The sequence below is a fragment of the Eschrichtius robustus genome, chromosome 17 (genome assembly GCF_028021215.1).
Source record: "Eschrichtius robustus isolate mEscRob2 chromosome 17, mEscRob2.pri, whole genome shotgun sequence".
NCBI lineage: Eukaryota > Metazoa > Chordata > Mammalia > Artiodactyla > Eschrichtiidae > Eschrichtius > Eschrichtius robustus.
The window spans coordinates 62,954,907-63,026,995 of NC_090840.1; positions in this window are offsets into that span (position 1 = coordinate 62,954,907).

A 72,089-nucleotide genomic window follows, 5' to 3' on the forward strand; every position below is an offset into this window, starting at 1 on the left:
TTCCTGTAGTATCAGTTTTCCCTCAATTTGTTAAGGAGTTCATTCTTTGTATAAATCATTCCTGGATCCTCATTACATGATCCTGACATGTGAACAACGTCTATTCTCCTAGTGATAACAAATGTTTTATTCAATATTACCTGCATTTAAATGTCATTATAGTATAATTTTCTCTGATAGTCTATCAAAATGACTCAAAACAAAGGTTCCATTCATTTTGAAAAGAAATCACAATCTATATTAAAATTTTTAAAATCTCATGTTTACATGATTTATTATCATTCTTTCCATTAACATTTTGTATACAAAGCAATTTATTTTGGACCAATGACTTGGCATTCAAGACCATGAACTGCTTACAGTGTATTTGTGTAGTTTGGCTCCAACCAAATAGTCCTTGCACATCAATGGCTCTGAGACATGACTTCCCAAGCAGAGTGAGCGGTTAATCAAGGACCTACACGCATTTTGCTTATTCCCCATAAACACCATTTAGGATTTTCTTTTTATTTTCCCCTTCTTTCTACTAATACAGATACCACTGCTTGCAAAACAACATTAAAAAATGACCCAAAATTGTAATGTCGAGTGCAGAGTGGTGGTGCTTGAAGGAAAGGGATGATGGACTAGAAAACCCTCATGGTCACTCGTTGTCATTTCCCCAAATGCTGCTCCCTCCATGTAAATTTCTAAGTCGCATTGCCTGTGTTTACTATTCCAGTTCTATCTACTCACCCTACTTCAGAAAACATCCCTGGTCAAACATAATAAGGAAAGTGAAAGGGAGACAGGCTGGCCAATCCTTTGGGTTCTCAAGATAAAGGATTTAAAAAGAAAGATATTAAAAAGTGAACAATGGATAGAGATTTGTCCTGGATTATTTTCTGTATTCAGAGACTTTAGTAAGTAAAAACATTTTTTTCCCCACTTAAAATAAGTTTTCCTATTTTGTTGGGAAATTTGCCATGATTTAAAATACTCTGTTATCCTAAACTAACAATTTACAGAATAACTTTTAAAGCAGAGACTTTGCAACTGAAGAATTGACTGCATGTCTTTTATTTTTGCAATTCAAAACATTTTCATCTATACCTAACATTAAGGTAGAAATGTACATTTTTCCTAAGATCATTATCATGAAAAAAGCTATTCCATCGTTCACAGTTTGTTACCCTCCTCTCTCTCCTTTCCTATCCCTCCACATCCAGACTAATCTATTAGACATTATTCACCATTACCTGATTGAAGAAAATTTCCCTTCTCTGGCATACTTCAGCTCGTGAAATCCTCAAAGAGACAAGTAGAAAAGACAAAACTTCTGGCAAAGAACAAATTGTCAGTTCTTATAAATTCAAGGTTGAAGAATGAAACAGTTGTACTCACCTAACAATTCTGTATTAGGAAAGAAACTGTTTAGTAAAAATCACATACTATTCAACCCTCTTGAGATACTATTCTGCATCTTGAAATAGATTCAGGGAGATCAAAATGCAGTGTGACCTTTACCAGAATGCCCACATTTTAAGATGCTTCTTCCATTCCTGATTCATTTTCTGCAGGTCAGTTTTTTTCTAGCAGCTGCTAGATTGCTGCAATTCCTTGGTTTGACATCATTTTTTCCAAGCAGTAGTGTCTTATATCAGACTCTATACAGTACTTACATTTGACTAAATCTTAAATTTATCATATGCTAATGATTCCTGAGGGATAATTATGCATGCTACCTATACACCATTCTTTAAAGTACAGTGATTAAGCAGTTTCACCAAAGATTAGGCACATTGCCAAACCATGATCATTTTTAAAAAGTCAAGAGAGTTGAATTACGTTGCATTAAATACAGTGATTGTAAGCAGGAAATACACAAGAAATTCTAGATAATTTACCGTAATAATCGAGAACCATTTGGGATTCAACTCAATTCTTACTCAAAAGAAAGTTCCCAGAAAAACTTCTAAGAGAGTTTTATGTCCTGGCTTTACAGATAAGTAGATTGTATTACCATATTTATATTAAGTGTTGGCATCTCAAGGGTACGGAAATGTAGAAAAGCTGTTTTTCCACTTTTACCACACTTAGGTGGTGGCCCAGATCCACCTAGAATATTCCTTTTCTGCTTTTTATTCTGAGGGTGGAATAGCCATACCACGCCCTGCACAATCTCTGAAATAACATTGCAAAGCAGTTACTTACAAAATCACTGATTTCCAAAGACAATGAATCACATGCTATCCTTGACTTGGTAAAATGTGGAATGTTGTTTAAACCATGTATCCTTGGAAATGATGTCAGTAAAAATGTACCTGAGAATGTAAAGGAGATAAAATACTTTGTGAGCAAGGTTGCTTTGCTAATTCCATCTGGATTAAATCTCTTCCCTACCATAAAATATCAGAGGTTTTTAACATAAGATATCTATCCTCATTTTATATCTTCTCAAGTGAAATTATCAAACTTTCTGTGTAGTTTAAGAGTTAGAACAACCAGATTGTTTTGTGCTTAATTTTCATTTCCATATTTGCTTTCAGTCCTTCCTTTACCCCAGCATCATTCCCTCTACTCTGCATTAGAGAGAAAAATTTGCAGGAGTAAGATGAACCTGAAAGATTTTCTTCATATATTTTTCAGTCACCTCAGGCTAAAGTTTTTTTTTTTTTTTAAAGGAAAACTCATTTTTTCTCAAAAAGACTAAAAAAGTCAAGATCATAATTTATCCCTATGCCAAACTGTATCTGAGTTTCATAGTATCAGTGATAATATAAAAATGAAATCTATTCATCGTTCTAGTTGTTCTTATTTGCCTCATATTTGCTGTCCACTGCATCAACTGCTGGAACTTTTCAGTAAATGTGCAAGTTGTAAAGGTTTTACTATTTCCCATGTCTCTGGAACGTAAGAGTTAGATTTTAAATATTCATTGCTTGAAATGTCAAAATGTGTTGCTGGGAGAGGTTATATAATCCCTTCTGCTAGAGACCTTTAAGAACGGAATAGATACCTCTTCCCTGCTAGTTTAAATGTAGCTGTGCCCAAAGGCAAGGAAAGACAGTAACTGACCTCCAGTAACTGAGAAACTTTTAAGCTCTATGATTTATGAAATGGATATGCAGGATTTCAGAGTAGTAGGTAGATATACCATCTAGTGGATCTTTACACAGTTATAAAATTTATAAAATTTGCCTAACCTATACAGTACATTTAAGGAATATATTTTTAATGAACTATAAAAGCCTTAGTCTCAATTTGTTAAATTGATTTAATAGTCAGGTAATAATCATTGAATATCATAATTATGTGTGGTAAGATGAAAAATGTCCCCACAAAAGACATGCAAATCAAATCCCTGGAGCTTGTGATTGTTACTCTTATTTGGAGAAAGGGTCTTTGCAGATGTGATTAAATTAAGGATTTTGAAATGAGGACATAATCCTGGATTATTAAGGTGAGCTTTAAATCCAATCACAAATGTCCTTATAATAAAAAGACAGAGGGGACTGGAGATAGAAAGAAGAGGAGAAAGCACATAGACAGAGGAGAAAGCAATATGCAGACAAAGGCAGAGATTGGAATGATGCAGCCACATGCCAAGGAAAGCCCAGCTTCTGCAGCCACCAGAAACTGGAAGAAGCCAAGAATAGTTTCTCCCCTAGACCTCCAGTGAGAGTGAGGCCCTGCCAGATTTAGGATTTTCAGCTTGCACAATTGTGAGAATAAATTTCTGTTGTTTTAAGCCATTGAGGTTGTAGTAATGTGTTACAAAAGCCACAGGAAACTAATAGCATGCTTTAGTAAAATGTTAAATCTGAATCTACAGTAATATGATATAATTGAACCATTTGACATTACATAAATTTTATTATGCTTGTGCTATTACTTATATTTAAGGTATCTACTTAACAATATTTGATATATATAACAAACTTTTGCAGTACTGATGAACTAAATACTCAGTTTTGGAACTAGAACAGTAATGATAACTACATATTTTTATTTGCTCCTCCCCCATTTTATCCCCCTGACATCTCCCAATAGGTTATTATTATCAAGAGATTTGTGATTGTCATTTCTTATCCTTTATTCCATATTTATATTTCCGTAAACAAGATAAATGTTCACCCCTTTGTAAACATTTTTAAATGATATTATTCTGAATATAGTCTCCTGCAACATTATTATTATTTAATGTTATAGATTCAAAGCTTGTCTTTCCCACAGCTTTAGTTCATTTATTTTCTCTGCTGTACAACATTTTATTGTGTGACTTTTAAGTCCTTTGGGTTGTTTCCAGTTTTTGATACAGTAAATAATACCATCGTGAACATCCTCCTGTGTATTTCTCCTGGAGCACGTATAAAAGTGTTTCTCTATAAATTTAGAAATGCAATTACTGGGTCACGGGTAAATGAATTTCTTTCCATGATTGCTCTAGAATTTAGAATTTTACCAGCAGCAGTTGGTGTTCATTCACCTCCTCACCAACGTTTATAATTGTGAACCATTTTTTCTACTCTGGTGGCATGAAATAATATTTGTTTTGGTTTTAACTTTAATTTCTCTGATATAAGTAAGGTTGAGCAAATACGATATAAGCCAATATCTTCCAATGGCTTTTTTTTTAAATTTATTTGTTATTTATTTATTATTTATTTTTGGCTGTGTTGGGCCTTCGTTTCTGTGCGAGGGCTTTCTCTGGTTGCGGCAAGCGGGGGCCACTCTTCATCACGGTGCGCGGGCCTCTCACTGTCGCGGCCTCTCACTGTCGCGGCCTTTCTTGTTGCGGAGCACAGGCTCCAGACGCGCAGGCTCAGTAATTGTGGCTCACGGGCCTGGTTGCTTCGCGGCATGTGGGATCTTCCCAGACCAGGGCTCGAACCCGTGTCCCCTGCATCGGCAGGCAGATTCTCAACCACTGCGGCACCAGGGAAGCCCCCAATGGCTTCTAAGACCGTGCTTGGTCTGAGCCTCTTTACTTCTCCTCCTTCTTGTTCTATCTAGTCTTCTCTCCCAGTTCAGCCACGCTAAGCTCCTTGCTGATCTTTGAGTCTACCAAACACACTCCATACTCAAAGTCTTTGCTCTCAACTTTCCTTTTGCCTGGAAAGTGTTTTTTCCCAGAAATTTCATGATGTGCCTTTCAGAATTATTATATTTTTTGTATTATTATATTCTGTACACTTTTGTATAAAATACTTTTTCCCCCATGTCTTTGCCATGTGTGGCAATCTGATTGAAAATGGTAAGTCAGGGGCTAAAGTGATTGTGCTGTTAAGTCTCTAGATTTAGTTGTGATGATGACTTGCATTTCTAAAAATTTTAGTAAATAAGGAACAGTAAATAAAAAAGACTATAGTGCCCTTGAAGCAAGGAGAGTGACTAAACTATCATTGTTTAGTCACAATACAGACTAAACTGTTTACTGTGTTTCTCAAGTTCCATATCCTAAGTGATATTTTTAAATTACTTTTAGTATGTGCTGTATCTATCATAAAAATATGGCTATGTATATTTATCATGTTTATCAACTTTTATCTCTAAGTTAAATTTTATTTTTTCAAACTTTTTTCTCTACCACGATACAATTCCGTAGAATAACACTGTGAAAATTAACATGTTCATGCAGTCATTGATTGAAAGTAATTTGTAGAGCACCTATAACTGCTGTAGACTGCTCTGTTATCCTAGGCTGTCATTCAAACAGTATCTCTTGGCTATATGGAGTTAACTTTATTCTCATTGATGATTGGCAGTGCAATACTGCTCATTAAATATGGCATTTTGAATTTCACCTCAGCTTTTGAATAATTACTTTATTTAATAGTTGACTTATCAGAACGCAAAAGAGAATTGCTCAGAATGAACTGATATTAGCCTCTCTAGCTTGGTCTTCCAAAGTGCCTCTGTAAACGTAGCAAACTTGACATTCATTTGACACTTGCTCTTATTATCGGTAGCATTAGCCATGAGCCAGAAAACGTGAATTCCCTTAGTAGAAGAAATATAAGATACCTTTGCTATTAGAATTCCCTCAGAGGAATATGAGATGATTATTCAACATTCAATGGCAGTAAGCTATTTTTAATGCTAAAATATAACTATATGATTTCTTTGAAATATATTAATCATAGTAATGTTTATCTTAGACTTCTTTTTGTTGTAAGATAGCCAATATACTCAGTTTGTTAATTTTTTCCTCTATTCCCTTTGATAATAATTTAACCTTAACTTATTACTCTTTTTCCTTATTTTCATATTATATGAAAAAAGGAGTTCTACACATACTTATTTAGAAATTAATCAGTTGTCACTAAGCACGTTACTAGAGCCTCATAACTTGGAAATAGTGCTTGTAGAATATGTAAAGAAATTAATGTTTTAAAAATGCTTTGTCAAAATATTTGAAAAAATAGAACAATCTTTTCAGAAAAACATAAATAATTGCAAATAAATGTATCAAAGATACAATAATCTCTAGCCAACCAAAATTAGGTTACACTTTGTCTAGCCACTATTCTGGAAATAAGCATTACTCTTCATTTTCTCTACAAATTTTAGGCATTATATCCCTGATTAAAAGTGAAATTAGGAAATATGAATTTTCAAGAACACTCTAGCAGTATTTGACAATATCTAAATCTGAACATTTAAAATGCAACCAAACAGATTAATTTAGAAGAAATAAACCTAAATTTTAAAATGTACCGTGGAGCCACTAAACCCGTGTGCCACAGCTACAGAGCCTGTGCTCTAGAGCCTGTGAGCCACAACTGCTGAGGCCATGTGCCACAACTACTGAAGCCTGCGCTCCTAGAGCCCACGTTCAGCAACAAGAAAAGTTACCGCGATGAGAAGCCTGCGCACCGCAATGAAGAGTAGGCCCTGCTCGCAGCAACTAGGGAAAGCCCATGTGAAACAATGAAGACCTAACACAGCCAAAAATAAATAAATAAATAAATAAAATGTATAGGTTACTAAGTATTTAACATGGACATATATTTCTCTTTGTATATTCTTGTGTATGTGTATTTAGGTATATGTACGTATCTATGTATGGTCTGTTGTGGCAGTCAGCTTCTAAGAAAGCTCTCAGTGACCCTCACCTTCTAGTGTTCTAGGAGTATGCATAATCCATGCTTCTGAATGTGGGCTGGACCTAGGGACTTACTTCTAATGAGTAGACTATGACGAAAATCTCGCAGATTAGGCAATGAAAAGACTGGCTTCTTCCTTGCGCATCTTCTCTGCTCTCTCGCTTCCTTGACTGAAGCCAGCTTCCTTATTGTGAACTGCCCTGTAGAGAGGCCATGTGTCAAGGAACTGAGGGCGGCCTCTAGCAAACAGCCAATGAGAAACTGAGTCCCTCGATTCAACTACCCATGAGGAAATGAATCCTGCCAATGACAATGACTGAGCTGGAAAGCTGATCCTTCCCTGCTTCCAAGTCTTCCAACTCTGTTGAGCCTTTAATTGAGATCACGGCTTTGGCCATTACCTTGATTGCAGTCTTTTAAGGGACCCTGAACCAGAAAAACCAGCCAAGATGTGGCTGAATTCCTGAGCAACAGAAACTTGTGATATAACAGATAGTTGTTTTAAGCCACTCCATTTTGAAATACTTTATTATCCAGCAAAAGCTAACTAGTACATTTACATATTTATCCACAACTGCACATAAAATTATATACTGTTTACTGGAGTACTTACTACCAATCCTCCCACTTACAAAGGTAGTGGTAAAAAATCTAAGTATCATGAAAGGTACTCTGGTTAGTTATCTTCCTATTAATTGTTGCACAGATAAGTTTAAATTCTAGAAATTGGGAAATGTATGTTTTTCAAACGTTGACTGTGGAAAATATTGTCATTAAATCCTGCAGGCACTTCTTGGTGACTCCCCTGCTGGTTCATAATAGTAACATAAAAATTTTTTAAACTGCTCTGATGACGTTGCAAGCTGAGTGCTATTTCATCGTCTTCATTTTTTTCTTAATTTTTTTTAAGTTGTTTCCTCCTGCTTTCCATTAGGAAATGACATCCATACTTCTTTTTTTGTTCATACTCTGCTTCTGATGTAACAGCATGGTGCTTTCCTTTTTAATTATATCATGTGTTCTTATTTGTGTCTATGCTGACTTTGGAAAAGTAATTTCTGGAGTTCATAGCTATATGTTTCAAAGGTAGCCTTCTCTGAATGAAATTAAAAGGAAAATGCTGAAATTCATTTCCCAACTCGCATAGTGATTCAGTGTTTAAAGGAAACTCACTTTATGAATGCTTATAAATTGAAATATTTTGCTTTAATTTTGGTTGCTGGTAATAATATGCTAAAAATATTTATTAGCTTCTAATAAAGCTTTCATATATATTATATATTTTCTCCTAATACAAAATTGCATACTAGTTAGTAGTATTCACAGGAAGAAACCAATGCTCAGAGATGTTAATTAACTTATATAAGGTTACAAAGCTAGTAAATAACTGTGTTAGAAATTGAATTGATAAACTTTGAATTCAAAATTCTGCTTTTGGGAATTCCATGGCGGTCCAGTGGTTAGGATTCTGCGCTTTCACTGCTGAGGCATGGGTTCAGTCCCTGGTTGGAGAACTAAGATCCCACAAGCCATGCAGCATGACCAAAAAATAATAATAATAAATTTAAAAATTCTGCTTTTTATAGGAAGTAAGAATATGTAGCTTAAACAAATAATATTCACAGTAAGGTTACCAGCGGTTCAAAATTCCATAACTATTTTCCATTTCTATACCTTGATTTTCTTATCAGTAGAATAATAGATAATTTCTAACTTCTAATGACTCTAAAAACTCTGATGTACCATGATTCTATGCAGGTCACCATTCACATTTGATGACAAAACCTATAACATGTGTTGAAAAAACAACATAAAAAAGGGGCCGCCACCTTAAACAAAACAAAATAAAAAATAATTAAGCTATACAAGTGTTACGAGTTTTGTCTTCAAATCTTCTTGATAACTTTACAGATTCACAGGGGAGAATTTATTTTGCCCTTGTGCTGAGTGACAGTGAAGGGGAAATGTATGGGGATGGTGATAGATGTATGAGTATATTACTAGCTCATTTTATTTTTCAGAGCAATATTATTGAGTCTACCCTTATACAAGTTTACCCTTTAGCCTTCCTTCCATGGGTTGGTTCTTCCTTTACCTTTGTTTCCCCAAGCTCCACAGGGCCATGAAAAGTGATACTTAAATTCACCATGTTTGATAAATGCCCTCAAGGCAGCTGGGCTCATTGTTGATTCTAGTCATTTGTGTTTCCTTCTCCAGAAAAAACCCCAGCATTGAATCTCATGTGGTCAAATTATGTCACTTAAAACAACAACAACAACAAAAAACAACTCATTCAGTGACTTTCAAGCCATTTCCTCTTACTTCCAAACTAGGTTAGCACCTGCCTTTTTGTAATTTTCTCCAACCCTACTTTTGTCTTAATTATTGGTTATTTCAGTACAGGCGAGATGATTCTGCTACAATCCTAGCCTCTCAGTTCCTTAACTTCTTTCTTGTGATTCAATCTCAACCATTCACTGCCAGTGTCACACTGTCCTAAACCTTGTCATTACCAATAATGGCAACTCAGCAATTTTTTTAATCCAATTTTCATATGTTTGTTTGTTTGTTTATTATCTGGCTTACTTCCTCTAGTTGTCAGTCCAACTCTGATAATCTGTAAAATCCTTCAGGATCTTACCCCATTATACTTTCACTTTTCAATGTTGCATGCCCCCTTAGTGCCTTTCTTCCCTCTTTAGCCAGTTCAATAGTTAACTATGATAGTTTCCTTGAATGCATCCTTAACTCTCTTGCTCCTTCTGTGCTTCCTCATACTCACATGGAAAAACCAGAATCCCAGTTAACTGCCTACTCATTGCCTTCATCTATCTAGCAGGATAACCTGCACTTACAGCTTTAAAATATATTTAGAAGTCAATTACTTTTCAGCACCTCCCCTGCCATCACCCTGGTAAGAGCCACAGTCTTTTCTCACCTAAAGTACTGCGGTGGATTGCTAACTTGTCTCCTTGTTCTCACCTTTAATTTTCTTCCATCTGGGCTCAACACAGCAACAGTGATCATCCCTTTCAGAATTAAATCAGATAATGTCACTCATCTTCTTAAAGAAGGACTGTGACCCCAGTTCATTCAAAGTAACATGAAATTTATTAAAATTACATACAATTAAGGTGAACATATTTCCTGATTTCCCCTGGAACATTTCAGATTATGCCTATTTTCCTTGCACAGTTATTATTAGTGTACATACTATCTGTCCACTTGATCACTTCCCTTTAATTTCCCTCTTTTTTTAAAATTTCCCTCTTGAGTATTGCTTATATCACAGTTATCCCATTGAACAATGTAACATGGTCCCACATGGGGTCTTATGGTGACTGTTCCCTCTTCCTGGAAATCTTTTCACCCAGATAATCAAATAACTTTCTCACTCACCTCTTTCATATCTTTTTGTCAAATTTCTCTTTCCCAGAACAACCCATCTTAACCACCCTATTGAAAATTGCAGTCTGCTTCTGCTACCCAAGACCTCCCAATCTCCTTTACCCTGTTCTGTTTTTTTCCTTTGCCATTGATCACCTTCTACCATTCTTTGAAATGTACTTAAAAAAAAAAAATCCGTCTACCTTCATAAGAATATAAACTACATGAAGGAACTGATTTTCCCTATTTTATTCTCTCATATAGTTCAAACTATCCAAAACACTCTGCAAGAAAGTAGTTCCTTAAAATATTTAATGAAATAAATAATACAAAAAGTTACCATAACCAAAAATCATCATTTTCTAAACTGAAAGGATCAACCTACCATTAACCAGCCCAACACTTAAAAAACCTTCATACCAAGACACAAAGTGTTCCAAATATTATGGATAAAGGATCTTAAAGCTTACAAGAAGGGAAGGGAAGGGAGACAATAATAAAAGTTCACAAATAAGAATGATGTAAGAATCTTCTATAACCACATCTAAAGTAGAAATTGAGAAAAGCCTTAAACATTTATAGGGAACTATCCAATCCAACATTTTACCCCAAGACAACTATTCCATAAAATATTCATATTGTATAAGGATATTGCTAGGTATCCAAGGTCTCAAAAATTCACTTTTTATTCACCTTATATTCCTTTCTAAGGGAGTTAGTGAAGAATGTGCAGCACTAAAATAAGAGTAAACCAAAAAAAAAAAAAAAAGAGCCAGGCAATAGAGGATCCACAAGAGATAAGTGAATAGGTGTCTCAAGGGGATAAGAATAGAAAATCCAAAAATAGCAAATTTGAAACAGAATGTCAGAACAACCAGCCCAGGTTGGAGCATGGAGCTTTGAGGTTTTGAGTCATTCCAGATTTGAGTCAGTAGGCTATGTAGTATAAGGAGCTGGAGCTGATCTTCCTGAAGAAAACAAAGAGTCTTGAGAGGTTGTGCCTTCATTAAAGGAGAGCTAGTAAAATTCCATCCACAAGCCCGAGTGAGAGAGAGGGAGCTTGAAAACATTTCAAGACAATGACTTGAAAATGAATAATTCACCAGTGAGAAACTGAAATCACAGCCCTCAGACACATGTAGCAGTGGATTGCTAATTTACACAACTGACATTGCATGTGAATCTTCAAGATGAGGAATTACTATCAAACTGTTCCATACCCTTGAGGCTCTTATCTCTAAAGACCATGGGAAAAATAGAAATGAGTTAAAATGGAATAGACTGTAACAAAGAGTGGTAACCAGAATAGAATGTTTTTTGATTTTGTTTTTTTTTAATAAATTTATTTATTTATTTATTTATTTATTTATTTTTGACTGTGTTGGGTCTTCGTTGCTGCATGCAGGCTTTCTCTAATTGTGGTGATGGGGGTTATTCTTCATTGTGATGCGCGGGCTTCTCATTGCAGTGGCTTCTCTTGTTGCAGAGCACGGGCTCTAGGCGTGCGGGCTTCAGTAGTTGTGGCACACAGGCTCAGTAGTTGTAGTTCACAGGCTCTAGAGTGCAGGCTCCGTAGTTGTGGCTCACGGGCTTCGTTGCTCCACGGCATGTGGGATCTTCCTGGACCAGGGCTCTAACCCATGTCCCCTGCATTGGCAGGCAGATTCTCAACTACTGCGCCACCAGGGAAGTCCCAGAATAGGATGTTAAGTTAAGGGAGGTTTAAGAATATAGAATAGACTTCAACCTATGTAAAGACATAGAAGTTGCGTTTTAAGTAGGGAACAACTATGTATACAGGTGAGTTGGGACTCAATAACGCGGTGATAATCCTCTTCAAGTGGAAGGAGAGAAAACCAGAAAACATAAAAGCAAACCTTCCTTTGTGACAGAAGGAAAGAAGGTGGAGCATTAATGCAGATAATTAACAATAATATATTTGTGCTATTGAAGTATACCAAAAAACATGTAGTTACTCAAATACTAGGTAATTATTACAAGAGTAATGTGCTGGCAAATTTATTTTATAAAAATGTCTTATAATTGTTTCAAAAATAAAGAAACAGATTGAGCTTTGTCTTCTAAAATTAAAATTAATTGTAAAAAAAGAAACTATCACATGCAAGATTGATTTATTTGATAAGCATTTATGAAGGACCCTACTGTATGCCCCCAGATACTCAATACAGTATGTTAATTGAATAAAGGTAAATGTTTGACAATTTAATTTCTTTCTTTTATTTATTTATTTTTTAACTCTAGTACCAGTATTTCTTGAATAACATTTAATTCCCTGAGGTGGAGGGATTGTGTAGGAACTTCAGTGAGATAATATATTTACTATGAGGATAAGATCAAGACACACTTTTTTGGGGGACGAAGATCTGTATTAATGAAAATGGTAGCTTCCACTTTGTACGGATACTATGTTAAGTTATATAACCTGAAATTATTGAACTTCCATTCAAATACATTGACATTTATTTTTAAAAGTGAGGTGAGAGTTCTATTTTCATTTTGTGTATTCTTATTGCAGCAATCAGCTATTATATAAACATTTGCTAAGACGTTGTCTGATACATTATATAATTATGTTGTCACCAGTCTTCTCTTAGCAATTATTCTCTCCAAAAACATATTTCATAAGAGAAGTTCTACTTATGCAGCTTTGCAAAAGGATACCAGTATACAATATTATTAAAAGAAAATACAACCTACACCTTTCCTTTAAATAGTCTTACAAAAAGTTACCTCACCTAAATTACACAGTTTACTTTCTTAACACAAATGTTGTTTCAACAGCTCATATTTCAGATAGAATGTGCTTAAAAATTATGATTATATTTCAAGATATGTTTTAATTCCAAGCCCGTGCTAGCTTTGAGATCATTGTTATGCAGAACCAAGATTAAGAAAAAAAAATTCCCACTGAAGTATTCCATTAAAAAAGAACAAATAATCAAATAAATTTTTCCATGCACTGTATCTTGAGGATATATATATAGAGAGAGAAAGAGAGAGAGAGAGAGGTGAAATATATATAATATATATTTCAATGCTGCGTTTCAGAGGTATTCTTTATACTAAAATAAAAACCACTGCACTTCCTGTTGAAACACTGAGGACTTAGAAGAATCAAATAATTTTTCAAAACAGATTTTAAAATTTTGTCTACAAAATATTTGCAAAATATTTATGAGCATTTTTAGATCATATATGAGGCACCGTGGTAGGTACTATGGGAACAAAGATATGTATAAAGTATTATCACTTTCCTCAATGCACAAACATTCTAGGAAGTAAAATATGGAAGATTAGTGAATATGTACTATATATAGTAGAAAATAATAGATATGACAAGAAATATGTAAAAAATACTATGGAAGGGGATAGGATTACTTTTTGAGGATGAGAATACTTTATTGGCAATATGAATAGAATCTGGTAATTTGGTCAGTGTATTAGTTTTCTATGACTGCTATAACAAACTCCCACAACATTTGTTGTTTAAAAAACCAGAAATTTTTTCTCTTATCGTTCTGGAGGACAGAAGTCCAAAGTCAAGGTATTGGCTGGACCACACTTCTTCTGAAGGCTGTAGGGAAGAATATTTTTTTGCTTCTTCCAACTTTTGGTCTTTCCAGATCTTCTTTGGCTTGTGGCTGCATAAATCCAATCTCTGCCTGTTTTCACATGGCCTTCTCCCCTAATCTCTAGCTTCTCCTCTTCTGTCTATTATAAGGTCATTGTCATTGGCCATAGGGTCCACCCAGGATGATCTCATCTCAAGATTCTTAAATTAATTACATCTGCAAAGACCCTTTCTTTCCAAATAAAATTACATTTACAGGTTGTATGGGTTGGGATATGAACATTTTTTTCCCACCATTCAACTGACTAGTCAGAGAGCAGTATGAGAGATTCCTGGGGGGAAAAATGTGATGTGAACTGATTTATAGAAAAACACAAAATAAAAAAAAAAAAGAAAAGAAAAACACAAAATAGCATGCATTAAAGTGAATAGCTGAAAACTGTAGAAAAATAATATAATGTATGAATATTTGGAAAGTCAGTGCTTGCTTCGGCAGCACATATACTAAAATTGGAAAGTCAGCTGGGACCAGGTTAAAAAAGATCAACAATGTTGGAAGTTATCTGGTTGGCAGTGGAAAAGCGTTGAGAAACATTTAGCAGTTTCATATTAAAGAAAAATATTAGAGAAAAGGTGAATGAGAGGAAAAGATGAAGACTGAATTTTCTAGCCAAGTTTTATGAAAAGTATATATATATATATATATATATATATATAATTCAGCCATGAGGAAGAAGGAAATCCTGTCATTTGTGACTACATAAGTGGACCTTGAGGGCGTTATGCTAAGTGAGATATGTCAGACAGAGAAAGATAAATACTGTATGATATTACCTATATGTGGAATCTAAAAAAGCCTAACTCATGGAAACAGGATAGAATGGTGGATACCAGGGGCTGAGGGGTGGGGAAATTGAAAGATGTTGGTCAAAGGCTTCAAACTTGCAGTTAGAAGATGAATAAGTTCTAGACATCTAATGCACAGCATAGTGGTTATAGTCAACCACACTGTATTATATATTCCAAAGTTGCTACAAGACTGGGGACTTCCCTGGTGGTCCAGTGGTTAAGACTCCTCGCTCCCAATGCAGGGGGCCCGGGTTCGATTGCTGGTCAGGGAACTAGATCCCGCATGCTGCAACTAAGAGCCCGTATGTCACAAGTAAAAGATCCTGCATGTGGCAACGAAGATCCGGCGTGCTGCAACTAAGACCCGGCAAAGCCAAATAAATAAATAAATAATTTAAAAAAAATGTTCTCATCACACACAAAAAATGACAACTATGTGATGTGATAGAGGTGTTAGCTAATGCTAGGTGGCAATCATATTGCAATTGCAATACATAAATGTATCAAATCAACATGATGTACACCTTAAACTTGCACAATGTTATATGTCAATTATAATCTCAATTTTTTTTTTAAAAGAAATTTAAGCTAGTAGGAGGAATATTAGAGCTGATCTTTTCCTGGTCATGATATTTCAATCTATGGACAATTTTCATCAATGATAGCTGAGGGGAAGAAAGGACAGTCTTGCCTCCACTTTTTGCCTGCTGTTGATGTGCTGAGGGGTTGGCAAAATTTTCACTTTCATAGCTTCTTATTTTCAGCATTTAGGCAGTACCCACAGGCACCTCTACTGTCTATAATACCACTATACAGCAGAAATACAATGAGGGCAACATATTTTAAATTTTGTAATAACCATATTAAAAAGTAAAATGAGACAAATTTAATTTTAATAATATTTCAATCCATGTCTAAAACAGCATTTCAATATGTAGTCAATATAAAACAATTATGAGTGAGATCTTCCTACAGATTGAATGTTTGTGTCCCCTCAAAATTCATATGTTGAGACCTATATGGTGGTATTTGAAGGTGGGATCTTTGGGAAATGATTAGGTCATGAGGGTGGAGCCCTTGTGAATGGGATTAGTGCCTTTATAAAAGAGACCCCAAAGAGATCCCCCACCCCTCCTCCTATTTGGGCACACAGCAAGAAGACAGCCTGTCTACGAACCAGGAAGTAGGCTCTCATCAGACACTGAATCTATCCATGCCTTATCCTGCCTCCAGAATTGTGAAAAACAAATTTAGCTTGTTTATAAGCAACCCAGTCTGTGGTATTCTGTTATAACAGCCTAAGGGACAAAGACAGATCTTTTACATTCTTTTCAAGTCTTCAAATTTGGTGTGTATTTCATGTCTACACCACTTCTCAATTCAGATTAACCACATTTTAAGTGCAAAGTGGACATATAAGGTTAGTGGATATGCTACTGATCATCACGGATCTGCAACATGTCCTTGTCTATGTGGTTGTCTCAATAAGGTAATTTGACATCTGGCAGTCACATCTCATAGACTAAAAGGAGAGTATTGAGAAAAAATAACAATTCATTTCTATGCATGCCAGTATTTATTTTTCCTACACATTACCATGTCTTGCTCCCTTTCTTTTCTAAACAGACAATAATACCCATCCATTTTGGGAATTGCTCTTCCTTATTTATGGGTTTCCCCCCCTCTGTGTGATATTCCTCATATTATCCCATGACACTACTGCCCACCCCCAACTAATGACAATTTGTTGGAGGATGCCTATTTCAAGTGGCACTGCAACAATAATTACAATTTTGTCCACATTATGATCCCAAAATGCTGAAGAGTTGGCATTAACACTCTCATTCCCCAGATAGTCCCAGAGGCAACTGGATGTTGCAATTTGATGTGAAGTGCATGTGTTAAGAAATAAAAGTGTTCCTGAAAGCAGAGCTGTTGGGCATCATTGTTATTTTGTATTCTTCCTCTGGCTTGAAATTTGATGCTTTGATGGAACTATTTTATGTGCTAGTCTAACAAATCTCCCTACAGGCACATGTAATGGATGAAAAGGCCAGGGCAAAGAGAAAAGATTAATTAGCTTGTGTAAGGTCACTTAACACCCCAGTGGCAGAGATATAAACCCAGAAGCATGAATTTGTAAGAATTTACACAAAGTACTTAGCAATTTCATTTTCCTTGATGAGAACTATAACTATAGTGTAAAGGTCTGTAATTTCTGGATGCCACCCCTTTAAATGAATACCTACTGTTTGGTCATACTACTATTATGTGCATGCTTTTCTATTAATTTTGTATCTGTTGTCAATCTTTCTCCCATGAAAACTGATTTGTATTGCACTACAGTGGTGAAATCTAAGGGCTGTTATTTGTCTCGCAATCTAATAAAAACATGTGTTTGTTACTTAGTTCCACAAAAGGGCTTTACATTTCTGCTTTACATGGAAATATTTGTTTGTATTTTTATTAAAAGTTATATTGAAGAGTTTATACAAATCTACCCATTAGTTCCAGTTACACAGAAATCTTTAAATTTTCAATCGTGTATCTGAAGCTAGAAAGACTGCAGTTTTATAATGTAAATGTGATGACAGACCAAGCAATGTATTAAAATAAGTATTGAATGAGAAGATGTATCATATAAACATTAGTTCCCAAATTATAATACTAAAATTCACAAAGTTAGAAGGGTTAGGGATAGAAGAAAGTATGTAGGCTAGTGATGATGGTGGCATAATATATGAAAATATAAATTGTATCAATGCAATCTTGATTTGTTGGTTTACTTGTTTGTTTGTTTATATTCCAACATGGCCTTTATGTTCTCAGCTTGAATACATTTTAGACATCTTCTCACAGCCTCTTGCCAGTGTTACAATCTAAGAATGTCTTTCTTAAGGACCTAGAAACCATGCCTTTGAAATATAATCTTTGAGAAAGATATCCTTACCTCCCAGTCTCCATGGGGAGGTTAGGAGCCTATCTTTGATAAGTGCCAACTAGCAAACAGATGGCCTAATCACACCGACCAACTTTCCCTTTACTGTCCTACAGGATTTTTCTACCTGCTCACCCAGTGCTTAAAAAACCTCCCACCTTTGGTTTCAACAGAGTTGAGTTCAGTCTCTCTCACTTACTGCAATTAGTCTTGACCCCTTTCACAATACTATTGAATAGTCCTTTTTTTATATATATAATTTTTTTTATCATTGTGTTCCGAATTCACAGCATTCTTAAAAAATTTATTCATTTTTTATTTTATTTATCTTTGGCTGTGTTGGGTCTTCGTTGCTGCACATGGGCTTTCTCTAGTTGTGGCAAGCGGGGGCTACTCTTCATTGCAGTGCACGGGCTTCTCATTGCAGTGGCTTCTCTTGTTGCAGAGCACGGGCTCTAGAGCACAGGGTCAGTAGTTGTGGCTCGCAGGCTCAGTAGTTGTGGCTCCCGGGCTCTAGAGCGCAGGCTCAGTAGTTGTGGTGCATGGACTTAGTTGCTCCGCGGCATGTGGGATCTTCCTGGACCAGGGATATATATATATATGTATATATATGGTGTCTATTAAGTGTGCAATAGAATTATGCCTAAAAAGCAATGTATATACCTTAATTAAAAAAAATACCTTATACTAAAAAATGCTAACCATTACCTGAGTCTTCAGCAAGTCCTAATCTTTTTGCTAGTGTAGGGTCTTGCCTTGATGTTGATGGCTGCTGACTGATTAGGGTGGTAGTGCTGAAGGTTGGGGTGGCTGTAGCAATTTCTTAAAATAAGATAACAACGAAGTTTGCTGCAATGATTCACTCTTCCTTTCATGATCTATTTCTCTGTAGCACACGGTGCTGTTCGATAGCAATTTACCCACAGTAGAACTTCTTTCAAAATTGGAGTCAATCCTCTCAAACCTGTGCTTTATCAACTAAGTTGATGTCATGTTCCAAATCTTTTGTTGTAATTTCAACAATCTTCACAGCATTGTTATGAGGTATAGATTCCATCTTAAGAAACCACTTTCTTAACTCATCCATAAGAAGCAATTCCTCTTCTGTTAAAATTTTATTATGAGATTGCAGCAATTCAGTTCCATCTTTGGGCTCCACTTCTAATTCTAGTTCTCTTGCTATTTCCACCACATCTGCAGTTACTTCCTCCACTGAAGTTTTGAACCTTTCAAAGTCATCCGTGAGGGTTCAGATCAACTTCTTCCAAACTCCTGTTAATGTTGATGTTTTGACCTCTTCCCGTGAATCACAGAAGTTCTTAATAGCATCTAGAATGGTGACTTATTTCCAGAAGGTTTTCATTTGTTTTGCTCTGATTCATCAGAGGATTCACTATCTATGGCAGCTGTAGCTGCTAAAGGAATGTTGTGGCTGGTATGATCTATCCACACCACTAATACCTACCCCATATTAGTAATAAAGCTATTTTACTTTCTTATCATTCATGTGTTCCCTGGAGTAGCACTTCTAATTTTCTTCAAGAAGTTTTCCTTTTCATTCACAACTTGGCTAACTGGTGAAAAAGGCCCAACTTTCAGTCTTTCTTGCCTTTTGATACTCATTCTTCACTAAGCTTTATTATTTATAGATTTTGATTTAAAGTGAGAGACATGTGTGACTCTTCATTTGAACACTTAGGGGTCATTTCAGGGTTATAATTGGACTAATTTCTATATTTTTGTGTCTCAGGAAATAGGGAGGCCTGAGAAGAGGGAGAGAGAATAGCAGGTCAGTAGAGCTGTCAGAATACACACAACGTTTATCATCAATTAAGTTCACTGCCTTATATGGGCACATTCTGTAGTGGCCCAAAGCGATTACTGTAGTAACATTAAAGATCACTGATCACAGATCACTGTAACAAATATAATAATAATAAAAAGTTTGATATATTACAAGGATTACCAAAATGTGCCACAGAGACATGAAGTGAGCAAATGCTTTTGGAAAAATGGTGCTGATAGACTTGCTGGAAGCAAGTTGCCACAGACTTTCAATCTATAAAAAATGCGATATCTGTGAAGCACAATAAAGTGAAGCTCAGTAAAATGAGTTGTGCCTTATAATTTATATATATTTATACAGCTGGCTCTTGAACAACACAGGATTGAACTGTATGAGTCCATGTATACACTGTTGTTTTTTCAGTAAATATACAGTTGGCCCTCCGAATTCTTGAATTTCACATTCAGAAGTTTATCCAACTGCGGATGGAAATTTCCATGCACAGTTGATTGACTCCTCGGGTGCAAAACCTGCATATATAGAGGGCAGACTGTATTCATTGGACATGCCATGTGTGCCAGTTTATATAAGAGAATTGGGCATTTGCAGATTTTAATATATGCAAGGACTCCTGGAGCAAATCTGCCACCTTATTGAGGGATAACTGTATATAATATGTTATATCTTGTTACATATATAATGTTATACATATGTAACATTGTATATATATATGTAGTTTTACATAATTGAGTTTTGGGTACATATGTAGTTTTAAGTATCTATATAGTTTTAGGTATATATATATATATAGTTTCAGTTTTATGTATTTTAGGAATACATTCAAAAGTAATAATCATAGATTTATGAACAAGCATGTTCAAACTACAGTATTGTTTAGAATAGTAAAATGTTAAAAACAAACATTTCAATAGTAAGTAATCATAATATGGAATATTATACAAATCTTAAATTCATAATTTGAGACTTAATTGTTCTTAACATACAATGCTACATTTGTGTTTGCAGTTTAAAGAGTTAACAAAATAGTACATATATCATTATCCCACTTTTAATTTGAATCCATTCATATAGAATCAAATTGGAATGTAATTTTGAGTAAATTTGTATAGAATAGAACAAAATCCAAACTTTAAAGATAGTAATTGCTGGGTTTGTTAGATACTGGGCAACTTTAATTTTCTTCTTTAAAAATACCATATTATTTAACTTCTCTGTAATTAACAAATAGAGTTATAAACAGGAATTTACAATGATATTTTCCTTAAATTAAAAAAATCCAACTTTTTTTGTGTGAATTTATGATTTTTTTTATAAATTCAGGTCAAAAATTCCCTCAATCTGTGGTGGTAGGGAAGACTGACTTGTGCATGTTTCATTATTCATACAGCTGTCTTAACTACTAGTAAATTTGAAACAGTGAAGAAATTGTTTTTCTTTTTTTTCTGTCATAAACCCTTCAGCTGTTTTTTAACTTCTTCATGTTGTATGCCTTATGATCAACTGAAATTAAAAGAAAGTAGATTTAACTTAATACAAATTTAATTGTTCACCACATTTTGCCAGTTAGTCTGGTTTTAAGTCTTTAAGTACTTTGCCTGAAGCAATAAATTGCAGTTACTCAAAATATGCACCATTTGGAGGATGTATGTATTTTAAGACTCTCTTTGCACAGGCTGGCCACAGAGTTACTGTCTGTTGCCAGTGTGTAATGATCCCCTCATTGAATAGATATTATTTTTAGCAGGGTTAGTCTTCCATAGCCTGTAACAAAAGAATAAAAAAAAAAGACTAAAATACTAGCCTTCTTTTTTTTTGTGATATGTGTTACTATATGGACTATACCACCTGGAAAAAAGAAGAAGAAATGGAGAAAGAGGGTAAATGATTTTTTCTTGTGTATGTTGTAGGCATCTATCTAATTTATTGAGGGGCATGAAGAAAGAAGATAGTCCCTCAGTAGTATTGTATCTGGTACACAGAACAATTGCCAAGCCATCTTTTCAGAAATGAGTTTCAAAGTTTAGAGAACTGAATCACTAAAATAAAAATCAGCTTGAGCCATTTTTCTTCTCATTTATCCAGGCCAAACTAATTTTCTCTCATAGACTCAAATTAGCTCTAATTGATATTTCTGATTTTTACATTCTTTAGATTTCATAATCTCTTTGGTGTGCATTCCCAATTCTGAAGATTTTTTAAAAATTTTTGAGTGCAAATTTTACCTTTAACAGAGAGTATGTCCATGCTAGTTACCAATCTTTTCTTGTATACCTTACTTCCTAAAAGCTTTTCTTACAATATCTCTTATTCTTCAACTAATCTTCACTAAAGATATTAAAAATAAAGTGAAAGAAATAATTAATATGCTTTCAATTTTAGGGAAAGCAGAAAAAACTGTTTTGATTTTTATAAATATGAGCAGAATATAATTATTTAGGCTGCTTATGCATCTTTCATGGGAATATATTCAACTTTTAAAAAATAATAAATAAAAAATTTTGGTAATAAATGCTGCTTTAGATGACAGTAGTTTAATAATTTATGCTAATTAGTAACTTCAGTTGTTTTCCCACTATTTTTTTCTGAACAGTTAGTGCTCTTGGGTTATCCCATATGAATGGGCTGCAAACAAAGATTTAATGACTTTTTCTAACATTCCTTCATAAATAAATAGTCTGCTTAGTCAGAAATATTAAATAAAATAGCACTATGGTTCAGTATTGGAAGCTCAGAGGAATTCTCAGGCAATATTTCTTTCACATATGCTTCTCAAACAGAATTTCTGCTTCTGCTGTGGTGTAGAATTCAGGGACTATGCTCAACTCAGTTCTTGCCTCTCTTTAAGTTCTGCTGCAAGATACAACTCTGTTTTGGGAACCAAAAATGTAGGTGTTAAAAGCCAGGTTATATCCAGGAATCAGCCTTGCCAAGACTCAGTCACAACCTTTCCTCTGAGCTATAAGGATTTCATTCCATGTGTGTTTCAATTCAACTCAAGTGAAGAGAAAAATGTGTGATAGTATCCAGCTAACATACAACACTTTCTCCTGAAAGGTTTAGATAATCAAATTAAATTTATTAAAACTATAAATTTTCATCATTTCACCAAATGTCTTTTGAAAATCTGCTGTGAATGCTCTAGGCACTGCTCTAGGTGATGAGAATGTAATGTGAACAGGTCAGCATGTTTCTTATGTTCAGGAAGCTCATGGGCTGTTTGGGATTATAGGCTATCAAGTGGCAACACAACAGAGTAGGTTGTTTATGCAGGAAAAATTCTTGAGCTAAATTTTGAGCTACCAGGGAGCAGCATGTATGATTTGAACAGGCTGGGTGACCTTAATGATGCATGGCTGCAGGATGGTAGTATTACAAGAGAGGAAGTACACTGAAGTAATTTAGTCCCCCTATGGTTGGAGAGGGTTAGCAGAGAGACTGGAGAGATAAGCTGGACGTGATCATGAAGCTCCGTATAAACCATGTGAAGAAAGAGTTTGCACTTTTCTTGAAAACAATAGGAGCTAATGATGGGCGAGTGAATGATGGGATAAGATTTACATTTTAGGAAGACCATTTTAATGTGAATAGGGCCAGAGAGATGAAGACTATTGAAGGAAAATAGGTAAGGAATAAAGGAGATCTGATTTAGGGATGTGGCAGTGGCAGTAAGAGTAGTGAACAGCAGATCTGGGAAATATTTAGGTGGCAGAATTAATACAATTTGGTGTTTGATTAGGTTGAAGTAAGAGGGGAAAAAGAAACTAATGTTCAGTCTTCCTGTGTAATTGATGCATTTACTGAGGGAGAGATCAAGGGAATGGCAGTTCTGGGGAGGATCATGGTGAATTTAGTTACTGAAGTTTCATTTTCAGTAACTTTGAAATGTCAGTGTGAAGATGTCTATTTGAGAACTGGGTTAAATAGGTCTGAATTTGGGAGTTAAGAAAAAACTTAGAATTATAGAGTCCATAACATTGATTTTCATCCTACCTACCCCATCTTTTTTTTTTTTTTTAATGAATCTTATTGGGGGAGGGGATATTATTGTTATAGGTTCCTGTAATCTTGATTCAGTGTGACACACATATTTCCCATCTTTTACCTTGTATCGCTTACTTAATTCTAGAAAAAAGTTCCTCAGTCATATACTTAGAGAAAATATTGATGTTGGGGTACACTGACATTGCAACAGATTACTGGAGGTTCTTTAAAAAACATACATTGTAGCTTCTCAAATGAAGTTACATAATACTGTCTGTTGTTTATTTTTTTAGATGAAAAAGTTTACATGCATGTGGTTTCTTAAAGATCTGTTCTTAGGCACTAAAAGCTTTATTTTCCCTTATTTTGGAGGTTCTCAAAAGTTCTATTTGGATTAGAGTATATCCTCTTACTATGAGAAAACAGTACATGCAACAGAAACATAGTACGAACATTTACAAAAAAATAGACTATCTAAATTTAAACTAATATGTACCACTACTAGATAGAATTCCCCAATTACTTTTCCACTAATTAGGATGCTCTTCCATCACAGATGTACTTAGTTCCTGGTAGTAATCTTTGATGTGGTGCCTTTGAAATTCAAATGTGCTTCTAAAACATATGTAATATAATTTATTCTGAACATCTCTGAGTTAGGTTTATTATCCCTATTTTATAGGTAAGATAAATGAAGTTCCATAAGGTTACACAGTTTGACTAGCATAACACAAGTCATTTGTGAATTGAGCAGGGGCTAAACTAAATATTTCACTCAAAGTCCCTTGATTTTTTTTTTCTCTATCATAAAGTTTTACTTTTCATCAGTGAAGTTATTTGCAAGGTGGCTGGCTCACTTTAGGAATGTCACTTCCAGAAATAAATCCACAGGTCTCCAGATGTACAGAACTCAAAACTTTGGCAAGATAGTTATTATATCAAATCAAGTTTATCTAAACAATGAAAGGTTTATTTATTAACTTATTTTACATAATATATAATGCTTATTTAATAAATATGTATGCACACATATATATCTTTATATCAGGACTCAGTGTTGGTTCACATTAGTTTATATGCATAATATATATTCACACATACCCACAGGTGTATATACAATCACTATTCAATACTGGTTAACAATAATATCTATGGAATTTACAGAGGTTTGATAGCTTGCTTAAGATCACCAATGGTTAAATGGCAGAGCAAGAATTCAACCCTATTCTGAATCCATATAAATTATTTTGCTATACCATAAACAATGCCATTATTACATTGGGAGAAAAAAAGAACAAAAAATCTTATTTAAATTTTGGTTGGCAAATTTTAGGTATTTAATTTTATTCTTTAGGCATAAAATGCTCTAATTCAAATGATAGTTTGCTAGCTTCACACTGTACTGAGACTACTGTTAGTTTATCCTCTAAAAACTAAATATTTCCTTTTGCTGTCCTTTGGAGGTTATAAAATCAAAAACAAAAAAATTTTTTTTGCTTTATGAAAACTAAAATTTCAGAATAAATGTAACAATTTATATGCAACTCAACTGGATCAGCTAACATATGGTATAGTGTTCTTTTGAATATTGCATTGGAAGGTTGATCACCAACTGTCACCTACATGAACTGTTTTGATAATCGAGATGGTCATATATAAAAGTTTGGTTGCTTTGAGCATTTACAAAACTAAGGTATTCTAGCAACCAGTAAATCAGATAGATTTTTCATAGATCACACAGATAAATATTCATTCCAGTAAGCTATCCCAGTTTATTCTAAGGGCAAATACACCTATTTCTTTATCCTGTGTCATGATGTTCATGCTCTATCTATTTATCTATCTATCATCTATGTATATATCTATTTACTCCTTTATTTATCTATCATCTATCCATATTACTTAGAATATTTAGGATATCCATCAGAGAAAATAACATAAAATTCAACTAACTCATTTAAGTAATAAAGGGAATTTGTTGGCTCACTAGCTGAAAAGTCTAGAGCTAGAGAATAAATACTTTGTCTGATCCACAGGTCGATGGTATCTTTAAGGCTGCATATCCATTTGTTTGTGATTCTTTCAGCTCTGTCTTCCTCACTATGTTGGCTTCATCCTTAGCCTGTTTTTCCTCATGTTGGCCAGATGGCTCTCCGTTTGGACTACATGCATTTATTTTTTTATCTAAGAGAAGGGCATTGTATCAAGTTTGCGATTATTTAAGAAAAGTTTTGGCTTCCTTCCAGTTGACTAACTTATATCTCTTGAACCAATCACTGAGGCTAAAGGAACACCATCTGTTAGCTTGTCTTAGTTTTAAATCATTGCCAACCCTGGACTAATCACAGTGACAAACATCAAGAACAACAGCAACAATAGGATTACTATGATTGGCTTAAGCCAGTCAGGGCCTTCCCTTGGAGCTTGGAATAGAATCAAAACTCAATAGCCATCTGAAACAGAGTGTGTGACTTGCTTCTCCAAAGGAAAATCTAAGTACTTTTGTAAAGAAAAGAAATGGGATACAGGGATGCATCAACAAATGCCCACCATTTATTGTAAATCTATCCATTTATTCACTCATTTATCCTTCCAGTTGTATCCATCTATCAATAATCTATATCAGTCAATTTATCTCTTCCTCCACCTTTCTACATATGCAGCATGCTTATGTTTATTTAATTATTATCAAATTTTATCATTGCATGAAGTAGCATAGAAGTACAGGAATACAGTTTGGGCAAATACTGAGGTAAGAGTATTACTATTAGATATTCTTATTGAAGAATAAAAGCTGTCAACATAAGTTCAGTACTGAAACATAAATGAGACACCAAGTCAGTTTTCCAGTTCTTAGACTTTTTTAAAGATTCTCCAAAATTAAAAAAAAAAAAAAATCTGTTAATTACTTCCATTGTATGAAGTTTTACTTGTGAAGGATAAGAAGAAATTAGCCTCATACTTTGGAATTTAAGGAAGTTAAAAAGTGAAATAAAAACCATTTAGTTATTACTAAGCTTGTTAATTTGGTTGGTATCTTAGAGAAGCAGAAAAAAAATTAGTGAGAGAAGCACAAAAATAAGTTGATATTTTGAATATGGAGGAGATTCACATACATTTTGCTTTCATAATATGTGAGATAGAAGTTTAATTTTGTTGGACGCAAAGTTTGAGAGAGCTTGGTCTATTTGTTTGTTACTTATGTGAAGTGTGTGTGTGTGTATTTGTAGATCATAGTAGAAAGCATAAAATTAAAGACAGAAAACAGCAACAATAATTGGTGATGGGAAGTTGTAGAGGAAGAATTTTTTTCTTCAGTTGACCTGATGGAGGTGTAAGCTTTCCAAAGCAGAGATGTATCTTTGAAACAGAGGGTATGAAAGAGGAAGCTTGGACATAATAAGCAATTTCTGGTGCAGAGGAGAGAAAAAAGAAAAAAGAAAGGAAATTTAGTCAGATAGCCACAGAATTTCAGTAAGTGGGATGCAGAATTATTTGCTAATTGCCTTAAAGAGAGTAACAGTTACATATAGTGGAGAAGTATTGGAAAGGCTGTTTTGAGTACTATAAGTGATCAATTTAATGATAAAACCAATAACCACCTCTAAGTTAAATGGAGAGGCAGGAGATTGCTGATATAGCGTGAGAGTTGGAAAGATTTAAATAGCCAATGGAGGCATTTTCAGGTATATATATATATATAGAGAGAGAGAGAGAGAGAGAGAGAGAGAGTAAAATCAGGGCCATTTGACTCCAAAGGCAATACTTTTAAATATATTATACTACCCATGCAGAGAGAGCAGGAGAGAGAGAGAGAGGGAGAGATTGAGGGAGAAAGAAGAGAAAGACTCTATTGGTCCCGAAAGGTAGTTGAGCCTTTTATAAACTACATGATAAAAACATCATAAACCTACTGTTTAAATCAAATATGTATTTTCAGATATTTATGTGTTCTGATCCCCCCAATAATCAGTAAATAAGCTATTGACTTGTACAAGCTTGACTTTTCCCTTAAATGGATTAAAAGCTACAAGTATATTACAGCTATTTCTACTCCTAACCTATCTTCCCTCCTCCCTTACTTCCCTTCTCTCTTTTCATTCACAAATATTTTGAGTGCCAATTATATGCCAATTATCAAAATACACAGTCAGATTTGCAATCATCTCCAAGCTAGTAGGAAAGAAATAGACACAGATGTTTCCATTACAGAGTCAGAGGGTATGACAGAGGCAAGCATATGGTGTTATGGCAGAACATTAAATCTTGAAGGATGATATGACAGATTGCAGTATTGTTTACAAATAGCTATTTGTAAACAATACTGGCCCTTTCTTGATACCCCTTCTTATCCCAATAACCTTGGCTATGTGACTTATTTTTGCAATAAAATGTAGAAAAAAGTGACAGGCGAAGTTTTATAAGACACAGTGTAATTCTACAATTTTTTTTTTCCTGCCTGTTGTGGGACCCAAAATATGCTAGAAAAAAAGTCGTTTCTTAATCCTAGATCCCAGAATATAGAGGATGTGGAGCAGGACCATGGCCTACCCATAATGGACATGCACTTGAGCAAAAAAAATAAGCATTGGTAAGCTACTAAGACCCAGTCCTTAAGAAGGCATGGATTATTTTGGAGCTGAAAGTAGTTTAATAAAGTTCAAAGCAAAGATGTGTATATAGTGAGAAGGGGAAGGAGAGATGATGAAGGGTGTGTGGAGGGGGTAAAGGAGATGGTGGGGGAGATTGGCAGGAACCCAGTTAAGGGACTTCTATCTCGTGTCAAAGACTTAAGCTTTAATTCTGAAAGCTATAGTCTTAAAAGAAAGAATGTTGTGATCAAATTAGGTTCTTAAAAGTGAAACTCTAGCAGCACTGTTTTGGTAAATAGATTGAAGGGGAAAAGAGACTGGAAGCTGAGAAACTAAATAAGAAGCTATTTAATAATTTTATTCTGTAAGGGTTTTCCAGATATAGTCTCTCTGATCGCCACTCCTTGCACATACCTGCCACCTTACTCTTGACATTTCTTTGTTTATCTGCTGACCAATAATATTTTGCAGTTTCTTAAGACGGCTAGAGTAACTCAGTCCCACACCATGAATTCTGAGTTATATCTAACTCCTTAAAGTTTTTCTCAGTAAATGGTGGAACGACTCTGTCCCACCAAAGCCAACTTATAGAATACTTCCCTTTTGGTTTTGCCAGGTCAGTTGACTAAAGGAATGTCTATGTAATAAAGTCCAGAGAAATACAAGGAATATTGTATTAGCATCAACACATAAGGAAACAAAAAAACAAGAAACCCTGAACTTTGAGAGGTCTGTCTTTGCTTCTGCAGCTGCCTTGGTGTTATCCTCCAAATGTCATTTTTTCATTTCACTTTAAACATAAACTCTGCAGTCTGGGCAGGGATCTCTATAGGCAAGTATCACGATTAAGGAAATTCACTTTGTGTTGTTGACTGAGGGTGATCCAGGGACTTGGAATCTGGAAACTGCTCTTCTGTCCTCCTGGAGTCCCTAGGCTTCTTGATCTCCTTTTGGTTGTAATCTACTTGAAGGCAGAGAACATGTGACTCTGTTACCCTTCTGAGGAACCTGGATATTAAGACATTTTCTTATAAGGGCAAGCAGAGAGAAGGAAATTGAAATTGAGTCTATGTTGGCTCAAATTTCAAGGCTCTTCTAGAACAGTGTTTCTTAAGCTGTTTGTGGTAAAAGACCAAGTTTATTTCCACCATGATTAATCTATCATGGAGCAATACCTTTGTAAAACACAACAAAATTAATTATTAGAGAAATAGTAACAATAGAACAGCAAATACAAGTCCAGACCTTTTAGACAACAGACACAAAATTACTCTCTGAAATTTCTATAATAATGTACAAATATTTAATTACAATTTTTGTATTAATATTGTTATAGACTGGAAAAAAAGTTCACAGGCAAGAATTGCTTTAGAACCACATTTTCCATAGAATAATAAAAGAGTAATAGAATCGTATTTAACGTATTTTGTAATACAGGTAAAAATGTCAAACGTGGAGGTGAATTGTAAAACCAGCCATCTAAAGACAGTGACAACATTATTAATTCTCTTACTAAACTCTCCATTCTGAAGTCCCTACTGCCTTGTGGGCATATAATTTAGAATGAGTCACTGGTCATGTTTTATCAAAATAATGTGTTAAAAACAATACCTCAATTTAATTCTCTTTAATTCCTGAAAATTTTATAGTCATTCTTATGTAATTTGTTCATACTGAGAAAATATTGAAAATGAAGAAAAACTCGTGTCTAAAATAAAACAATTCCAGTGTATGAAATAGGATAAGTAAACCAAACTCTTTTAAAATTTTTATGTTAGCACCTGAGTTCCTAAAAGCAAAGAGTTGAATAACTAATTGGGCTTGATTAGATAAATAAGATTTGAGCTCTCGTCAGAATTCTAATATTGCATCTATTGGGATTCGCTATTGTACTTGCAGTAAAATCTTAAATTATGAAAACCGTTGTATCACATTTTGCTCTTATTTATCTCTAGAGAGACTCCCTAAGCCAAGATATTAGCAACATTTCAATTAATAACATATAAAGATACATCGTAACCTTTACCGATATTAAAACATTAATGATAATATTTGCAGCGTTATGTCTATTTTTCCTCCAGAATGCTGTCAACGCCACTAGCAGCAACAGTTAAAGCACTGGAGGAGGGACTTCCCTGGTGGCGCAGTGGCTAAGAATCTGCCTGCCAATGCAGGGGACACAGTTTCGAGCTCTGGTCCCCGAAGATCCCACATGCCGCGGAGCAACTAAGCCCATGTGCCACAACTACTGAGCCTGCGCTCTAGAGCCCGCATGCCACAACTACCGAAGCCCACGCGCCTAGAGCCCGTGCTTCGCAACAAGAGAAGCCACCGCAATGAGAAGCCCGCGTGCCACAGCGAAGAGTAGCCTCCGCTTGCCGCAACTAGAGAAAGCCCACGTGCAGCATGAAGACCCAACACAGCCAAAAATAAATAAATTAAAAAAAAAAAAGCACTGGAGGAAATATAATTAAACTTCTCCACTGAGAAACCTCAAATGGATCCCAAGCTTTCCACAGGAATGGTAAGAATGTATTTCAACATGTTATTTATCCCACGTAATCATTTCTCATGAAGTTTTACGACGGCTGTGTTTATAAATAACATCTGGTAAATATGCTTTTAAGATACAAATAGAGTTATGAAGCTGACTACTTGCAAAAAGCCTGGCAGATGTTAATATACCCTTCAAGATTTCTGTGTAAAAGGATGCACTTTGTATGATCACAGAAAAAGAATGGGATGGGATAAGGATAAGTAGTGGTCCTCTGTGTTATGCTAGGAAGATAATCTACAAACTTTTGTCTGGTGATAAACAACGTCCTGGTAAGAGAGCATGTGATATTTAGGGCTGCAGAAAGCTTTTCACTTCACTACAGGAGCTACTGCTGAGCAAAGGGATGCTCAATTCTCTAAACTTTATCATAGAAAAATAAATTAAAAATAGATAAGAAAATAACAGCAACATGAACAAGAGAATACCTGTGGAGTGAAAATGTGTTAACTCCCTTGGAAGAATTCAATAACAGGCAAGTTAGTCTTTTTGTAAAAAAGCTGCTTCATACTGGGCCTCCAGGGGTTGTTTGTTCATATGCCAGGGCACCTGCTATTAATTTCTTACATCCCATTTCAGGAAGAACAATTCCTCTTTATGTTTTCCTCACCTCTTACATCATGTTCTTGCAAGAACATCTAAAAATAAGGCAAGACAGAGAGCTAAGATACAGAGCCTTTTTTAAACAAAAATTCTATGTTAGTACACACCCCACGCCCAATTTTTTATTTGAAAAGTTTCAAAAGTAACTTCAGTAAAAAGTTATTCATTGGTCAAGCCATAAAGCTAGTAGGTGGTTGGGTCAGAACACATATTTCAATCAGTCAGATTTCAAAGCTCATCCATATAATCAATTTTTTATAACCAAATAGAAAGTCTGCTTAAAAAGCATCTTCATACGTTTCTTTAATTAAGCTGTTTAATAGTAGCCTGTTACAAGAGCAAACATAATTTTGTTTAGCCTTACATTTTATAGGCTAAAGATGTCATTTCCTTTAGCCTTCTTTTGAAGAATAGTTACCTTAGAAAATGAGTTTGGCACTTTCTCTCATTGCCACAACATCCCTGACATTCAACTCTGGATGGCATTTTCTTCATGCAAAAACATATCCTCTGTGAAACAGTTCCTCAAAATGTTCATTTCTAATTTGGTTCATTGGAGGGAAGATTTTTAACCAGTGCATTTGTTTCTGATATGGAGACACATCAGAATCACTACTGAAAAAGCAGATGGCTGGAGGAATTACACACACCATAAGGGAGTCTCTCATCTTTGCAGGACACACACATGGTAGTGAATACATAAGACATGAGGGACAATGTCATGGCATTTTGAAGCAAAAGCCAGAGCCACAGGTTGGGGAAAGAATCTTTATGCTGTCTGAAAAGCATTTTTCCTCCAGGGGCTGGTTTTACCTTTGAAGCAATCTTTCCTGTCATTACTTAGGTAATTTGCTACTAAATCTATGGTCCAACTTTGACAAAAATTTAAAGAAAATGTAAGAAAATTTTTTCAATCAAGTGTATCTGATTAATCATCAGAAAATTGGTATGGATAAACTACTTTACTATAAAACGTTTTCCTATCATGTGGCTCTTGACCTAAAACAAATAGACTGCCTGATATTTCTCCAGTGAAAATAGGTTTATTTGGGATCAGCAGAGAATTGCAACTCGAGGTTTGCAACCATGGTGAGCCACGTGCAAGTCCCTACATGACAAGGGAAGGAGGATGCTTTTTTTTTAATAAATTTATCTATTTTATTTTATTATTTATTTTTGGCTGCATTGGGTCTTTGTTGCTGTGCGCGGGATTTCTTTAGCTGCGGCGAGCAGGGGCTACTCTTCATTGCGGTGCCAGACTTCTCATTGCAGTGGCTTCTCTTGTTGAGGAGCACGGCTCTAGGCGTGTGGGCTTCAGTAGTTGTGGCTCACGGGCTCTAGGGCATAGGCTCAATAATTGTGGCAAACGGGCTTATTTGCTCTGCGGCATGTGGGATCTTCCCGGGCCAGGGCTCAAACCTGTGTCCCCTGCACTAGCAGGTGGATTCTTAACCACTGTGCCACCAGGGAAGCCCAGAGGATGCTTTAATAGAAAGGAAAAGGAAATTGGGAGGGCTATAGTAAACCAAGAGTCCATGGCTTTTCATTGGCTGAGTCCTTGGAGGAAAGGAATCTTTTTTTCCTGTTGGGCTCTGCTATCATCACAAGGTGTGAGAGCCCCCCTTCTGGTCTCCTAACTCTATTTAATTGAAATTTCTCTTATTAATTTTTATTTTCTATTTCCCCCTTTTGATCAAGAACTTTCTCTGAAAACATCACTGATCAAGAGTCAGGTTTTCAAGTGTTAGTGGCTCTTTGTCCCTCAAAGCCAGTAAGGGTATTTCCTAGGTGTAGTGTCTCATGTTAAAGGGAAAGTGCCCAGACTGGACACCTATTGAGGTCACATTCAAGTAACATGGAAGGATAGGAGGCAGAACTCTCAGGAGCTAAAGTTCTTATGTTATCAAGATCATAGACATTGGAGATCATTTGAAAGGTTATGTCATCATCAAAGTTTTGATGACAAACTTCCAATAGACCTGGTTTGGATACCTTGGGAAAGCTGTCTCATCAGATGTCATCTGCTTCAATTCTGGGAAATTTTTTTTACTTTTAGGTACCTGATGATATTCATGTTCAGTCAGGGTCTGGCACTTTCTTTAGATGTGTCACATTAATCCAAGAGTCTATTGCTTGGAGATTGGCAGCACAAGGGTTTGTTAGCAGTATCTCATGGGGGCTTCTCCAGTGAGGTTGAAGAGAGTTCTTCTGGAAGTGTCTTTTCCAATAAACAAAATCTCCAGCAAGGTGTGATACATGAGGTATTTGTCTTCCAAGAGTACACTGTGAGAAGATTGCTCTACCAAAACATGATTATTTTTCATAGAAGAAATTAGGCCTTTGCAGTATTGAGATTGAAATATCTATCAGTCGTGGGTCAAAAAAAGGAGGAGTCAAGTGCATTGGGTATCCTGTGACTACCTTAAACGGTGAGATTTTATGAGTTCCAAAAAGGGTGGATCTGAGATTTAGAAGGAACAATGGCAATGCTTTTGGCCAAGGTATTTGGAGGGCCTCTACACATTTTTCCATTTGCATCTTAATGCCATTTGTGTGTTCAACTAAACCAGAGGATTGAGGGTGGTTAGTGCAGTGAAAGTGTTGTAAAACCAGCCAAATGACACAGACTTGTCTAAGTACCTGGCCAGTAAAATGGGTCCTCAATCACTATGAAGTTTGAGAGGAGTTCCCCATGTAGAAATAATCTTTTCCAAAAAAAAGAAAAGACTTTAGCCACAGAAGAAGCAGTAACCTGTCTGAAAGGGAAGGTTTCAAACCAGTATGAAAACATACAGACGATCACTAAAATATATTTATATCCATGACACATAGGAAGTTGTACAAAATCCATTTGACAGACCTTGAATTGTCCATTAGGCAGTTTAAAATGTCTGGGAACAGTTCAAACAGGCTTCTCCGGGTTGTATTTCAAACAAGTGGGATGAGGAGGTAGGCAATTTCTGTGACCTTGTTAATGGTCCCCCACCAATAGTGATTCATGAAGGCTATCATTTGGTCAGTTGACCAATAGTTTAATACATGTACAGTAGTGAGGAGAGGAAATTTTAGTCTCTCGTAGGACTGGGTTGTTATTTGGTCCAAACCAGACCTTTCTCTTTTTATCAAACCAACAATTGCTGAATTTCCAATCATGTTTTTCCTCTTCTGAGGTCAACTGTTGGATTTCTCTAGTCAGTTTTTTAAAATGATCATTTTGGGAAGCATCCCTTTAGACCATGACAGAGGTTTGGCCTCTGTTGGTCTCTTTAGTGGCAGCATTCCTCATGGAAATATGAGCAAGGTAGTTTCCCTTAGCTTCCAGAGACAAGTTTAGAGTGCCCCAGAATTTTAAGAACAGCTCAAGTGTCAGGTAAAAGTACTGTATCTAATAATTTCTGATCACAGGGACCATTTTAAATTTTAATTCCACTGGAAGTAAGGAAGCCATTTGTGTCCATGATATTCCAAAATCATGAGCTACTCCAAAAGCATATATATTATCAGTATAAATATTGGCAGTTTGGTCTTTGGATAAAGTACAAGCTTGTGCAAGAGTGTAAAATTCAGCCTATTGGGATGAAGTATCCATAGGTAAAGATGCTACCTAAACAGCATCAAAAGGAGTTGCAATAGAAGGCTCAGCACAGTATTTATAATATCAGCTTTTAAATAAGAAACCATCAGTGAACCATGAGAAGTCAGCATTACCCAAATAATCTCCTGAAGATCATCACGAGGAGTCAGGAGGTGATCCATCTGTGTTAAGCAGTCATGAGGAAATTCATCAGTGATGGAGGAGGAAAAAAGCAGCAAGGTTAAGGTTATTACAAAATAAAACAGTTACGTGAGGAGTAGTTAAAAGGACTTTATAGGAGGTGAGGTGGCTGACTGAGAAGCATTGAGTGTGATGAGAATTTGGGAGAGCTTCTACTGCATGATGTACAACAATGGTTAAAGGTGATCCCACAATGATTTTTTCGGTGGTCTTAACCAAAATGGCAGTGACTGTAATGGCTCTAAGGCAAAGGGGTTATACACACATCATAGAGTCCAGTTGCCATCTATAATACCTTATGGGTCAATGGTGGTCCTCATGTTTTTGGGTGAGTATTCCAAGGGCATTCCCTTCCTTTTCATATAAAAGCATACCTCATTTTATTCCACTTTGCTCTATTACACTTCACAGATATTATGCTTTTTTTTTTTTCAAATTGAAGGTTTGTGGCAAGCAAGTCTATTGGTGCCATTTTTCCAATAGCATTTGCTCACTATTTGTCTTTGTAACATTTCAGTAATTCTCTCAATATTTAAAAATTTTATTATTATTACATTTGTTACGGTGATCCATAATCAGTGATCTTTGATGTTGCTATTGTAATTGGGCACTTTTTAGCAATGAAGTATTTTTAAATTAAGGTGTGTACATTGTTTTTTTAGAGATAATGCTATCGCACACTTAATAGACTACAGTATAGTGTAAACATAACTTCTATACGTACTGGGAAACCAACAAATTTGTGTGACTTACTTTATTGTGGTATTCATTTTTTGCAGTGACCTGGTACCCAGCCTGCTATTTCTCCAAGGGATGCTGGTACAAAATGGAAAAAGGTAATCTGATATTTGGGATACCCAAAAGCAGGTGAGCTCATCAAACTCTAAGACTTTAAAAGCTATGTTGTCTGGTTTTTCTGATAAAATTGGGTTTGGTTGCTATTGTTTAGCAAAAAAATAAAGAGATTTGGCTGAAAGAGAGAAATTTGGAATCCAATTTTGGCAACTAGCCCAAGAAAACCTCACAGTCGGTACTTAGTTTGGGGTTTGGGGAAACTTAGGACACCATGAAGCCTACCTGGATCTAGGTGTAGACCTTGTTCTGATAGCAGATGCCCTCAATATCAAACCTGGGTTTGGGCAAACTACAATTTTTCTTTGGCCAATTTATGCCCCTTTAATGCTAAAAACTTCAGCAAATGGATGCTGACGTCCTGTGAAGAGGCTTGAGAAGGAGAGCAAAGAAGCAAATTATCCACATATTACCACAAGAGCAGGAGTGTGGATATATCCCTGGGTGAAATTTATATCACCCAGATCAGCCTCCAGGATTTGTGAGAAATAACAAGGACTCTCAGTAAAACTCTGAGGCATTACTGTCCAGGTGAATGATTTCTTCCCAAATGAAGGCCAAAAGGTATTGGCTAGCTTCATTAATTGGAATACTAAAGAATGCAATGCATACATCAATTACAGTAAAGAATTTACTTCCAGTGGGAATGGATGTTAGTAACGTAACAGGGCTAGGAACGTAGGGTGTGAGGAATAGCAATGTTGCTTATTGCTCAGAGGCCAGGGACAAACCTCCACCCTTGGCCCTTATGTTGTCTCATTGGTAAATGAGAGTGTTACAAGGGCTAATACAAGAGATAATGAGGCCTTGAGACTTGTAATCTATGGGCTCTGTTGCCTTGAAGGGCTTTGTTACTTATAGGGTATTGACTAATTCTAAGGAGAGGCTTTGAGAGATTTATTTGAATCTTGATGGAAAGTTCACTGTGAATTTTGCCAATATCAGTTGTAGATTTCGCCCCTAAGGAGGATAGTAGCTGATTCAATAGGGACAAAGAATCAACGTTTCCAAAGTCAGCTCTAGTATCATCAGAGATGACAAAGATGTCAAAGGGTCATTGAATTTACCTAGTTGGTTACTTTGATGACTACTGTCAAATTCTATAAATATTTCCTTATTTTCAGAAAAAAAACAATTCCAGCATGATACTTCTCTAAGAAGTCTTGGCCTAGTAAATGGATGGGGCGGAGGAACTATGGAGAAAAGGGTGTGCATTTCTCAAAGGGCGTAAATAAAAGGGAATAGATTCAAAGACAGGCACCTCTTTAAGGCTCATTAGAGATCCCCACTATTTGAACTGCTGGATTACTTTGAGCTGGGGGGCTGTTTTATAGTAGAGGGATTGAGTACCAAGAGTGTCAGGTTAGTGTCAATTAGTACTGGGAGAGATTCATCCCCAATCTGGAGAAATGTTTCTCCAAGCCAACTTAGAGGGAGAATTGAGAAGAGGCCCTGTAGCTCCTCAGAACCCTGTCATTGAGAATTGGGAGGATGTTGGAAAGCCTGTGTTGATGAAAAATTAATCAGTCAATCTAAGAAAGAGTTAGAAAATTTTATTTGAGCCAAATTTGAGGATTATAACCCAGGAAGAGCATCTCAGACAGCTCTGAAAACTGTTCTGCCTGTCAAAAGTCAAGACACAGTTTATATAAGTTTTTTGAGACAAGGCTGTACATCAAATGACAGTTTACATAATCCAGATCTAAGGGCTATCGTGGTGGGTCATGTGACCCTTTACAAGATCAAGAAGGAATGTTATCTTTTAAGAAGTTGTCTTGTTGATTCTGGGAGAATGTTGCTTTTTATGGTTAAGCAGGTATTCCTGCTGATGGGAGAGGTTCGGTAGATGCATAATGCAGACACACAGTGCAGTGGGGGAAGAGAGGAGGCCGAAGAGCAGAGAAGAATTTTTATGTTTAAATTTTTCTTGTCTTGCCATAAAATATGAATTCTATTTCACCCTATTTCACACCTGGTTAGGTGCCCGAAGCACTTAAACGTGTAACAATCTCTTCCAATGTCCTGTCTCTTTTTTGCAATAATAGCAAAAACTAGGAGGGTTTTGCTTTCATCTAGGAGCCTTCATTTGCTAGAGTTGAAGATTAAGAATTTTGGTGATCTTCCCTTTAGGTGATTTAACTAGAGTGGGAGACATGTGATTTGCCAGATTAACTAAAACTGGAGCGGACATAGTTTCCCATTCCATCCTGCTTCTTTTTACTCGACAGGAAAAGTCTCAGTTCAGCCCATTAATAAACAGAGTTAAAAGCTACCCAGGTGGAATCAACATCTGAAGGAAGATCAGTATTTTCTTTAGAAATAATTTGAAGTCAATTATAATAGTCATGAACAGATTCGTCAGATTTTTGTGTGCAAGACTGAATTTTGTTCCAGTTAACAGCCTTTGGAAAAGCCCAAGGAATTGCTTGATGAAGTCGCCCAACAATTGTTCAAGCCTGATCATATAATAATAAATCATCAGGTTGATCTCCTGGTTGGTTCTAGAGACCTTCCAGGATTTTCCCAGTCAGCCGTTTTCATTCAATACTGGGCCTGGCCTTCACCAACAAGTATAAGAACTAGCTGATAAAGTCAGAGAAACTGGGTTGATACAGTTGAATGACTATATTAAATTCCTCAGCAAATCTGTGAGGATCTTCGATTACTTAGGGAACATCTTTGAACATGGCTCATGGTTCAGCTTTAGTCCAAGGAATATAGGAAATTAAGGGTTTAGCCTCCAGATCCTCAGAAAGCTTAATTTTAAAGGGACAGGTTTTGATAAGTTCAGAGGAAAAGGGGAAAGGGAGAGTTTCAGAAAATAGCGGAAGTTTGGTGAAAGAATTGAGGGAATTGAGGTCATAAAGGAGGCATAGGCAGTATAAAAGGAAAAGAGGGAGATGGTGCCAGGGGCAGAGTCTGGCCATGAAGAACTGAGGGGGAGAGACAAAATGGCACTGGAGATGGAGCTTGAAACAAAGAAACCAAGGAAGAGCCTGAGGCTTTAGGAGCCATTTTGTCTTTCTTTAATTGTTTGTCTGCCTTAATTAATCTTAAAATCCCATTGTGCAGAGAGGCAATTTTAGACTCCTGATAACATTGGGAAGCCTCAAAATACCAATCAAAATAAGCATTCCAATCAGTTCTGGAAATTTTTGAGCTATGACAGTCCAATTTGATTTTAAGAAAATTGTTTGCGATTTCAAAAGTTTCCCATAATGGCCATTGATATTCTAAATTGCCTTTGGTCCCATCAGTCCATTTAGTTAGAAAGGCACATGAGGAAGAACCTCAGTTTTTAAACTTAAAATCAGCCAGAATCCCTGTATGTCTGTGTCGGGGGATGGGAGGAAAATGCCCTCAAAATAGGTAACTGAAATCCCACTCTCAGATTTTTCTCTATAGTAAAAGAATATTTTTCCAACAGCTTACAGCTCAAACAGCTCAGTTCAAACTGATTGCTAGCTAATACCAGCCACTTCTAAGAAAACAGCTTGGTCCTAGAGGAACCAGGCCAAAGGCTTTTCCAGCTAGTTTCCAAAAAATAGTTTCCTTCCATTGAAGGAATGGGTGAATGGCTTCTCAGCCAGCTTTGGTTGAAACTGTCTGATCTCAAAATCAGACCAGATCAGTGCCATAAGAGTTCTTACATACCAAAAAGATAAAAATCTTAAAATAGATTCTGAATAAAGCCTGGAGAGCTTAAAATGCAAAGAGAGTATGAGCTCAGATCCAGGAGAAAGATACACTTTCAAGCTCCAGGGTTGGCAAGAAAAGCTGTGAGTGACAATGGGCTCGGGTGTGAGTACCACACCTGTTTACTCACCAGTCCCAAAGCCATTGGGCGTCTTCTCTGGCCCCTGGGCGTCTGGGTTACCAAAATGTTGACCTAAAACAAATAGACTGCCAGATATTTTTCCAGCAAAAAATGAGTTTATTCAGGATCAGCAGGAAATTGCAATCCAGGGTCTTCAAACATGGTAAGCCTTGTGCAAGTCCCCACACAAAGGAAGGAGAGCACTATTTTATAGAGAGAAAAAGGAAGTTGGGAGGGCAGTAGTAAACAAAGAGTCGGTGGCTTTTTATTGGCTGAGTCCTTGCCAGGAAAGAAGAGGAGTCTTTCTTTTTCCTGTTGGGCTCTGCTGTCATTACAGGGAGTAAGAGCTCCCCAATCTGGTCCGCCAACTCTAATTGAGGTTTCTCTATTAATTTTTTTACATGGCCGAGGTGAAATATTTATAAAAGTTGTCTTTGCTATATTGCTTTTGAAAAAGTAATTTTATGACAGTGTTCATAAGTAACTTTTGTTGCATATTTTGCCCACTCAGAATTAGAGTTGCAAAATGTTTGCTTTTAAAACTTAAGAATGTAATTTTTTTTTGAAAAAATGATGGATTTGAAATTTAACTTAGCTGGAAAATTGCAATTTTCAATTTTACTATAATTTCTTCCTTTTAGAAAAGCCTAAAAGAAATGTATACTTTAGGTGCAAATTGCCCTCAAAATGTGCAGCAACTTAATCTTTGATTCCTTTGATTCAAGGTTAAAAAACACCTTTAACAATTCTGTCTTGACCTAGAATTTATACAGAAGACAAGATAGATGATGCAGAGGAGAGAGACCTAAATATCACATTGTGTAATGTGGTTTTCTAATATATCTTGGGAAGTTTTCTTCCCCTAGAGAAAGGGTGTGGTAGTAATGGTGATGATGGTTGAGAAAGAGAAGGATGTTGTAGTCAAAAGAGAGCGGTACAAGAATTTGTAATTTACCCCCCTTATTATTACCCCCTTGGTCATAGATGTGTCACTTTAAGGAAAATCATTTGACCTACCATTCATTTCCCTCATGATACTATATTCAAATGCGTATCTGAATTTATAGAAGCTTCTACCCTTATTACTCATTTTTCTTTCATCAGATCTTATATGTTTATATACATTTTTTTTTCAGGGGATCTTGGGTTTCATAGGCATAAAATTCTTCTTATAAGCATAAAATTAATCTTGTCTATTAGTCCTGGTCACGGGTAGAGTCTATTGCATTTTATTAAATGGAAGACAAAAAATATTAATCAAATATGTAGCTAACACCCATAACAGTTATAAAGCAGTTTATTACCTCTTTCTATGAAAGTTACCAGTAAATAACATATAAATGCTTTATAAAACATATGTCACCTAGGAATAAATATTCTGTCATCTGATTTAGATACAATGACAATTTTCAGTGTCAATAAGAAAAGGAGATCTGTCTTATGTGTGGAGAAATGATATTACTTCAAGTCAAATTTTCTTAAATTTTGTACCCAATTTTGTTTTCGTTATAAAATGTAATTATCATGCTAGGATATTTTAAAATAAGAAAGGTTACAAATTTTTGAGACTTGTACAAAGTCAGTTGACTTTTTCAAAGATATATTCTCCAGAGTGACACAATGATAATGAGGACAACCTACTAAATCCCTCTGACTCTCCTCTGGCTTCCTCTTTCTCAGACACATGCCGTGTCCTCCCATGATGTTCTTAATTGTATGAGTAAAGATTCACTAGAGGTACAGGTAGACAGCAGGTTTTCTCCATCCTTGATCAGTCCTGCCCCGTGCTCATTAGATGTATCTGTTGTGTCTGAAGCAGCCCTGTAATTAGGCATCTTAAATAACTTACTGTCCATTGCCTATTGCCTATGACTATGACCTTTACCTACTTTCCTCCACCCACGCATGCAGAAGTCCTCATCCTCTATTGTGTTAGAGTCAGTCCCCTGTTTGCACTTATTTCCCTTGAACTTGTTTATCTAGAGGAACTGTTTGTTTTGTGGCATTTCTAGCTGTCCCCCAGGCACTCCGGAGGCAGACTAGCCACAGGTGAGAACTGTGACTCACACACCAATTTTTTGTTACTTAAACAATCACAATAACACATACAATTGATTTAACCTCAACCTCCCTTTTCAATGTATAAATGCGCATCTTCTGAAAAGCAGGTGGAAGAGTTCTTGTAGGCTTCATTTTTCCTGAAGGAGATACTATCTATGCAGTTCAAAGTATAGAGGGTCTGGGATTAAATCCTGGTGTTATACTTTACTCTTCAGGACTGACTCAGTCTTGGAGCAGTCCCGACTAAATGAGGAACTGAAAGGACGCAAAGAGATTAATGAGACAAAACAATGAATAACTGTTAGTATTTTGTTAAAATGTGAAAGTATAGTATTTATCCACCTTTTAGATTTATTGGTAATTCCATGTTGGTTTATGTAACATTTAACAAAAGGAATGGAATTTTGCTACAGCTTCTCAAAGCTCTCAACTTTGGACAAGAATCTTGGATTGTAATCTCAATTTTGATGTCCACTTGTTGTATGACCTGAGGTGGGTAGCTTAATCTTCCTGAGAATCAATTCTTCATAAAATGAGGGTTTTAGATTTCAGATTTGCAGGAGTTTTAAATTTCCATGGTGCTGTGGTTCCATGGGAGGTACAAGGAACAAAGTATTGTGCCCATGATGGTTCTCTCTATCTTCAATGCCTTTTACCACCAAGCCCAACTGAAAAACTACTCCTCATCCTTGAAGGTTAACTATAAATCCAGTTTTCTTAGTCAAATACTGAGAAAAATCTAAATAGTTTGGAATATTACAATAAAATATTATGGAACTAAAGAATTAGAGGCAGGAATACTAACACACACATTTTTATTAGAATGCTGAAGAAAGCACTAACAGTACTAGGATCTTAGGTAGGATGGAGATACTTCTTTTCATATACTTTTTTTAAAATTTAATTAATTAATTAATTAATTTTTGGCTACGTTAGGTCTTCGTTGCTGCGCAAGGGCTTTCTCTAGTTGCAGCAAGTGGGGGCTACTCTTAGTTGCGGTGCGTAGGCCTCTCATTGCAGTGACCTCTCCTGCTGCGGAGCATGGGCTCTAAGTGTGCGGGCTTCAGTAGTTGTGGCATACAGGCCCAGCAGCTGTGGCTCACAGGCTCTAGAGCACAGGCTCAGCAGTTGTGGCACACGGGTCTAGTTGCTCCGCGGCATGTAGGATCCTCCCAGACCAGGGCTCGAACCCGTGTCCCCTGCACTGGCAGGCAGATTCTTAACCACTGTGCCACCAGGGAAGCCCTCATATACTTTTTTACTTGAATATTTTACTATATTTATAGATTTTCAACTGCTAATGGTTTAGAAAATATCCTTCACATGGGTTTTTTGGCTCACTCTTAAAAATTAATTTTTAAGCAAAATTAATTATGACTTGCTTGTATCCTAAATTATTGGTCTTCAAATCCTTTATGTTCAGTACCCTAAGAATTTCAAGTATTTCAATAAACTTTATACCACTTGACATATATTTAGATGAACATCTAAAAATTCTTATTGAAAATTGAAAATAAAATTGAAATAGATTCAAAGAATCTATTTTCCAGCATATCTGAGAAATTAATGTTTCAAAAATTAATTTTCAATATATTCAATAAAATATATAAATATATTCAATGAAATCTAAATCTCACAGCAATATTGCATTTACCTTTTTCCCTGTGAAATCTAAATAAGTTTACCTTTGTTTATACATTGCTTTAATATTTGAGCTTTTATTTATAATTCCATGTAGAATAAATGTCATAATTAATGTTCTTTATTGGTTCCCTATCATACTCCTTTGCAATGAAAATAAAATTAATTTTTAATTGGTTTCAAAATTTTTATTACAACAAAGATTTGAGTGTCAGAATGTTATTATATATTGAATTATTATGGCTATTAATTAAAATGATCAAAATAATATTAGTATTATTACAACTTGATAAATATTTATTAAACATAAAGCAATGAGTTTTTTCTCCAATTAATTCATGTACTCATGAATTATTTATTGTTTCTAGGAGATAAGACTCACCAATTGTATTACTGTTTTTCATTTTATAGCTGGAAGGGCTAAGGAAACTTATTTGCAAAAATAACAGAGAATATAAAGAGCTGTGATGTGGCATTGTCATTTAATTCTTTGAACTCTGAAAGATTGTGACAGGGAAGAATAATTAGGTTGATTAGATCTTCCTTCAATCATTTTTTAAAGAAAAGAATTGGAACTTACCTGATTTTGCAGAAATTTTGCCCAGTTATTAATCATTCATGTGCTCAGTTTCTTCAAAGGATACCAAAATTCAATATCAATACTTTGAATTAATGATCATCAATTATAAATACTGACTATATAAATAATTTAAAAGGCCCATTTTTTGTTGGAAAACCTACGGGCTAAATTAGACATATTTTTTGTCAGGATAAAAAAAGTAAGACTTTTATATTCAAATTAGTGATTAGTGTGTATTTCTATAACAATCACAGCATTACTGAACACAATGTGAGACTTAGATAATTCCATTTCTTCATATAACATGTTGAAGAGATGCAACTTTAGTTCCCTAGATATAAAGATATTTATCATTTTATGGCAAATTTCAATGCTCTGTGCAAATCAGAACACAACTCTTTGGCAACCTTAGCTTGTTTATGAATAAAGCAGAATTTTCTCTTGCAGGATGGTTTATAGCATGGATGTGAGCAAGAAAGTCAGTCTAATGTACAATCAGCTACATTGGTAGAGATGTTTATTTGGTAGAGATGTTTACCATTTTCAATGTAAGCACAAATTAAATTGAATTATAAAGTATTCAGAGAAAAAACTTCTGAGGTTATGGAGTAACGCATTTCTGAAAATCTGCCCCTCCATAAAAACGATGAGAACACTTGTACATACTGTCAAATTCAACTTTTTCTGTAATCTGAAAATTAACAAAAAGCATGACAGAATCCAAGGATTATTCAAGGAAACAGCAGAATCTCTGTAAGAACAGCTAATCTTGTGTTATTTTACCTTGTCCTGATCATATCCTCCCCCACCCCAGGTCCATAGTAGCCTTGACAGCCAACAGTCTCACAGCTACAGAAGTTAAGAAAATCAGGAACCTAGTAGCCCTTGGGAGGGTGGGACAGGTGGATTTGGAGTTGCCCAAAAGCACCATCCCCAGAGAATTGTCATTATCTGACTTATTTGAAAATTCCCTAGAGAAGTTCCATTTCTAGGGGTTGTCTCCATTTCAAAGAATATAGTAAACTAAATAATAATATAATTAAAGTGTCATACAAGTAAATATTTACTTAACACAAATTAAGTCAGTAAGGGAGGATTAAAGGATCAAAAAGACATGACACAGAAAATCAGAAACTATACATCCTTCTTTAGCAGTAAATACATTAAAATAAATGCATTAAACAGACTAATCAAAAGACAGAGATTGGCAGAATGGGGAAAAAAAAAAAGGAAACTCTACATAAATAGATTTAAAGTGAAAGGTTAGAAAAAGGTACACCCAAAAGACACCTGGAATGGTGATGTTAATTACAGGCAAAATACACTGACAAACATTTTTACTAGAGGTGAAGGATATGTAATGATGAAAGTGTCAACAAACCAGTAACAGGCATATATGGATGCAGAATATCTTATCTGGGGCTAAACTATCTTGTTTCTAACACTATTATTTGCCCATATCAAAAAAGAATTTAAGCCTTATCATGAATTTTGGTGTAAAATGACTTCTAATTAAACTTTTGATTATCTCATTTTTTTTCCCCACCTGGGGCAAGTGCCATGATAGGATTCTAGATGAGTCAGAGATATACCTTTCTTTGAAAAGGGGGAGAGAAGTGATTTTAATAAAATAAATTGGAAAGAAGAATTGCATGATATACCAACCATAGGTGTAATAGGTAATCAATTGTATCGGATTGAACCATAAATAACTGCCATTTTTTTAGATTGAAGGTGCTTAAATATTTGCAATTTTGTATGGTATAATATTAGTAAGAAAGAGTAAATACAGAAATAATATATCTGAAGAATCTTTGTATATCCCTAGGGATACAAATAGTTTGGAGAATAATGCCATGTATCATGTGACACCTCACTGCATTATTAACTCATTGCATTTTAGTATTTGTGCCTTTTCTTCCATTAGGCTCATCATTTCTTTGAAATAATGGGTCATGCCTTATTTATTTTTTAACTTCAAAATACAGAGCATAATAAGCACCCTTCAGATGTTAAATGAATGATTAAATAAATACATGAAAATTTTACATTCCCTTTAGTTTTGTTGTTCTATATTTATAAAATCCCCCTAGCCTACTTCTTCAACATCGTCTTGTATATTCGCTACTCCAGATCTCCACAAATACCCTTCTTTTTTTACTTTGCTTCCTTAAATATTTTCTCCTTGGTTAACATCTATTCATAATTCAAATCATAATTCATGTTTCATTTCTTCAGCAACACTTATACTGACCCATTCTTACAACATCAGTAAGTAAGGTTCCTCTTGCCATGTGTCCTACATAGTATGTGAGATATATACGTGCGTTTGTGTGTGTGTATGCATATATACACACACACTATGTGTGTGTGTGTGTGTAACCACAGGGTTTTGAAAAAAATGGAAAATTAACAAAGTTTTAGTTTCTAAAGCATTTATCTTAAATGTAATATATATGTATACCTTATACATATATATGCCATCTCTCTTTCTCTCTCTATATATATATATGTGACATGAATGATAATTTAAAAGTTTAATATTCACTTAATACCCCATATCATTCAGTTATATGGAGTAATGGCTATATATTATTATTATGATTTAATGTGCATTAACATTGTATAAATAGTAATGTCTCATTACAATTTCCAGTATGTTGTCATTTATCCATTAATTTGAACCACTGAGAAAAGAGAATTTATGTGTCAAGGTTATAAGATGCTAAAAGACAGCATTTAATTATCTTGTAGTTGAATATGGAAGTTGAGAAAGAGCATGATATGGGACTAATGAACCAGTAAAAATGCAAAGTACCATTCAGCACTAAAGTAACTGGGCAGAACAGCGGAAAAGACTACAATAAATGATTACCTCATTAATTTTAAAATTAAAGGGCAAGATAAGATGGTCACTATCATAGGGTTATTAAGGTAAAACAAGCTAATCAGCACATTCCAAATGTAAAGTTATCAGCTAATCATCCAATGATTACCAGTATCTGAAGAGTACAAGAGGAAGCAATTTATTCTCACTTTATCAATCAAACCAAGTAATCAAATGTTTTATTGAAGGGAAAGAAAATCCTTCTTAATTTATTTTTATCTTTTCTTAATATAATTTAACTATCATGCATTGGTAGGCAAATTATAGGTAGATAGTAATTTTTATTTAATCTGCATCATGCCAGAAAAATGACTTTCTTATCAAAATAATGTTAAATGTCAGTCTTTCAAGCCTGACCACACTAACATGGTTAATGTGAACCATGTTAATGTGAACCACAGACTCAATTATATCTTCAATTCTCTCTTACAAAAAGTTTTATTATTAGAAATCTTACAAACAAATTACACCATGAATAACTTATTAACAAAAAGTCTTCATGTAGATTGCTAAATCTGGAAATGAGAGGGAAACCATAACAGAGAGAAACTGTTTTTAAAAAATCACAAAAACAGAGGTGAAAAAGTTTTTGAAAGCAAACATTTTAAATTAAGTAGCAAATAAAGGAAATAAGCTCAGATAAGATAAAAGTCCCAGGATTGCATAAAAATCTATATTTGTTCAATTTACGTAACAGAAGTGGGAAAAGAACGTTTAATGAACACTGATGAGCATGTAAGTGAAATAGTTGTGTTTAAAATTAATAAATATCAGATAGATAAATAGATAGCTGATAGAATTTTGCTTCTGGACATGGCGAGGTATCAGGGAATAATTTCCCTCTAGTCATAAAAAACTAGAAACAAGGCAGACATATGAAACTACAGTTTTCAAACATTGAACAAGAGACATCACAGGATTGTGATCCCTAAGTAAAGGGAAACAAATAAGATTAGTCATGCAATTTCTCTAGCTTTCTCTCTGGATTCAATTTCTGTGATGTGTAAGCAGGGAGGGGAAAACCAAACAGGGCATAGTAGTTTTAATGACTCAAGTAGGCTGAAGCAGATGGAAATTGTGTGGTGGGATATTAGTGAGGAGAGAGTATGCAATAAAACAACTCTAGGGAGTCCCCTTAAATCTTTGCTGAATACAAAGAAGAATATGCATGGGATGAAACTCCAGCAGTCTGATCAAGAGTGATCAGAGTATTGGGAGCTAAATGATTCCCAGAGCAACTATAGGGCTGACAACTGTTTGAATATCAATTAATCAGAGTGGATAGTCCTCAATGATCACTCGGGACATTTAATAGAGATCCCAGAAAGACAACACCCTAGTGTTTTGGCTAAACTACCCTTATAGTAAAGGCTACTCTCTCTGCACATAGCATCATATGGCTTAAAAACCAGCCTCCAAAGGATAAAGCTGAGCCAAAGTCACTTAACTTCCTGCCAGAACTGTCATTCACTTTCAAGGAAGATAACAAAATCCAGACACACAAAAACATAAAATTCAAAATATCCAACTTGAAGAAGCAAGAGAATGTAATGAATACCTGGGAGAAAAATCAGTCAATAGAAAGAAACCCAGAAATAATAGAATAACAGTTAGAGACATTAGAAAAGCTCTTACAATAATAAGCCTCTATTTAAATAAAAACATGAACATAATACACAAATAAATGGAAATACAAAATGGGAACTATAAGAATTTCTAGAGAATAAAAAGAATACAATATCTAAAAGTAATAACTGGATGGGATTATAGGAGTTTAATCATTGTAGGATAAAAGGTCAATGACTACATTGGTAGGAGTAGGTTATAATCCAGGACTCCCACTTATGGGCATATATCCAAAGAAAATAAAATTGGGATCGACCTTGAAGCGATATCTGCAGTACTGTGTTTATGTCAGCATTATTCACAATGGCCAAGATACAGAAACAACCTAAATGTTCATTGACAGATGAATGGCTAAAGTGTAGAATAGCATTCTGGTGTCTAGGTGTACCAGAGTATATTTATTCATTCACCTACTGAAGGAAATCTTGGTTGCTTCTAAGTTTTGGAAATTATAAATAAAGCTGCTAAAACACCCATGTGCAGGTTTCTGTGTGGTCATGTTTTCAACTCATTTGGGTAAATACCAAGGAGCTTGATTGTTGAGTCATGTGGTAAGAGTATGTTGCATTTCGTAAGAAACCACCAAACTGTCTTTCAAAGTGGCTGTACCATTTTGCAGTCCCATCAGCAATGAATGAGAGTTCCTCCTGCTCCACATCCTTGCCAGCATTTGATGTTGTCAGGGTTCCTGATTTTGGCCATTCCAATAGGTGTGTAGGGGCCATTCTAATAGGTGTGTAGCGGTATCTCATTGTTTTAATTTGCATTTCTCTGATGACATATAATGTGAAGTATCTCTTCATATGCTTATTTGCCATTTGTGTTTCTTCTTTGGTGAGGTTTCTGTTAAAGTCTTTGGCCCATTTTTAAATTGGCTTGTTTGTTTTGTTATTGTTGAATTTTAAGAGTTTTTTGTATATTTTGGATAACAGTCTTTTATCAGAGGTGTCTTTTGCAAATATTATCTCCCAGTCAGTGGCTCGTTTTCTCATTCTCTTGACATTGTCGTTCACATAGCAAAATTTTTAATTTTAATGAATTCTGTCTTATCAATTCTTTACTTCATGTATCATGCCTTTGGTGTCATATCTAAAAAGTCATCACCATACCCCAAGGTCATCTAGATTTTCTCCAACGTTTTCTAGGAATTTTATGGTTTTGTGTTTTACATTTAGATCTGTTATCCATTTTGTGCTAATTTTTGTGAATGGTGTGAGGAGGTCTGTATCAAGATTCATATTTTTGCATGTGAATGTCCAGTTATTTCAGCACCATTTGTTGCAAAGACAGTCTTTACTCCATTGTATTGCTTCTGCTTCTTTGTCAAAGTTCAATTTACTATATTTGTGTCAGTCTATTTCTGGGCTTTCTATTGTGTTCCATTAACCTATTTGTCTATTCTTTCACCAGTACCACACTGTCTTGATTACTATCTTCTTTTTTCTTTTTTTTTATTTGGTTGCGTCGAGTCTTAGTTGCGGCATGTGGGCTCCTTAGTTGCAGCCGGCAGGCTCCTTAGTTGTGGCATGTGAACTCTTAGTTGCAGCATGCATGTGGGATCTAGTTCCCAGATCAGGGATTGAACCCGGGCCCCCTGCATTGGGAGTGTGGAGTCTTAACCAATGCGGCACCAGGGAAGTCCCTTGATTACTATCTTCTTTTCTCCATTTTTATTTGTTTGTTTATTTGTTTGTTTTTGAACAGGAAAAAGCCATTTATTCAGACCGTGCTCTAGAGGGATCAGCTATTGTCACATTTTGTCAGAGACTCAAAATTAGGCAGAGGAGTGGGAAAACTTATGGTGGAAAAAAGAGAAGGCTTCAGGTGTGCTCTGATGGAAGGCCGTTGGTATAGGGAAGCTGTAGAGGATTAACTAGAAGCAAGGCATCCTATGTGCTTGGTTAGCAATACGTATTTGGCTTTCTCTAGTTGGTCCTAAGTTGGAAAAGAGGACGAAAATTAGGGGAGCTGTCAGTTATTAGTATCCTCCAGTTATTATTTCCCTCTGTTTGATTAAATCTAATTGCAGTTCTTCCTGATAAGTCTTGGTCCCTTTCCATTATGATTTTGAATTCCTGATCCTCTTTTCATAATACCTCCAAACACTCATTTGAGGGTTTTAAATTCAAGTTTGAGTGTTGTGTGACACTCAATTTTCTTTTAACACTTGGTTGATTTTTTTTTTTTTCTTTTTTTGGTGGGAAGGTTTCATCAGCTGAAATGTTTTGATTTGAATTTTTTTACAGTATATTTGTATGATTTGAATTGCTGTTTTTTCTGTTTCTAGAAGTTTCTTGACACTGGTTTTTGTTCAAGTATACCATCTTCTGTCAGTATAGTGAAGTATAATAATTTTATTGATTGGTGAGTGGTGAAGGGTATCTTGTTTCTTTCATTCCTGTAAGAATTTAACAACTTTCCCCTCTTATTTTCTTCTTCTCTCTCACTGCCACTTAAGCATGGGGTACTACCACTCCCCTATGTGTCTGGTTTCTCCAGTGGCAATGCTTCTTCGAGGCTCTCACCTTTATCCGCCACACCTTCAAGCCCCTACCTTGTAGTGAGTTGTGAAGTAAAAATTCCTAGACCTGTGGTCTTTAAAATATTAAATGTTGAGCTTGGTCTTCCAAGTAGTGATCTTGCCTGTTTCATCTATGTCCTCCTCCTTCCTCTCCTCTTTTCTCATATTCTCTTAAGCCCCCTCTCCCCTGACATACTGGGATCTGGGTAAGAGCTCTGGTGGAGTTGGTGTTTGTAGTAAACTCTGCCTCTGGCTTCTTTTAAAAAGTAAGTCATGTGTATTTATTTCCTGGGCTGATCTCTCGGTCTCTCTGTCTCTTTCTCTCTGTGTCTCTTCTATCTCTCTTTCTCTCTGAAGATGTAAGGGTGGAGATTCTGGTTACTGTCATTATCTTCCAGACTCAGAAATTAAAAATGTATTGTTTAGAAGATCCAAGTCAGTATAAAGCCTATGATTTTATTTCTAACATATAGTTTTTAATAACTTAAAATAGCTAAATAATCAGTACATACTTTAAACAACACTTACGATTATATATAGATTTACATTTTTCAGAATGTCTTCTCACAATTTATTAAATTTTCACAAAATTATGTTTTATTAATAAGAAAACTCTAACTATTCAGTGGCTTGGCTGAGACACAACAGTGGCAGAGACAGATTTAAACTGAGCCGTTCGAACATAAGTCTGTTTCTCTTTCCAGCACACTGTGGATCTTTGGGTGGAAATATCTAATTGAGCAAATGATTCTTTTGAGTGAATAATAACCTTTAAGATGGCAAATTCGAACCTCGTTCATGGAGACATTCACCCTAGTTCACCTTAGTTATGAGACTATTTTTTACTTCACCAGATGGCTGAGCCTCACTCTTAAAATCTTTATGTGTATAAACATAAATAACAGAAATTTTTTTTATTAAGGTTTATTGAAAAAATGCAAGCTGCCTCAAGGTCCTCTACAAATAAAATTTTATTGGATTTTAGTCAGTAACTACGATATTGTAAAACATAAAATACCTACCATAATTTTGCAAACCAAGGGTTATAATGATTTGTTTACTTGGGAAAAGAAAAACAAAACATTTAATTTGTCTCAAGTTCAAACTAACATGCCTGGCTTACTGTAATTTTTATTTATTCATTCCAAATATAACACTGTAAAGTACCATCTCTTGTCATTACTAGACTTTGGGTCTCTGCTTTTATGTTTAATTTATTATCGACTTGTGACTTTTTTTTTTCCCTTTATAGCTGTAAAATCAATTGAAATAAAATAATGATTTGCTTTTACTGCTGAGCAAGATGCTAGATGTCCTGTTTGCCAAGTGTACAGTTTATAAGTAGCAACATGCCTTTAATAAAAAGTTTAATAAAAACACAAAAACTAAAATGTCAAAATGCTTACCTTTTATGATAAGATCATTAGTTTTTATCAAATCAGAGAACACATCATTTGTGTCGGCATAATTGAAAACAAATATTTTGACAAGCAGCAAACCCATGTAGGAAACATTGTACATTTCAAAAAAAAAAAAAAAATGAAGCTTTCAGTAATATAGAGGAAAAGTTTCTTGTCAAAACAGTTTTCATCAGCAGTTGTCCAAGGGGGTTCTATAGCTAGTGCTCAATGTTTTATCTGCATTGCATGTGATAAAAACAAACAAAGCTACTAATTTGATATATCTATATTGCTGAAGTTCTCTTCAGTTAGATATGAAATCCTTACATCTCTAGTTAGGCACAACCCTGATGGAAAAGAAAGGGAAAGTTACCCTTTTGTCATTTCTAGGGCACTGGGTGAATGTCAAAAAACATGGTTCAACCATTATTTGAATCTGAACAAGTATTTACACCATTGGTAAACTGAATATATAAGTAGAATATTATTTCACACAATTAAGTAACTAAATACAGCATGATTAGCTACTTGAATTGGTGGACAGAAGCCCCTATGGTTTCCGAGGTCACATGAAAAATCCATGTTTATTGTTTTGTCTCCTTGTTATTTATTAATGTAATATAAATATAATGTCTAAGAATCAATGTTTTGAGAGATGGATCAGTTATAAAGTGAGCCATATACATTACAAATCTAATAACTTGCAAAGTTGAAAGATTTTGAACGGAAAACTCATTTACTTTATTTCTACATATCCAGTTCTTAACATAGCTAATGGAAATGTACCTTAACTTTTATTGGTAGTACTTATTACCAAAATAAATATTACAGGTTTATTTGTTTATCATCTAGCTCCAGAAGTTAGGATGTTGCTTCATGAGAACATGACCTTTATGTGGTCAATATTACAGTCCTAAAACCAAAGACAGTGCCTAGCACATTGTGAGAACTCAACAAATATTTCTTCTATTGGAAAGAGTACCTTTTTTCCCAGTAAAATATTAGATTTAAATAATTTAAATAAATAATTGATTTAAATGATAGTAAATGAGTATATCATGAACATTTCATTCATTCATCTGGAATGCTAACTTGTATAATAATAAAAAGCTTTTTCAAACACAGGCAACTTTCAAAAAGAATATATTTGGACATAAACTTGACAAATGGCAATTACAATGAATAGATTTTAGAAAAACTAACATGTTGAAATAAATTAAATTAATACAAATACCTTTATACAGATTAACAACTGGAGCCTGAAAGGGGTAGTTTTTTGAGCCTGTAATTCAGTTAGAAAAGACAATATTTTAGGACATGATGATTTCAGAAAAATGTTTAAAGAAGTAAACTTGCAGGTAGAAAGGCACTTTTGACTGTTGAAATACCAATCAAAACACCATAGAGTATTGAATGGGAGAAATAGAGGTGATCTGATTATAATGTGATCAAATGATGAAAATACATAAAATCTAAAACAAATTGCAGTGGTTGTACCTAATGCAGAACTGAATATGAGAATTGGATGGCATTATCAAAAAATAAAATAAATTAACTAACAAAATAAACACATAAATAAAGAAGTAAATAATGAAGCTGTCTGATATCAGAACCTAAAACAAGTCAAAGTAGGATTTAAAAAATGTTTTAAATGCTGAAATAATGACAGTAAGAATTCTTCTGGCAATTAACCAAAATTGGTTCTTAAATTTTTTCTAAGACTTTAAATTTTCATAGCCTCTTATAATTTGCCAAATGATTTCTCATTCAATATCTTACATACATTTTATGAGCATTCTGATATAAAAGGTGTACTGAATGCTTACAAAAAATCAGGCATTGTGAAAAGACCTGGGGATCCACAGGGGAACAAGGGACATTTTCTGCTCTTCAAGAATTGTCGGTAGGTGAAAAAACTGAGTTTTAGAAGTGAAATAAATTTTCATTTATCACACAAACAGACCTTTTTAGTATAAATTCAATACTTTTTTGAAAAATACGTGCCTTATGACATAAGGTAGATAGATGAATGATATGGTGAGCTTGGAAGCAGGTCTTCTGAAGCCTGACATACACCATGTGTGTCAGCTTGGAAGCAGAGCCCCGTCTGGTGAACCCTGAGATTACTGCAGCCCTGACTGACATGTTGATTGCAATCTCATGGGATAGCCTGAGCCAGAGCCACCCACCAAAGCCACTGCCAGATTCCTGAGCCACAGAAACAGAAAGATAATAAACATTTGTACTTTCTGATCACAAGTTTTACGGTAATTTGTAACACAGCAAGAAGCAGCTAACGCACCTGTCCTTAAATCCTAGTTTGTCCTCTTACGAGCTGGATGTTCTTAGACGTGTTACTTAGCTGTTCTTTCACCCTCAGTTTCTTCATCTGTAAAACACGCATGAAAGAAAATCAAGCATAAAATATGCATAGATAGACATAAATGGAATTATTTTTAGATTTTATAAGATGATGCATGGAAAGCATTTACATTGGGTTTTGCCATATTATAAAAATGCAATTAAATATTTCATCCCTTAAGCTATAGAAGACTATTTAGTGATATTTAAAGTATTCAGAACAGATTGAATGACAAAAGATAGAGTTAAAATAATATGTACATAAAGTAAATGAAACAAAGTGTTAACAGTAGTTAAATTTGGGTAAAGGGCATCCAAATATTCTCTGTAACGTTTTTATTCTTAGCACTTTTGTGGGGGCGTGAAATGATTTCAAATAAAGTGTTTTTAAAGTACATACAGTATAATTACTCCTTTAAAACAACACATTTTTATAGAAAAATATTTAAAAGCTATATGCAAAAGTATTAACAGCGTTTATCTCTGAACACAGTGATTATGAGAAATAAATTTATTTTTTATATGCTGTCAAAATTTTGTATGTGAGTCATGTACGAATTAATTATATTAAAATTTCATTTAAAATATATTTTAAAACTAATTTATAGTCTGTATTAGTTAATAGGGGAACACAAATCTAGAAAGAAAACCTTGAAAAGGACATAGATGTATAATACCTGAGTAGAAAGTACAGTATGAGATTTCAACTAAGATGAAGAACTTGTAAAGACAATTTATTTAAAAAGAAAAGAGAGCTCTACTGTAAGTATGCTTTTTAAACATTTTTAAAGCATCATCTTTTGAAAACTTTTAGAAATAATTTATGCTTCACTGTTGTTATAAATTGATTTGTCTTTAAAAAAAGTTCTATTTAGAAAATAAAAGAACAGAAAACTACCTTAATCTCAACATTGCTTCCATATGCAGATAATGTGCATGGAATGACACAGATTATAAGTTTCCTTTTCAATGAGGTGTTATATGCTTTTATCTTCATAAAGACACAGGAAAGAGGATGATTTTTGGTTCTTGAAATCAAAGATCAGTTTGGTTTTATCATTTCAGTTTGAACTGCAAATTTCTGTCAGAGACACATATGTTTATTTCTCCAGTGCATCTGCTGGGTCATTTATCACCCTCAGTCTGTACCTACAGTTCTCGTTTGTTCTCTATATTCAGGTCAGAAAAGGCATTTAGTGTCATAATTGGCAAAAACACCTATTTTTCATCTTTTATTCTAATTTGAAAATGTCCTCTATACGTCTGTTAAAACTTAATAGTGAATGTTACAAACAAGTGAAAAGACATCTCAACTCTGTAAATACTACCCAACTTTAGGACATCTTTTATGAAAATTGTTTAAACATGGTGCATTTCAGAAGTATACTAGAAAGAGCTATAAGAGAAAAATCTAGGTGATTGCTTCATTGGATTACTTGTGAGGTTATTAGAATTAATGTGTGTAGGTGGCTGTTTAGCTCAGTGAACCAATTTTCCTATAATATCATTGGAAGAACATCTTGCCTTGTATGTTAGCATTTTTAGAAAATATTTCCAAAAGGAATAACCTGGAAAATCATGTGTGGCTTTACTAGATTAATCAACATACTTTTGCCCCTCATCATCCTCACCATTTCATGATGAGCCTAATCTCATTGTTACTTTGGGCTCCAAGTTTCAACTCTCAATGAACCTATGATTCCTTACCTATCTTCTTCTTCTCTCTCTCTTTTTTTTTTTTTTAAAACAAGTTAGAAATAATTTACTTTGTATAGTTTCCCTATTTTTAAAAAAATTTTTATACAATTTTTAAAGGTTACTTTCCGTTTATGGTTATTACGAAACATTGACTATATTCCCCATGTTGTACAATACATCCTTGAGCCTATCTTACACACAATAGTTTGTACCTTCCACTTTCCCACCCCTATATTGCCCCTCTCCCCCCACCACTAGTAACCACTAGTTTCTTCTCTGTATCTGTAAGTCTGCTTCTTTTTTGTTATGTTCATTAGTTTGTTGTATTTTTTAGATTCCACATGTAAGTGTATCATACAGTATTTGTCCTTTTCTGACTTATTTCACTTAGCATAATGTCCTCCAGGTCCATCTATGTTGCTGAAAATGGGAAACCTCTGTTCTTTTTTATGGCTGAATAGTATTACCTTGCATATTCATACCACATATTCTTTATCCATTCATCAGTTGATGGACATATCTTAATCTCCTTGATCTCTTTGTTCTGTCTCAATGACCTGGCCCTAGAATGACAGCATGGCATAGTAATTGAGTCCAGAATGTGAAAGCAGATGTCCTAAGTTGAAATCTCATCTAAGTTCTTCATCCTTTTTGTGTCTCAATTTCGTATATGTTAATTGGGAGGATAATAATAGTACTATCTCATAGAATTATGAGATGAAAACGACAACATATTTAATGTGGTTAGAATAGTGCCTGGCATATGTTAAGTATAAAACTTTGAACAATAATTATTACTGTATTATTAATTATGGAATTCTACATGATATTGCCCTTTTTATTTCTAACAGATTTCTATTTGGTTCTACTATCTGTTGCTCCATAGCAAAGTAGTAGACTAGCTACTGCAGTCTTATGTCATCAATTTCTTCTTACCTGTTTTTCTTGATTGGCTATTTGCACATGTTCCCATTTCTCCAATCTGTTTCAAAAATAAAAAGAAAGAAACACATCTATATCCCCTCCAGCTATCACCCTATCTCTAGTCTCTCTGTCCTTCACAACCAAACCAATTTAAAAATGGCTGAAGAATGTCTATCAGCAATATCCTAGGATACTTCAAAGCCACAAGAGAATGATTATACCCCTAGAAGAGGGACAGGGACAAAACCTGGGGCACATGGTTGCACTCTGAGCTGAAAGCCCTTTATATAATTTTCTTTACTTCACTCCCCTTCCTTTGCCTTTTCTCATTGAAGTTGCTTTATCTCACCAAAAAATCTTAGGGATTATCTTCTTCTCCCTCATCTACAAGCTGAACTCTCAAGGAGATCTTATCTACTCCTTTAGCCTCAATGAAAATTGATATGTCAATGACTTCCAAATCAAGAACTCCATTTCAGTTGTGTCTTTGGGCTTCAGATCTCCACATGCTATTCAATACCTCCTCTATGTAACAGATGATTCAACATAATACATCTAAAAATTATTCAACTATTCAAGCACCCCCATCACCAAATTCTTTTTTTACAAGATCTATCTCATTGCTTGGTAACATCTTGAACACATTTTTCCTTCCTTTCTACTTATTATGTAATATTAGATACATTTTTTAAAAACACAAATAATAATATAAAACATATACTCACACCTAATTTAAGGAATAAATATTATAAAATTACTAAAGCCATCTGTATACCCCCTCCTGCATTGTATTACCCTTCCTAAACCTAGAAGTAAGTAACCATTATCCTGAAGTTAAAGGTTATTCTTTCTTAATGACAAAGTGTGCCAAATTAATAGGGTTAATAAACTCAGTGATTCCTGATGTATACTTTATATAAACGAAACTGTTATTTAGTAGGTTTATAATAGGGTTTAAGATACACCTTGTAAGCTACACTTTATTTTATGCAGATTATTCATCTCTAGGACATAGAGAAAAAATAACTGAAGAATAACATAATCCTCATAAGAACTGTAGCAATTAAAAAAAATAATGGTAAAGTTGATATGTCAGAATTGAGCAGTAGAGTCTGTTACAACACAGAAGAGAAGCATCATCTAAAGGGATGATATGCTGGGCCTTTCTTGTTAGCACAGGTTCTTTTCTTAGGTCTGCATTTATTTCCTATGTCATTGGTCACATTACTCACTTATAAAAGCTGCATAACGCAGAGAGTAATGCTTTATGTAAACTGGATAAAATGCCTTATAACACTGGGATAATAATACTGGCCACCCACCTACAGGAATAGTCTAAAGAATTAATGAGATCATGTCTGCCAGGTTTTATGAGATCCATGGATAAAAGCAGTTATAAAAGTACAAAGTCCTGGAAGGAATTCTGCTGTGGTTTGAGTGACAGGCATAGTGTCTTTTCAAGAAGAATGTAGTTTTATGTTCTAGCTGACGTGAAAAACATTATGAGAAGTCAGATGTGTAAACTGAAAGAATACCAGGGAAATGAAGGCAACTGGAGGGGAGAAGGATCTGCCCAGAGATCTATAACAGATACTATTTAAATATCCCTTTGTTTTCTTGCTTTCAGTTAAATCTTTATCTAAGAACTGAGATGCATTATAATTGCTTTGGATTAGTATGCATGAACAAGGGAAAGATAGTGTCCTACTTTTCTGGATCATGCTTTACAAGGATCCTGGCCAAATAATTATTTCTAGTGAAGAAAAACTATTTTTCTCACAGTATGATGGAGGACTATAAATACAATTTCAAAACTTACATTGTTCATTCCACTTTCCCTTTTAATTGAGCACATCCTTCCAAGTACATATAACAGAAAAACATTTCATAGAGTATATCAGAATTTCTCAAACTCTGTCCATGAAACATTAGGTTGAGATGCCCCCTGAAAAATAGTAAGACTCTAAGACTTAAATAAGTTTAATGTTATTATTCCCATTATTCATCAAACACATTTTCTTACAAAATACTTAGTTAATGTTTTATACATTAGAGTCTAAGAATTTGTGTTCTTTTAGAACACACATTCAAAACTAATGAAAATTCCTTATAGGTATGAGAGTTATTCTAGGCATGTTAAGGGGCAAGGCTTCAAATACCACGAGAATTTAGAAAACGAGGCACAGCAAGTCAAGGATGGAAAAACTAAGAGGTAAAGTTAGATGTATAACAAAGTTATATGCAGAAAAAAATACAAATGTTTATAATCTGTGCAGAGAAGTGTGAAAATGCACATTCTTTCAAGGTAATTAATTTCATGTATACCCTAGTTGGTGTGGGAGGTTTTAGATAAACTTATTCTTCAGTTTGTGTTTGACTATGGGAAAAATAAACTGGTGTTGAGTCTGAAAATAATATAAAAATAGTAATCTAATCTTGAATAACAACACAAAGAATAATAAATCGTATTCTATGTGCACATACAGAAACATCCACACATACAAATATAAACACATGGACTTGATATATAGAGAACGATTTTATTTTCTAACTATAAAATTGTTTTCTTTAATATGTACATAAGTCAACTATTTAAAGACTCTCAATAATATGAAATTATTAGAGGGCTTTGACTATGTTTGAGGCATTTTTTTCTATCAAAAATATAACTGACCCCCGCTCGCCGCAGCTAGAGAAAGCCCTCGCACAGAAACGAAGACCCAACACAGCCAAAAATAAAATAAATAAATAGCGTTAAAAAAAAAAATATATATATATATATATATATATAACTGATTAAAAGACCAGCACTCAAAGTTTAGCAAATAGAAAAACAAATTTGAAAATATTTTATAAATTGTTTCTCAAATTTTAAAAGCCAGGTAAAATGAAATTCAATAGTACTTAAAGGGAAATGTATTTATTTTCAAGTCAAAGCATGATAAATTAAACACCTCTATCATCTAAAATGTTGATGCTCAGATCATAATGTTAAAAGCAAAGTGTCTAGGATAGGAAATCATTTAATAAACTTACCATATACATTATAACATAGTATGATATTAATTTGGCTCCCAGAATGCCAAAAAGGAGAGAGTATTGGTCCAGTAGTGAAAGTTCTGTGTTCAAGTGGTGAACCCAATTAATTTGCACCACATCCTTCAGTCTGAGGTTTCTTGTTAGATTCCGGTGCTGCTTTTTCTATCTTATAAGGCTATTGTGATATTTAAAGGATCAAAAGCCCAGTCTTAGGGTTGGAAGATCCAGGTGTTAGTTATAACTCTGGAAACTCAAAGCTTCATTTTATTTTTCTATAATACAGAGATTAAAAACATCTCTTCAAACAGTTATAGGAACTAAAAATGAAACAAGGGCACTGAATACTGTTAACTGGAAAGATCAAATCCAAATGTATATTACACTTCTATCACTAATCCCTATTTTACGCAAAATCTTACATGAAATCTCAAGATTAAAACCAGATCAAAGTAAAGCTAGTTATAGCAGAGATATATTCCTGCTTGGCATCCCTCCATTCCCCAGATTCCTTCACGAGGAAGGTTTATAAAACATTGACATTTCCAAAAAAAAACAAAAGAGTGTGGAATTAAGCTTTCTATAACTATTTTTTTTTTTAAATAGCCTATTGTGTTACATACATTTGTTCATGAAATCCACATGAAAACTTGCCTATATGTTACTGTTTAATTTTACAATATAGGAAACTGAGACTCAAAAAGGTTAATAAATTCCCCCAAGATCATATAACCAATGTATGGTAGAGGTAAGGATCAAATCCATATCTAGGCATATACTGCCATATCATCCTGCCTTCCTACTATTATCAGTTATATTTGAGTTGTGAGAAGGTGCTACTAGAGTAATAAATAATTAAGGACTGGAAGATATCATAAAAATTAAAATAATAGGTCACTTGATAATTATTTGAATAGGCACAGAAAGCTTAATATATACATTTCCATTCCATTCACTTAAATATAGTCCTTTTTATCACTTAAGAATTGAGTTAAATATCATTCCTGTATATTAACATTACCTTTCATCTTGTTTCTGTTCATCAACCCTTCCTCTGATTCGCAGAGAGAAACATGACTTCTTCAGTTGACAGAAATTATTTAATTCAAAGACAGTTATTTTACATTGAAACAACAGAGCTAGCCTGATTATTCTGATCTCTAATCCTCAATTTAGGGCCACTACCTCTGGAGACATGTTTAGGACTGCAGACTCCAATCCATCAGTAAACTTTGACATTCACACTTTCTTTTTTTTTTTTTTTTTTTAAATCTTTTTTGGAGTATAATTGCTTTACAATGGTGTGTTAGTTTCTGTTGTATAACAAAGTGAATCAGCTATACATATACATATGTCCCTGTATCTTCTCCCTCTTGCGTCTCCCTCCCACCCTCCCTATCCCACCCCTCTAGGTGGTCACAAAGCACCACGAGCTGATTTCCCTGTGCTATGCGGCTGCTTCCCACTAGCTATCTATTTTACATTTGGTAGTGTATATATGTACATGCCACTCTGTCACTTCATCCCAGCTTACCCTTCTCTCTCCCCATGTCCTCAAGTCCATTCTCTACGTCTGCATCTTTATTCCTGTCCTGCCCCTAGGTTCTTCAGAACCATTTTTTTTTTTAGATTCCATATATATGTGTTAGCATATGGTATTTGTTTTTCTCTTTCTGATTTACTTCACTCTGTATGACAGTCTCTAGGTCCATCCACCTCACACTTTCTTAAATCAACACTCCAATTTGCATCTTTGAGACTGATGAAGTATACAAGCTCCTTCATTAATTAGATATGTACATTTCATATTCCTATTCTTTTCATATTATATCTCTGCAGGCAATTGCCAATGTCTTACATCACTTATTCTAATACTAACAAACTCTTCAGTACTAGTTACCGTCAAAGACCTTGAAAGATGGGGTCAACCACTGGGTTTATGAGTCTTAATATTGCTTACAATAAAAGTCCATCTCTTCTACCCTGATTTATATTTCTGATTTTTATTTCTATTTTTCTAATGATACCTTGTTCTATCTAGATCTTCTTCTAAGAGCTGTCACTCTGATACTCAGAGTGCTTTCAGAAAGCAATAACCTCTCATATTCTTTTTTTCGGGCACCATGATCTTGAAGCTAGGGCCTAAATCTCTGGTGAAGTTGCCACCCTTTTTTGTACTTCATTTCCAGTACCAAATTGTCTATCCATTAGCATTATCTTTTGCTGCATATATTGGACAACCAAATTACACTGCCGTAACCGTATATGGCTTTATTTTTCTTATATAATCAACGTCCAGGAAGGCGCAGCTACTAGAGAGTATGTTTAAGGAATCTGTCTTTCAATTTGACTTTCATTAATATCTGCTTTTTGTCCAAATCATCACTGGAAGGCTTTTCATTTTGGTATGACAGCTAAAACTTATAAGAAAAATTGGTGCAACAGTATTATCTCCTGTTAAAACTTTAGTTTGGAACTAATATATTGGGTTGGTTACAGTATTATCAACCTGGTTTCCAGAATCTCCTTTCTTGTATGATTCCAAGTTAGAATTGGCCAAAGGTAAAGTTGCACAATATTTGCAAAATGAAAGTGAAATAAGATCCATTAAATTCTGAAGGTTGCCATTGGTTAAAAGTGGTGAGAGACAGACAAAGTGGTGTCATTTTAGTCTTACTCTTCCTAAGTTTGGTGCTTATATCTCCTTCCTAACTGCCAGCCAGGCCAACCAACAGCAAACTGAAACCCACCATCAACTGTTTCACTGCAGATTTACAGAGGTAAATCCAGAATAGCCAACAACTTTCCGTGGACTTTGTACCTATCCCTGTATCTCCGTCTTACTCCGGCACCTGCTTGTGCATTGCTTCCAGATTTCCATGTAAGATATGATTCATGCATCTATATCAGGACTGATGAATGATCTGTCTTAGATGACTCGATTCTTCTTTTCAAACATACTTTTCCTAGCTCAATACTGACCTAGAGAGGTAAAAATTAATATAAGAGAATTCTATAAAACATTATACACCAACAAACTAGGGAAGCTAGATGGAATGACGAATTCCTTAAGAACACAGTAATTAGCAAAACTCAAGAAGAAATAGGAAATCTGAACAGACTTATGACAAATAAAAACATTGAATCAGTCATCAAAAATCTCCTGACAAAGAAAAGTCCAAGACCAGTAGGCTCATTGGTGAATTATACCAAAGATTTAAAGAATTTTAGCAGCAATCCTTCTCAAACTCTTCCAATAAAGGTAAGAGAGGAGGGAACACATCTTAACTCATTCTCTGAGGCCACTGTTACTCTGATACTGGTACCAAAGCCAGACAAGGATAACATACACACACACAAAAGCAACAGATCATAATTCTTATGAATATAGATGTAGAACTTCTCAACAATATAATAAAACTGAATCCAACAGCAAATAAAAAGACAAAGATTTGAAATAAATAATGTGTATTAAATGATTAATTTATCATCTAGCAGAGTATCAGCATTTAATAATTACCAGCAAATATTCATTGTCATCATTGTTTCTACTGATGTCATTGTTATTATTTTTGTATTCATAGCACTTAGTCCACAGCCCAACACATATTATGATTTTTCTGTTGATTTGATATTGCTTGTGAAAAGACAATTTTACCTATCTTTATGTGTGCCCAACAATGAAACAGGATCTATAAAACGATGGTATTTTTCACTAGACTGTATACTCCTATAATGGAAGAATCTTTGTTGTACTTTCTTAATTCCTTCAAACTAAAAAAATATTTTTATGCATAATTATTCTTAATGCATGGTTGATGATGCACAATACATTGTTATTTGAATAAATTAATAAATGCATAGACCAAAAAAATCTGGTAATACTAGATAATAGAGTTTTTAAAACTTTAAGCTCCAAATAAATAAGGCTGAGGCATTGAGAAACAAAGATTTTCCTTCAAAGTATCAATAGTTTGTTAAATAACATGTTGGACCATGAGAAAACTTCTTGAATGTGAGTCTACAAAGACAGTTGGCCATGTCTTTTTTTTTTTAATTGCATTTTTACATATTGCTAATTATAGTCTGACAAGCTCAGATGAGCAATAAATGGGAATAAATGAGTGGCAGTAATTCAGTAAGTCACTGACACTGTGCACCATACAGAAAGACCAAATTTTTTAATGCATTTTTCTCAGTTCTGTTTTTAAGCCCATAGAAAATGTCACTATATTAAATGCCCAGTAATAACCAGTGGATGAAAAACATAAATTTACATTAATGCATCAAGAATTAATCACCTTCTATTATGAAACATTAAACCAAACAAAGTGTTCAATTAATGCAGAGCCAAAGTTACTGAATATTCCTATCTTTCCTGTAGAAAATCATATCTTTTTTTAAATAACAACTTTTATTTTAATTCCTTTAAAAAGGTTAAAGACTTTAAAAATATTATTATTATTGGGGGTACAGAGTATATTTTAAGGCTTCATAGTAATTACTTTTATTATTTAGGTCTTTTTTCTTAGCACATTGGCAACATGCTTTTAAATACTTCATGCATTATTTGTATATGTAGGGAAACAAAATTTGCCATTCTAAAATGTCTCTTTGGCATAAGAATTCATCTAGGCTGATTATTTTTAAGAAACAGAAGACTCAGAAGTCTTTCTTTTTACCTCTCTCTTAGCTGCCAGAAGAATTTAGATAAAGGACCTTTTCCTAGAACAGAGCTATATTAAAGAGATATATTTAAAAGTATGGGCTAGGTGTGATGGGACCTAGGGACCAGAGTCCGCTTGGTGTCCCTCATGTCTCTGTGTGGCTCAGCAAACATTTGTTTACCAAACATTTGCTTTTCCATCTCCATGTCAATTGTTTGCATCCCCTTTGAAGTCCCAAACCACTACCCCAATATCCTCTTATCTTTAGCTGAAGATGGTATTTAAGGTGAGGGCTTAGGCCATTTTGGTGAGTTATTCAGTTTTCCTAGGTCTCTCTCATGTATACATATTATGAAACTTTTGTTGGATTTTCTCCTGCTAACCTGTCTCATGTCAAATTAATTCTTAGATCAGCCAGAAGGACCAAAAAAGGTAGAGGAAAATTTCTTCCTCCTTGACAATTCGAACAGAAAAGCAATGGATATCATTTGTTTTTAACTATTTCTTTGATAGAATTCATTAATAAAATGTAGCTAAAAATTTATGTGAAAAAGCCTTCTTTATGCATAAAATGTAAATAAATGTACTACATTGTTTTTACCAATGCCAAAGCACCTTTACAGTAGCATGACCATTTGGAAATTGTGATAAATAAAAGGAAGTTAGATCAGTTATTCTTTCTCAATTATAGGGAATTTTATGTATAGTATCTTGTCTTGAAGAATAGCATGGTAATGAATTCATGAATGTCTCCAACTGAGCTCCATAATGGATAGCCAGAAAATAGTTAACATAAGAAAAGCCATCCTCCCTTGTAACTTGATTTTTTTCTTAATTCAGAAAAATTTCTTAAGAGAGGATCCTTTCAAGTGTCTCTGTAGAGTGATGTGGATCTATACACTGGATATATTAAGCAATATCTCCTTTATATTTGTACAAACTATCTTTATCACAGATTTCGATACTATGGACACACCGAGAAGTTACTGATATCTCCAGCCTCCCTTTGCTGAAATAATGCTTTAGTTATATTGTTCTGGTTTAGTTATATTGTTCTAAAATTTAAGGAATTTATTTACTAAGTGAATTTTTATGTACAAATTCAACTTCCCACTTATTTTCAAAGAGATTATTAATCACATAAATTTCTGAGATTCATAGATAAATTCCTCTGGAGCATATCCTGGAAACTCACATTTATTTATTTTTTTCCAGTTTTAGTGAGATATGATTGACATACAGCATTGTATAAGTGCTTATGGATTCCCTAGGGAAAAGTTGGGATTGGGGAGTTCCCTCCGGATTATATGTCCCTGTGCCAAGGGTGAGGTTTTTTGGCAAGAGTGTGTCCAAGTCTTTCCTACTCATTTTGATGTAGGTATTTTCTTTCTGCCAAAGAGTACATAGCTAATACAGGCTTACCTTGGAGATATCGTGGATCTGGTTCCAGACCACGACAGTAAAGTCAATATTACAATAAAGCAAGTCACACAAATTTTTTTGTTTCCCAGTGCACATAAAATTATGTTATATTATAGTCTATTAAGTGTACAACAGCATTATGTCTCAAAAAAAAGTGCATACTTTAGTTGAAAATATTTTACTGCTAAAAAATGCTAACCATCATCTGAACCTTCAGCAAGTTGTAATCTTTTTGCTGGCAAAGGGTCTTGCCTCGATATTGATGGCTGCTTACTGATTAGGGTAGTGGCTGCTGACAGTTGGGGTGGCTGTGGAAATTTCTTAAAATATGAAAACAATGAAGTTTGCTGCATTGGTTGACTCTTTCACAAACGATTTCTCTGTAGCATGAAATGCTTTTTGATAGCATTTTACCCACAGTACAACTCTCAAAATTGGCGTCAATCTTCCCAAAACTTGCCACTGCTTTATCAACTAAGTTTATGTCATATTCTAAATCCTCTGTTGTCATTTCAACAATATTCATAGCATCTTTACCAGAAGTAGATTTCATCTCAAGAAAGATTTCATCACTTTCTTTGCTCATCCATAAAAACAACTCCTGATCCATTCAAGTTTTATCATTAGATTATAGCAATTCAGTCCCATCTTTATGCTCCACTTCTAATTCTACTTCTCTTGCTATTTCCACCACATCTTCAGGTACTCCCTTCACTCAAGTTTTGAACCCCTCAAAGTCATCCGTGAGGGTTGGAATGAACTTCTTCCAAATTCCTGTGAATTTTGTTAATTTTGGCATCTTCCCATGAATTATAAAGTTTCTTAATGGCATTTAGAATGGTGAATTCTTGCCAGAAGGTTTTCCATTTATTTTGCCCAAATTCACCAGAGGAATCAGTGTCTATAGCAGCTATAACCTTACAAAATGTATTTCCTAAAAAAATAAGACTTGAAAATCAAAATGACTCCTCGATCCATGGGCTGAAGAATGGATGTTGTGTTAGTGGGCATGTAAACAACATTCATCTCGTTGCACACCTCCATCAGAGGTCTTCGGTGACCAGGTGTATTGTCAATGAGCAGTCAATACTTTGAAAGAAATCTTTTTTTTTTTCTCAGTAGTAGTTCTCAACAGTGGACTTAAAATATTCAGTAAACTATGTTGCAAACAGATGTGCTGTCACCAGGCTTTGTTGTTCCATTTTTAGAGTACAAGCAGAGTAGATTCAGCATAATTCTTAAAGGCCCTCAACTTTTTGGAATGGTAATTGAGCATTGACTTCAGCTTAAAGTCACCAGCTGTGTTAGCCCCTAACAATCCTTTGAACTTTTGAAGTCAGGCACTGACTTATCCTCTCTAGCTATAAAAGTCATCTTTTCCAATATAAGGCTGTTTCGTTTACACAGAAAATCTGTTGTTTAGTGTCGTCACCTTCATTAATTATCTTCAGTAGAAGATAAACAACAGATGGAAAACCTGCTGCAGCTTCTACATCAGCACTTGCTGCTTCACCTTGCACTTCTGTGTTATAAAGATGTCTTCTTTCCTTAGACCTCAAGAACCAACAGTTGCTACCTTCAAACCTTTCTTTGCAGCTTCCTCACCTCTCTCAGCCTTCAAGAATTGAAGAGAATTAGGGTCTTGCTCTGAAGCAGGCTTTGGTTTAAGGGAATGTTGTGGCTGGCTTGATCTTTTATCCAGATGACTAAAACTTCCTCCATAACAGCCACAAATCTGTTTTACATTCTTATTAATTGTGTGTTCACTGTGTAGCACATTTAATTTCCTTCAGAAACTTTTCCTTTGCATTCACAACTTGGTTAACTGGCACAAAAGACCCAGCTCTTGGCCTATCTCATCTTTTGCATGACTTCCTCACTAAGCTTGATCATCTGCAGCTTTTGAGTGAAAGTGAGAGACATGGGACTCTTCCTTTCACTTTTAGAGACCATTGTAGGATTATTAATTTTTCTAATTTTAATATTGTGAAAGGGCATACAGTGTCTCAGGAAATAAAGAGGCCCAAGGAGAGGGACACTGTAAATGGTGGAGCAGTAAGAACACAAACAACTTTATCAATTAAGTTCACCGTCTTATATTGGCATGGTTCGAGGAGCCCCTAAACAATCACAATAGTAACATCAAAGCTCACTGATCACAGATCATCATAACAAATATAATAATAATGAAAGAGTTTGAAATATTATGAGAATTACCAAAATGTGACAAAGAGACACAAAAAAAGTGACTAAATGCTGTTGAAAAAATGGTGCTGATAGACTTCCTCGATGCAAAGTTGCCACAAACCTTCAATTTGTAAAAAAGCAATATCTGTGAGGCACAATAAAGCAAAGCTCAATAAAACAAGGTGTACTTGTAAATGATAAAGCTGGAATTCAAGCCCAAACAATCTAGGAGATTAAATTTAAGGGTCAAAATTTTACGTAACATCTCAATGATAAAAGTGTTGCACATTTCGAAAAAATAACTTTTCTGTAGAACTTTTCTCTCATATGCTATTTATATTGTGAGAAACTAAATTGAAAACAGACATGTATTCAGATAATGGAAAACCCTGAACACCAAGCTAAGACTGTAGGATTTGGGACTCTTTTTCCAGGAGCAGAGGGGCCATTAAAGACATTTTTAACAGAAGAATGGTTTTGTGCATTAGTATGTTTCATCTGGGATTGATGTTAATGATGGGTGGGAAATTTTTGAAAACTAAAATACAGGAGAGCAACTAGGATAGTATCAAAATAGGCTTTTAAGACTCGATACATACAGTTCCCCATATGGCTGAGTTAGTTCCTATGGGGCACAACCGTCTCACAGATAATTATACATTCTATGGAAACAAATGAAGCTTAAAGCAACTGGTGCATGATCAAAAGCAGACAGATTCTAAAGGGGAGTCTAAAATTGGAAAAAGGGAATGACACTGCGTGAGTAACCATTTTTATGACTGTTAGTCTGAGGGCAAGCCAAGTCAGTTTTAGTTGGGGAAACTAAAATAAAACTGAAGATTTTTGTGAACTTCAAACCAGAAGAGAGACTTCAGAGCAACCTCAGCCACTGGAAACTAACTGAAAGACAGATAAAACCAAATGTGAACAACTTACAGGGCAACTGAAATCTCATATGTAGTTTATAGGAATGTTAATTGTACAAACACTTTGGGAAAAAATCTAGTCGTTTTTTATATTCTTAAACGTTTATCTACCCTATAATCTAGCAGTTCCATTACTAAGTATATATGCAGGAAAAATGAAAACATATGTCCCCAAGATTTTATAATAATTTTCATAGAGCCTCATTTATAATAGTCCGAAACTGTAAACATCCTCAGTGTCCATCAATAAGAGAATGGATAAACAAAATGTCATTGTTCATAGAGTGAATCACAGATACAAACAAGAGCATGGATAAATCTCAACAATATTTTGCTGAGTGAAAGGTGTCTTACACAGAGTACATAGTTAATAATCCTAAAGGCAAAACTATTATAGTGGGAAAAAAATTAGAACAATGGTTACCTCTGAACTATGAGAATGGGGATTGACTGGGAAGAAGCATGAGGGCCCTTTCTGTGTTGATGCTAATGTTCAGTATCTTGATAGAAGTTTGGATTACACAGAGTTTTTGTTTTTATTCTTAAGACTTCTGTATCGGGTGTGTGTGTGTGTGTGTGTGTGTGTGTATAACACCAAAAGCAAAAAGAAACAAATATAAACTCTAGGTACGCATGCTGGAGTATAAAAAAACAGATAATGTACTTACATTTGCAATTTACCTTAAAACAAATGATGAATGGATTGAAGGATGGATAGATAAATATGCCATAAACAACTATAGTAAAATGTTAATGGCAGAAATTAGGTATCAGGCATGTGGGTTTTCACTGTGAAATTTATCCCAATTGCCGTATTTTAAAAGTTTTTCTGATTAAAGTATTCAGAATAAAGAATTGATGAGTTGGTAAACATGGGTAACAATGCTAATGAATAATATTAACTGTAATTTATGGACGTTTACTACTTACCAATTGTTAACAATTCTCTCTTTCTCTCTCTATTATCTCACTTAATCATTACAACAAGGTAAAGCAGTTATTTTAATATCTATATTATAGATGAGAAAACTGAGACTTAAATCTGGTCACAAAACTAGTACAAGGAGGTACTTGGATGGGAATCCGTGTCTGTCTAACCGCAAAGCCTGTACCTTTAAATAAAGCCACTACACGGTACGGTGAAAAGATTAAGAATTTGTGAAATACAGCGAAATATAGTATTGGATAACATTATGTCTGCAGTAAACTTTATAGTTCATGAACTTGTTATATTTCAAACTTACTGAATAGTGATGCCAATAACAAAAATAAACACATAGGTGGTAAAAGCTTCTTTGTGTGGATACAAGCAAGAGAAGAAAATTACAAATTCAGTTAATAATATATTGAGTAATTAATATAATTTTGATATCCAAGCAAAGATGTTCATCAGTAATCAAAAACTTTCAAAATTAAACAAAGAAACACACTGAGAGTTAAAAATTTGTGTTATAAATCACTTACATAGAAGTAGCTATGGAATATTTGAAGCCAGCTAGTTATCGGAGGAAGTTACTCCACTGTGGGGAAAAAAAAAAGAAGAAGAAGAAGAAAGTATAAAGTAGGGAAAGGCCTGGGAAGGAAGAAAGAAAATAGGAAAAAAGATCAGAGGAAGAGGAGCCACGTGTGGGCAATATTCCCTTTATAAGAAACAGAAGTCTATGGTTGGTTGGAGCACAGTGAAGTGATGAATTTGTATTATGCGGAACCATAACACTTCCAAAGTGTGCCTATTTTATAAGGTACTGTCTTAGGAACTTAGAATGTAATAAGGATGAATACCAATGGAGTCCTGAACTAGAATATTTTATACTCAAATGAGAATGAAGAATATGGATTTAAATATCAACAGTATGTTGGATCATGTCCCAAGAGAAAGCAATGGGAGTTAGTAAGCATATTCCTTTCTTGAAAGCAAAACTCATATCATTTACATTATAATCTCTAGTGGTTGTTCAATACACAGCTGTTGAATTTAATCAGAATAATGTTATTTAAAACATCAAAATATCAATAAAACAATTTTGAGATTCAAAATCACATTTTTTGTTTCTGACTAAACTCCAGAAAAGAAGGTAAAATTTGTGTTATTGTGGCTATTTGGTTCATTCTGAAATTTGAGATCCTATTGTTGACACAATACCTATCTCTTAGAAATAAAGTGTTGGGTTTGCCCTTTTTCATCTCTTGCTTCCTGTATACCATTTGGCAGAATGCAGCCCTAGGAACAGTATTCTATAACTGCTTTTTTCAATACAATTCTACTTTATCAATGAAATTTTTTTGAGTCTCAAGGCAGAGCTTGGTACTATACAGT